This window comes from Callithrix jacchus, chromosome 5, assembly GCF_049354715.1.
Source record: "Callithrix jacchus isolate 240 chromosome 5, calJac240_pri, whole genome shotgun sequence".
Taxonomy (NCBI): Eukaryota; Metazoa; Chordata; class Mammalia; order Primates; family Cebidae; genus Callithrix; species Callithrix jacchus.
Window position 1 is genome coordinate 150198121 of NC_133506.1, and position 72089 is coordinate 150270209.

Consider the following 72089-nt stretch of genomic DNA (forward strand, 5'->3'; position numbering starts at 1 on the left):
TGCCTAGTATTTCATGGTGTATATGTGCCACATTTTCCCTGTTCAGTCTATCACTGATGGGCATTTGGGTTGGTTCCAAGTCTTTGCTATTGTAACCAGTGCTGCAATGAACAACATTCTTAACTTATGTACTTATCTTTATTATTTCTTTTTTTTTTTTTTTTGCTTGGGGTCTAGATTTTTTTTCCCCTTTCCTGGTTTCTTAATCTAAAAGCTTAGGTGACTGACTTTGAGAATTGTTGTTTTTCCTACTAATTAATGCTATAGTCCAATATATTTTCTACACTTAATGCTATAGTCCAATATATTTTCTACACTTAATGCTATAGTCCAATATATTTTCTACACTTAATGCTATAGTCCAATATATTTCCCCATATGCACTGCTTTAGCTACATTCAATGAATTTTGCTTTATTTGTATTTTTATTTTAATTCAAATTAATGTGTTTAAAATTTTTCTTTGAGATTTATTCTTTGACCTGTGGGCTACTTAGAAATTAAATTTCCAAATATTTGGGATTCTCCCAGGCATATTTCTATTATTGAAACCTAGTTTAATTCTGTCATGGTCTGAAGACATGCTTTGTATGATTTCTATTCATTTAAATTTGTTAAGGTTTGTTTGATGGCCCAGAATATATTCTACCTTGGTGAATGGTCCATGTGCACTTGAGAAAAATAGGTATATGCTTTTCAGTATTCTTTTTTTTTTTAAGATTTTATTTTTTATATATATTCTATTGCACTTTAGATTCTGGGGTACTTGTGCAGATCATGCAGGATTGTTGCATAGGTACATACGTGGCAATGCGGTTTGCTGCCTCCATGCCCCCGTCACCTACATCTGGCATTTCTCCCAATGTTATCCCTCCCCAACCTCACTACCCTCTGCTGTCCCTCCCCTAGTCCCCCCAACAGCCCAGTGTGTGATGCTCCCCTCCTTGTTTCCATGTGTTCTCATTGTTCAACACCCACCTATGAGTGAGAACATGCAGTGTTTGATTTTCTGTTCTTGTGTCAGTTTGCTGAGAATGATGGTTTCCAGATTCATCCATGTCCCTACAAAGGACATGAACTCATCGTTTTTTTAATGGCTGCGTAGTATTCCATGGTGTACATGTGCCACATTTTTTTCTTCTCAGCACCACATCACACTTAGTCTAAAACTGACCACATAATTGAAGTGAATTATTCCTCAGCATATGCAAAAGAATGGAAATCATAACAAACATTCTCTCAGACTGTTCTCTCAGTTCTAATCAAATTAGAACTCAGGATTAAGAAACTAACTGGGTATTCTATTAATGTCAATTATGTCAAGTTTGTTGATGTTGTAGCTTAAATCTTCTGTATCTTTACTGATTTCCTGTGTATTTATCAATTACTGAGAGAAGAGTGTTCAAATTTCCAACTATAATTGATTTTTTTTTTTTAGTCCTATCAATTTTGGCTAATATATTTTGAAGTTCAGTTGATCCCTTTTTCATGATGCCCTCTTTATCTCTGAGAATATTCCTTGTTCTTTTTTTTTTTTTTTAAGACAGAGTCTCACTCTGTCACAGAGGCTGGAGTGCAATGGTACAATCTCGGCTCACTGCAACCTCCACCTCCCGAGTTCAAGTGTTTCTCCTGCCTCAGGATCCTGAGTAGCTGGGATTACAGATGCCCACCACCATGCCCAGCTAATTTTTGTATTTTTGGTAGAGACAGGGTTTCACCATTTTGGTCAGGCTGGTCTCAAACTCCTGACCTCAGGGGATCCACCCGCCTCGGCCTCCCAAGGTGATGGGATTACAGGCGTGAGCCACCATACCCAGCCTTATATTCCTTGTTCTGATGTCTACTTCGTCTGATACTAATGTAGCTATTCAGCTTTCTTTCAGTTAGTTTCAGTATGATACATCTTTTTCCAACATTTTCACCCATCCATGTTTTTAAATTTAAAATGAAATTTTTTTACAAGGGTATGAGTTGGACTTGCTTTTTTAGCCAATCTGACAATCTCTGTCTTTCAATTAGTATGCTTTGGCCATTCACACTTAGTATGGTCACTGATATAGGTGAGCTAAAATCTATCACCTTGATATCGATTTTCCATTTATAACATATGATCTCTTTTCCCTCTTTATCTTCTCTTTGGTTAAGTGAGTGTTTTCTATTATTCTATCATTATCTCACTATTGACTTTTTTAAAGTTTTTAAAAAGTTTTCAGTGATTCCCCTAGCTTTTCTTACATGCATCTTGAATTCATCAGGTTCCACAACCAAATAATATTTTACCACTTCAAATGTATTTAAAGACCTTATAAGTGTATACACCTAATTCCTCCCTCCTTTTATTTGTACTATTCTATCACATATTTTATTTTGATGTATTCCACAAGAATGTAATACATCGCTATTATTTTTGGTTATCTTTTAGAAGAATAAAAAATAAATAAATTTTATATCACCTTTATTTATTGTATTTCCAGTACTCTTCATTCCTTCATGTAGATTTGAGTTTCTGTCTGGTGTCCAATTTCTTTTTTCAAAGAATTTTCTTTAACATTTCTAAAGTCTTTTCTTGCTGGTAGACCTTTAATGTGAGGAACTGGGCTGGATTTGAGGTTAGTTATTGCTGGGGCTGCCCTCAATGCTCCAAGGCTTCTAATTTCTCTCAGCTGGTATTTGTCTCAGAAGTCTATTTTCCCCTCATTTATGAAAGATATTTTTGCTAGTTTTAGAATTCTTATTTGACAGAATTTAAAAAAAAAAACCTTTTAGTCCTTAAAACGTGACATTCTGTTGCCTTGTTGCTTATACCATTTCCAACATCCAGTATGCTGTCGTTCTTTGTTCCTCTGCTGTAAAGTGTTTTTTCCCCTCTCGCTGCCTTCCAAATTTTCTCTCTGTTCTTGTTATCAGAAGTTTAAATATGAAATGATATATCTTTTGTTTGTTTGGTTTTGGGATAACTATTCTGCTTGGTGCTCTCTGAGCTTCTTAAATCTATGATTTGGTGGCTGTCATTAATTTTAGAAAATTATCAGCCATTATTTATTCAAATATTTCTTCTACTCTATTCTTTCTTCATATCCTTTTGTGATTCCAATAATCCATATGTGACATCATTTGATATTATCACACAGTTCTTGGATGCTTTGTTCTCTTTGTTTTCTCTCATCATTTTTTCTCTTCATTTCCATTTGGCTAACTTCTATTAACCTGTCATCAACCTCACAGATTCTTTTCTCATCTGTGGCAGGTCTGCTGTTTAGCCCATCAAAAGGGTTCTTCATCTCTGTTGTTATATTTTTCATTTCCAGCATTTTCATTGAATTCTTTCTTGTGGTTTTCCTCTCTGTATTGAAATCACTTATCTAATACTGCATATTATCTATATTTTTAATGGTCTTTAACATATTAATCATAGTTATTTAGAATTCTTCATCAAACAATTTCAACATCTGTGATACATCTGAGTCTGTTTCTGTCCATTGTTTTGTCTCTTGGCATTCTGGCAATATTTTACATTGCCTTTTCATGTCCCATATAATTTTTGTTGCAAGCTGGAAATGTTTTATAGGATGGTAGAGACTGGGATAAAAGCATGCCCATTCTCAGGGCATGCTTTTTCTTCTAGTAGATATTCAATGTGGGGGTTAGTGTTAGAAGGTGAGCTGAATTTGACGTTTATTGTGGCAATGTGTCTTAGTTTATTCACACTGCTATAACAAAATACCATAAACTAAGTAGCTTAGAAACAACAGAAATTTATTTCTTATGGTTCTAGAGGCTAAGTCCAAGATCAAGGTACTAGCTGATTCAATGTCTGGTAAAGACCCATTTCCTGATGCGTAGATTCCTAGAGGCTAATAAGTCCAAGATCAAGACACCAGCTGATTCAATGTCTGGTAAAGGCCCATTTCCTGGTGCATAGATGCCACTTTCTTGCTGCATCGTCACAGATGGAAGAGGTGTAAGAACTCCCTTGGGCCTATTTTATAAGGACAGTAATCCCATTCACGAAGGCAGAACCCGCTTGAGTTAGTCACCATCCAAAGACCCTACCTCCTAATACTGTTATAGACCACAGGCTCTTTGGCTTCCCTATGCAATGAAAATTAGCATGGGAGAAGGTAGATTTCCCAGACAAGGCTTTCATTTCAGGGCTTGTGCTCGAGTGCAAGGAAGACAATGGAAATGTAAGAATCATCCTGCTGACTCTCCTTAAAAAAGGCAGTAGGGATTTTTTTATTAGGCAGAGCACGGGAATTGACATCAGGGTTGGGTATGCAGGGGATTGCAGTTCAGCACACGTGACTGCTTTGGTTATCTCGAGTAATGGGCCACCTGGTGGTTTGGCTGGTGGCAACAAGGATGTAAAAAATAAATTGTTCAGCATTCTTTCTGAGGTGGGACACTCTGCAACCTTGGTGTGATATTTGAATTTCTTAAGCCCATTTCCTGGAATTCTTTAAGTAAAAGGTGTGGTTAACAACATGGCTTTAGTGAGGTAATGGTGTGGGTTTTGTGATCAGTGGCACTACATTAAAGAATGCTGTAGCAGGCATGAGCTAAAGCCAAGCCCCATTCCTACCCTACCTCAATACCAACACCTTGGGCATTCAAATTTCTTTTCTTTTCTTTCTTTTTTTTTTTTTTTGAGACAGGGTTTCGCTCTTGCTGCCCAGGCTGTAATGCAACGGCGCAATCTCGGCTCACTGCCATCTCCACCTCCCGGGTCCAAGCAATTTTCCTGCTTCAGCCTTCCAAGTAGCTTGGATTGCAGTCGCCTGCCACCATGTCTGGCTAATTTTTGTGTTTCTAGCAGAGGCGGGGTTTCACCATATTGGCCAGACTGGTCTCAAACTTCTGACCTCAGATGATATGCCCACCTCAGCCTCCAACGGGCTGGTATTACAGGCATGAGCCACCGCGCCTGGCCCAGACCTCTCTCTTACCTCCCCTGCGGAACAGCAGAACTCTGTGTTTTACCATTACTGATTCTTCAATGTTTGTTCGCCTTGCGGTGGGAGTGTCCTCTGTTGTTTTGGTTAAGCCTTTTTCATAAGCAGGCACTGTGTTCCTGGGTCTCAGGGCATGGCCTTCTCAGGGCTCCTTCCTTTCCCCAAGCACTTATTCCTGTCCCTCCCCAAAGAATAGAGGATGTTTTCTGTTCCCTTCCCCCAGCAGCAGTGAGTGTCCCCCAATCCCCTTACAGATGAAGGCTTTGTTTCATAGGGGAGATAAGCAAAAGTCTCAATAAGATTTCATGCTTCTCCCGCAGTAGCTGCTGTCCTCAAGGCTTGCACCAAGGATGTTTTCTCCCAAGGTTCATCAGTCTCTCTGGTGAGTCCTTGTTGGGGTACATGGAGAAAAGACTGCAAGAGGGTGTGAGCTCCCCTATGTCTGCAGCCCCATCAAGCACCACACTCTCTTGCCAGCCTATTCTCAGCCTTTATCAAATTATTAAGTATTCTAACTGAATTCTTCTTTCTGGTGTCCAGCCACTTCTGTCTCAGGTAAGCAAATTATAGTGGCCCATCTCTCCCTGCAGGTACCTGTGTCTCCTTAATTTTGGTTGCCCTGTGTCGTCAGCTCTCTGAGGTGCATAAGAAAAGTTATGAACTTGCAGGTTGTCCAATTTTCTATTGCTGTTATCTCATTAATGTGGGAACTAGGCCATTTCTGACTTTCTAGGCCTGAGCAGAAACAAAAACGTGGTTTTTATTTGAGGTTTTCTGTCTTTTACCAGTTTAAAAGACTTTTAAAAGTTTACATTTTCAAATTTAAAATTCAAATTTTTCAAATATGCAAGTCAAAACACAGCTTGGATGGGATCCCTGTGTGATATCTGCTCCCAGGGTCCTGCTTGTACACATTTGTGCCAGTTCGGGGTTCAGGGGATTGTCTAGACCTGTTTAGCCAAATTAAAGGTGTAAATCTTATATCACAAGTCTTTTCTTATTTGCTGTTTATATTTAGTTTATGGATATAACTGGTCAATCAGTAATCAGCTATTAACTAATCTTTTTTAGGTTTATTAGTCTAATTTTTATAGTAACTATAAACCCCCATAAAATACTTTGGCTAACAGGTAATTGGAATTATATAGGACTCATATGATGAAAACCATGAAACTCACTGAAGGACATAAAGGAAGGCTCGGGTAAATGAAGAGCCAGTGCAGTCTTATGAAAGAGGATTCAATATTGTAAAAATGCCCCTTCTTCCGAAATTGACATAAAGTTAACACCAGTGGAATTTCCAACAGTATTTTTTAATGAATGTTGTGTGTGTGTGCATGTAGCCTGACAAAAAACTCTAAAACAAATTTGGAAAAGAACAAATATCAAGAATAACCAGGAAATGTTTAAGATGAGACATTAGGAGAAAACTTCCCTTACAAATATTAACATGTATTGTAAAGTTGCCACACTGTACTACGTTACAGGTATCAGGAAAGATGAACAGATTAATCGGACAAAAATAGGATCAAGAAAAAGGCTAAAATATAGATGGGAACTTAGTATGTGATGAAGGTGCCAGTGAAAAACTGTGAGAAAAAAATGGTTCATCGAATACACGTTATTTTTTTAAAAATCCTTCAGAGAAAAAAAAGATGCATCTTCAATCTACTACTCAACAAAAATAAATTTTAGATGGAAGAAATAAGTAAATGTATCTATAAAATATACTAGAAGAATTTCTTGTTTAATTTATTTTTTTACTTTAAGTTCTGGATAAGTGTGCAGAACATGCAGGTTTGTCACATAGGTATACGTGTGCCACGGTGGTTTGCTCCACCTATCAACTAGTCATCTAGGTTCTAAGTCCTGCCCGCATTAGGTGTTTGTTCTGATGGTTTCCCTCCCCTTGCCCCCCACCCCCCAACAGGCCCCGGTGCTTGATGTTCCTCTCCTTGTGTCCGTGTATTCTCATTATTCAGCTCCCACTTACAAGTGAGAACATGAGGTGTTTGGTTTTCTGTTCCTGTGTTGGTTTGCTGAGAGCGATGGCTTCCAGCTTCATCCATGTCCCTGCAAAGGACATGAACTCATTCTTTTTTATGGCTACATAGTATTCCATGGTGTATATGTGCCACATTTTCTTTATCCAGTCTATCATTGATGGGCATTTGAGCTGTTCCCAAGTCTTTGCTACTGTAAATAGTGCTGCCATAAACGATTGTGCTCAACCATTGTGGAAGACAGTGTGGTGATTCCTCAAGGATCTAGAACCAGAAATATCATTTGATCAAACAATCTCATTACTGGGTATATACCCAAAAGATTATAAATCATTCTAACTATAAAAGATAATTTTTAAAAGTAAATCTGTGGCTAAGGAAAGCCTTTTCCAAGCATGCTGTAAGAACCAGAAACTTAAATAAAGAGACTAATACATTTGTCTACTTAAAATTAAAGTGCGGCTAAAATAAACAAAAAGACATCCCCCTCCCCACCAAAAAATTGTAACTGTAAAAATGTTTAGGAGACAAATAACTGAAAAGGTATTTGCATCATAAAAAGCAGCAATAGTAGTATTGTCTATGCAAATATTAATAGTAGTATTTGTAAATCAATAACAAAATAACAAATGCCTCAGTGGAAAAACGGACAATGGTTTGCCACACTGGCAAAGATGACCCAGTGTCAGCAAGGATGGGAAAGGGCACGCTCGTGCATACGTGGGGTGTGTATGAATCTCCCAGAGTCTCTGTATCAAAGCACCACAAACTAGGTGGCTTAACATAACATAAATGTATTATCTCATTATTCTAGGGGCTAGAAGTCAGAAAGCTTGCAAGGAAAGATCCTCCCCTGCTTCTTCCAGCTTCTGGTAGTGCTGGCCTTGATTGGTTTGTAGATTTATCACTCTAATCTCTGCCTCTGTTGATACATGACATTCTCCATCTTCCTTCTGTGTCTGTCTGTGTCTAAAGTCTCTTCTATAAGCACTCCACTCATTGGGTTATAACCCACTCTAATCCCTCATGGCTTTCTCTTAACTTGATTACATCTGCAAATAAAGTGGCATTTACAGGTTCTGGAGGTTGGAAATGCAACGTATCTTTTCGAGGAACACAGTTCAACTCATAATAAAGTGTAAATTGGGTACAATATTTCCAAGGGACAGTTTGGCGATATGTTTCAGAGTTCCGTTTTCTTAAATAAACACTAATGACATCTTTGCACAAAGGGGAAAAGTTACATACTGGTTTTTGTTGTGATTATTCATCAACGTGTCATGGTCAGTGATTGTCTGAGGCTGGAGCATGGGAGTAAAATTATTTATCAAGACAGGAATGAGTTTCGAAAGGCAGGTTGTTTTTTGTTTTTTGTTGTTTTTTTTTTTTTTTTTTTTTTGAGACTGAGTCTCAATTTAACGCCAGGCTGGAGTGCAGTGGTCCCTGCTCACTGCAACTTCCATTTTCCGGTTTCAAGCAATTCTCCTGCCTCAGCCTCCCGAGTAGCTGGGATTACAGACACACACCACCACACCCGGTTAATTTTTTGTATTTTTGATAGAGACAGAGTTTCACCATATTGGTCAGGATGGTCTTGATCTCTTGACCTCATGATCCGCCCACCTCGGCCTCCCAAAGTGCTGGGATTACAGGCGCGAACCACTGCACCCGGCCTAGAAAGGCAGGTTGATTACACAAAGTGGAGGTATGTTGCAAGGATACAATGGGCAAGACAGCAGAAGGAAGGTTGTCTGCCAAGAGGCAGGGCTTGGAGGGAGTTGTGTGGGAAGCTGGTGCTTGTGGACGGGATGCTGGGGCACAGGTGGGCCATGAGCTGAGTGCATGTTGCAGGATGCCCGAGTGCTGGTGCCCCTTTTGCACTTGACCCCATTTCTCAGAATATTTGTTCCTTTTTGTCCCAGCTAAGCCCATTCTTTAGTTTTTTTCTTTTAACTTTTTAGGGCCCTACGAAAAGCACTATATAAAACCCTGGGAAAATGTCAACAACCGTTACGCTCATGGACAGGGTACTGTTAAGGAAATTCAGAAAGAAATGTCATGGGCACATTTAGGTCTGTTTTTATTGATACAGAAAGATAGTCTAGATATCTTTTTTTTTCTTTTTTTTTTATTGCGTTTTAGGTTTTGGGGTACATGTGAAGAACATGCAAGATTGTTGCATAGGTACACACGTGGCAGTGTGTCTAGATATCTTGCTAAGTGAAAAAAACCAGGTTGCAAGATGGTATGATCTCATTTATATAAAATTGAACATCTTTACATAAAGGTAGAGCTGAGAAGATGTTCAGCAAACTCACCGATTAACAGTGGTGATAGTGTAAGTTGGGGAAGGAGTGAGACAGAGCAAAGTCGGCTCCACCTAACTGAATGGAAGGGGCTTTTGATAGCAGAGAGTTCCTGTGAGCCGAACAAGGGTAATAAAGCTACTGGGGCAGAAAAAAGAAACAAACGCAAACAAAACCACGCAGATGTCCATCCCAGGGAACTTTGGAGGAATCGACATCAAAGTTCTGTCCTGGATGATATCTCACATGTAGTGTTTAAAACTAGAGCATCACTACCCTTTTTTTTTTAGAGGCTGGGAGAGGTCATTGTTGTGAGGTTCAAAGGACCCCACCTTGAGGACCGGCCCATCTCCAGACAGAAAACGGCTGTGTTGCTTACTGATTATGAAATCTCACATGCATCACGTCTTATCTGAACTTTTTTCTTCCTGTGTAGGTAAGGATTACAACTCTACCGCAGTTATTACAAGGATTAAGTAGATGAAGTGTTTGGAGGTCACTGGCAAACTGGGAAGTGCCAGTTCATTCTTTATCTGTGTTAGGCAGAGTTCTAGGCTCTAACGATTCCTCAGGAAAAAGGATAAATGTACATTTATGGAGCTAATATGCCAGAGGGAGAAAATTGATAAATTAATAAATGTATGCTTTAACTACAAGTATGGAAGTATGAGGAAAACATGAAATGAATGTAATACAAACATGTATTTCATATAACTCTGCCATGTAAATATGTATCGCAGTGTTGAGCTCAGAAGTGTAAAGAAAACTACAGCAGGCTAAGGGGAATCAAGGGGACTGAGAAGCTGTTATTTTAGGGAGGGCGGTAGGAGAAGACCTCCCCCATAAGAAGGCACTGAGCTCATTCCTAGGGGAGTGTGGGAGGAGGGGAGAATCTTGGGACCATTTAGGGAAGCGCCTTCCAGGCAGAGGGAACAAGCACAGGAACCCTGCATGTCCTAAGAGCAGGTCAATGTGGCTGCAGAGAATTGAGGGAGACTGCTGGTAGGTGAAGTCTACAGGTAGAAGAACAGACCAGGGTGTGCCTCTGAGTTTGGACTTTACTTTGAATGAGAGAAGAAATATGGCAGGGTTTTGAGTAGGGAACTGACACTATCCAACTTTTGTTTTAAAAAGATCACTCCCTACATAGGATATATTGTTGGGAGGTGGAAATGGAAGGAGGGAGACCACTTAGGGGGCTACTGCAAAGCCCAGGTGGAGTCATGGGTGGGTGTGCTGGGAGGGACTGGGAAAGAAAGTGAGGCGTGGTGGGTTGGGATGGACATACCATGGAGGTAGAGCCGAAGAGACTTGCTGGTGGCCTCACTGCGTGTTTGGAAGAGAAAGGGGAGGGAGACTACTCCAAACTTTTGCCCTAAGCAATTGGAAGAACAGAGTTAGCATCTGAGATAAGGAAGGTTGGGGAGGGATGGGATTGGATAGTAAGTGTTGAGTCTTGAATGGCAGGTGGCACCCAAATGTAGGTTAGAATTATTATTGATTTCACTCTGGCTGGGCAAGATGATAAGAGAGCATGTTTAATACCAGAGTTATTTTCCTCTTTGTGCACTCCCTGACATTTCCTCCCCCACCCTCAACTTCACAGGAGCACCAATTACCTTCACATGTGATAGGATTCACGTACCTGGGAGGAGTGGAGGAAGGAAGAACCTACCCTAATACTCCAGTAACAAACCCTGGCAGGGACAGTGGAAGCTGAACCTCCACTGTGAGCAGATCTCATCAGCACCAGCTGCTCCTAGCATAAAACAGCACAGTTTTCTTCCCAAGACGTCTTTCTGATCATTAGCAATTGCTCCACGGGACTGAGTGGACACAATTCTAATCAGTAAAGAAGAACTTGGGAATTCTTGCTGTCCGATACCATGAACTGGAGAGGAAGAAGTTCTGCTTTGGGAATGTTAGAAACCTCTCATGTTAACAGGTAAGAAAAAGCTATTTTCAGTTCCTGTTTCTTAAAAACCTCATAGAATTCGTTAGAATTCCATTAGCTTGGATTGCAGGCAGAGTTGTTTGCTGTAAAAATGGGTAGTATAAGGTGACTGTTTATGTTGTCAAAGAAGCAGTCTTTTGCTTCTCAGGAAGAGGGTAGAGGGAGATCGGTCCCGTTCACTGGGAAGCCTGACCACTTCCTCCACAGCCCAGTGCGAACAAGGGTGTACAGCAATGCCTCAGGCTCAGTGTGTTGAATGGGCTGTTGCTATGGAATTTTTGTCCCTGTAATCAGAGCCGCTGCCTTGTTAACTTAATTGCACTTAAAAAAAAAAACTCTTGAATTTGAGTACATCCTGAGAATATCACAAGGGCTTTTGATTAATGTAAAATTAAAGCTCTTTCAGAAGCATTAATTGAATAAAGAGAACACTATTCAAAGAGCTGTAAGGGCATCCCAGACCATTGAAGATACAGACTCTAGAGTCGTTATCTTAAAATCTGGTTAATTAAGATGCTAAGTGTCATTTCAAACATTGTGACTTCTGGGTACTTTATATTTAAGCTTCTATCTAATTTCTTGTTCTCTTGACCATTAGGAATCTATTTTTTCTTCTCACATTGAATCATTTTATTTCCATGTTAGCAGGAAAATAACTCTAGAATATTTCCAATGCTGTCTTTCAATCCATCTTTCTTATTTGCCAAGTGTTGATGAAATGTCATAATAAAAAGTGATCTGTTTCTTCTTTGGTGACTAAGCTAAAACACGCTCCTTGCTTGGCAGAATAATTCGTTTTTTGACTGTTGAAAGAAACAAATGATAAGCATACTATTGAGTTAATGTTAAAATTGACAAACCATATACTTAACGGATTGGGTAATTGCTATTTCCCCATATAAGGTAAAAGAAACCATTACGTTATGGGTTAACCATCAAGATAACAGGTTGACTTGAAACCACAAGTACCATTTCAGATGCTTTTGGCTGAAAGTCATAGAAGACCCATAATGCCTACACATTTACAAAATTAATTACTTACAACATAAACTAGGTGGGAGAGAATTCTCCAAAGTTGGGTAATTCAACATGTAATTTCATGGAATATTCATTCTATCCTCATTGTATGGGCTTTAGTCCTCACATTCATCCTGGTTGCAAGATTCTGCAGCACCTCCACACAGAAGCCCCCTCTGAGGCAGGAGTGAAACTCTGCTTTCTCTTTTTTTTTTTTCACTTTTTAAGAATAAAGAACTCTATCCCCAAAAGTCTCCCAGTAGACTTTGTCTACTTGGCCAAAGTTGTGTCAAATGCTTATGACTACCCCCAAATCAGAGAGAGGAGTGGGGTTACCATGCTTGTCTCGGGCTGTTTCATTCACCCCCTGAGATGAGGGAGAAGCCCCTTCTTTCATGAAGGGCATGGCCCCAAACACCTGCTTGAAGGTAGAGTTGTGTCAGCCAGGGAAAGATGGGCAGAATGGCTGCGGGTGGAAAAGCATGTACTGTGGTTTAGATGCTTGTTCCCTCCAAACTCGAGTTGAAATGTGATCCCCAGTGTTGGTGGTAGGGGTCTGGGTCATGGGGCTGGATCCCTCAGAATGGCTTGGTAATGAGTGAGTTCTTGCTCCGCTCATCCCCGTGGGAGCTGGTTGTTTAAAAGAACCTGGCACCTCTTCCTACTCTCTCTCTTGCTCCCTCTTTCACCATCGGACATGCCTGCTCCCACTTTGCCTTCTGCTGTGATTGTAAGCTTCCTGAGGTCTCACCAGAAGCAGATGCCAGCACCACACTTCTCTTATAGGCTGCAAAACTGTGAGCCAAATAAACGTCTTTTCTCTATAAATTACCCAGTCTCAAATATTTCTTTATAGCAACACAAAGTGAACTGACACAGCACGGCAAGCACCAGTTCTGCCTGCACAGTCTGCTGGCGCTCCTCCTGTCTCTCCAGCTGCTCCCCTGTCAGCCGCTTTCCTGACTCCTTCTCTGCCTCTCCTCTAAATATCCTCCTGGGCCTCTTCTCCAGGTGTGCTCTCTGCTTAGAAAATCTCACCCAGGCTCCAGCCCTGTGGATTTAAATGGCATCCACATGCTGACAACCCTCCAAATTGATAGCCTCAGTCCTGACCTCTCCTCCGAGCTCCATATCTGGACACCTAACTGCCCATTTGACGTCTCTACTTTCATGTGCCAGAAGCATCTCAGACATGATATATTCCAAACAGAAATTTGTGTATTTCCCAAATCAGCAACTTCCCAAGTGTTTCCAGCTTAGAAAACAGCACCTCCCTCTGCCCAGTTGTTCAGGACCGATGCCCGGGAGTCAGTCTTGACTCTTACCCTCCCTAACAATACATCTCACCCACTTTTTTTTCCTGTTCAACCTGGTGTCTAGCATTGTGCTCCCAGGGCCCAGCCAACATCAGGTGCTCAATAAATATCTGTTGAAAATTGATCAAACGTTCTTATATAATATGAACCTTGACTGAAGAGTGAAAATGTGGAAGTCAGAAGGAGCATGGGTTTGGCATTCTGATAAAGGCGTTCATTTTAAGATGAATTGAAGGCCACATTTGCAATCCATTCTGGGAGGTATATTGCCATTTTTCCTCCTCGATTCAAACGTAATCCCACCTATTTTTGGATAAGACTTTTATGGGCACTGAAGCAGTGGTAGAGATAGAGTCTTACAATTTACTAGGAGCTTTTCAGCTGCATTGGCCTCCAGAATGTTCCTGATGGCAATGCTGTGTTTGATGACACAGTGCACAGCGAGGACCCAACATGAGTTGAAATTGTAATGCATGATCTCGATTCTCTCTCAGTAAGGCCTGTGATCGGTGACTGCGGAAATGGAGAGCTGAGGGATGTTGTTCTTGTCTTTTCCATGGTCAATGATACAGATTACCGTGATGTTGAAAAAAGGAAGATTCTATCATTCAGCTGCTGCTGCACCACAGGCACCTACAAAATCCTGGTGGCATACAGCAATGAACATTCATTCCACATGCATCTGCTGCTTGGCTGGAGTGGCTTGTCCAGGCTGGGGTAGGTCTTAGAACTGTCGATCTGGCTGGGTTTGACGCGGCTGACTCTTCCCCATGTGTATTCATTTGGGTCCCAGCTAAAGTGACGGCCTACCAGGCAGGCGCTTCTCATAGTAATGACGGGAGGCCAAGGGGAAACTCCTGAAACCTTTTAAAGCATAGGCTTGCAACTGGCACCCTGCCACTTCTGCCAGTTAGTCAAAGCGAGCTACAACACCAAGCCCAGAGCCAAGGGCAATGCGTGATGCCTTTTGTGGAAGGATCCACGTGGTCAGAGAGCAAAGAGCATGGATACAAGGAGCAGGAGGAATTGGGGCAATAATTCAGTCTGCCTGAATATATACCATACATGGGAGAGACAAAAGAGAAAGCCTGGGCTCAGGTTGAACTGATGGAGTCGAGTCCAGGGTGGAGCTGCCTGTCTCTCTATTCCTGGCTTCATCTCACTGTAATTCAGACTACACCGTATGCTCCCTTTGGAATAGACTACCCGATAGAGGCTGCGTCCGTCCCAAACCCGTTTGTTATTTATTCAGTAATGCCTGGACTACTTTCCAGGCTGGTGCCCTGGATGTTGATTCCTCTAGTACGGTTGTTATGGGAAACATTTCATTTCACATCTGCTGACACAATTTGCTGTCTCTGTCTCTAAAAAAAAAAAGAAGAAGAAGAAAAGGAGAAAGAGAGGTTCATCCTCCAATGACTGTAAAGGATAATGAGTAATTTATTCAGAGCTATATACAAATCAGACTATCGTCTTCCAGACAGAATCAATAATATAATTTTAAGCCCACACACATTTACAAACGCTAGCACTCCCGTGCAGCTGGGTTGCCATGGGCAACCAGGGCATGCCAGCTCCTGATCTGAAGCAGGCCGATGTCTCCCAGCCTTGTAAGCACATTCTGCAGACAGAATTCACAGGATTCAAGGGAGCTGAGGATGTTAGTGTTGGCACTGATCTGGCCGCCACACAAATGCACCCCTGTGATGGTTTGGATTAGCTCTTGTCTGAACTGCTTAGCTTTATTCAAACTTCTGTTTGCACAAGATTTCTTCAATATCCGTTCTGTATCTGTGTTTCGGCAGGCTGGGGATGGAGGGGGAGGTGTGTGAAGGACCTGCAGGCAGGGAGGAGAGCAGGTAATGAGAGCTCCACCCACAGTCACTCTGGTCACAGCAACCAAGGGTGAGGTCAGGCCCACTGCAGGCAGGCTGGGTGCTAAACCGGAAAGGTGGGCCCAGTGGGTCTTCCCAGTAAGAGAGCCTGATGAAGTGCTGAGAGCGGGTGTGTGTTAGATGTGAAAACAAGAGCCAGAAACAGAAAGGCAAGAAGACGGTGGTCTGTCAAATGCAAGCTTTGGGAGCAGGTGGGGGCAGGCAGGTAAAAGGGCCGGGGATGGGGAGAGGGTACAGGAATTACCCATGATGATTGCATTTACATATGTCAGTACAGACCTAAACCCACTGTCAAAGGAAGCCTGAATTAGAGATTTCCTGGTGAGGAAGCCACTGACCTTCACAAAAACTGTGAAAACATTTAATGAAGAATGCGGAGTTTTTTTTGTTTTTTTTTGAGACAGAGTCTCCCTCCATCACCAGGCACCAGGCTGGGGTGCAGTGGCGCAATCTTGGCTCACTGCAACCTCCAAATGTGGAGATTTTTTTTTAAATATGATAAAATTTTTTCTTAAAGTATGATAAAATCACGTGACCAGTCCCTACCCAGTTGGACCTAGTCTTGGTCAGACACAAAGAGGAACAGATGGATAGAGAACCCTGGGCTGTATCCCACACCCACCACTGAACCAGCACAGCCTTGACTTGTAATGGAAGTTTCTACCTCCACGTACACACTTGCTGCAATGGAGAGGTGCCTCGGGTGTGAGGCAGGTCTTAGGGGAGACTGGGCTGGTGAGGGGACCTGGAAGCCTGGGGTTTCTGTGAGTTATTGGTGGGGGGGGTATTCATCAGAAAAGTCTTTAAAGTGCAGCAGAAAAATGGTAGGAAGCACTTAGAGATCACCTGTTCCAACCACCTCATTTTACAGACAAGAAAGTTCAGATCACAGAAGTTAAGTAATTTGGTCAAGGTCAGAAAACCCGAGGGAGGCAGGTGGAAGGCAGTGGGGGCCGTACTGACCATGGGGCAGGGGGAAGCCCCAGGCTCCAAGCAGCGGGTGGCATGAGGAAAGGAAAGGTCAGGGAGAGTAGATCTGAGGTCCAGAATGATCAGGGAGGAGAATGGCAAAAGTCAGGGGGCCCCAGAAACGACTGCTGTTGGGGGTCACAGTAACAGCAGACAACAGGAGAGAACACTGGCTAATGACATGGGCCCTGGGCAGAATAAGGGGATGAGGGTGAGAAAGAGTAAAGCCATGGCGGGGCTTCTGAGTGTCGGTGGCAGGTCAGATGGTCCTTCTGTTTCCAGGAGAGTGAGGAGTGGGAGAATAACAGGTGACTCATATAGGGAGGCAGGGCAGCTGGTTGGACGGTGGGATCATTCCTACGGAATCAATCTTTCCTTCATGCTGCAGGGAGCAGCTCCTGGCATGCTGAAGATGGAGGAGCCAGGCAGAAAACCAGGTGAGGAATCCTGCCTTCGGGGAAGGCTGCCCTGCAATTTTAGATGAGTGGGACCCCGACCCACCATGCCTTATTCATGCTAGGGTGAGTTCCAATGTCTCTGGATGCAAGGTTTACCTCTGACTCTTTTGTCCCTTGTTCCTAAACACTCTGGCTTCATATTTTCCAGCATAGACCCCCAAGATCTGATCTTCTTGTATTCATCTGTGTGCACAATTGCCTCTGAAGTACTAGTCTCGACCATCGCCATCAGATGCCTCATTCCTTGTGCACACAGATGTCAATGACACCAACATTTCTGTGTGAGGACAGGACACTCTTTCCCACTGTCTGTCCTGAGGGACCTTTTTTCTGAGTGACATCACCCTGCTGTGACGGTGCCTCCACAGCTCTCCTCAGCTCCAGACTTTTATTGCTAATTTCCTGGTAAGCCTCTCTACCCAGATATCTCAAAAGGGGCTTTGATGACGACAATGGAACCAATTACCTCAAACTGCACTTCTTGTCTCCTTTTCTCATAGCTCCTCCCACTGTGTCAGCCAGAACCCTGGAGCCATCCTTTCCCCAAACCCTCCAGTCACTGCAGCTCGCCTCCATCCCCACTGCCCTGCCTTGGCACAGGTCCTCTGTGGTTCTGTCCTAGGCTCCTGTAGAGGGTCTCCACCCCTTCCAATCCTCCTTCTTGCTGCGGGGAAAATGGTTTTTCTATGAAACCTTGCTGAGATGGCTCTTCATTTTCTTAGGGATGATGAAATCCAGCCTCCTTAATATGACCTGTGCTTGCCTGCAGGATCCCACCCCTACACGTTTTTTGGCCTTATCTCTTTCTCTTTCCTGGCTGACACCAGAATTTCCTCCTGCTTAATCACTAGCAGTTCCACAACCACACCCAGCATCCAGCTCATTGCTGCTGCTTCACTGTTTTACTGACTCTACCTCTTCCTGGAAGCACAGCCCCACTTGTCTGACTGAAAAACTCATACTTACCCTTCCAGTGGCGTCTCCTTTGGGAAGCGCCTCCCACCCCACCTTGCCAGCCAGAGTTAAGGGCTTCCTCTCTGTATTGCTGAAGGGCTCCAAGGACACCCTCTGACATGGCACTTACTGCAGCGTAAAATTGTTGGCTCAGCTCTCTGTCCTTGGTTTTGGCTTCACTGTCTCGGCAGCTAGCACGTCGTCTGGTGTAGGGTAGGTTTTTAATAAATGCTGGCCAAAGTAAGAGGATGGAGGAAGAAATGAAGGAAGAGTTCCAGCAGTGCTCCCTCCCTGTGCCTGCTCCCATTCTGAAGGAGCTGCTTTCAGTGTCGAACAGAGACTGACTCCCAAGTAAACCACCCCCCGCAGACTAGCTGCAGCTTTGGGGGTGCAGATTCTGCTAAGCTGGATGACGGGGGATAGCAACCGTATTTAGAACCAGGAGGAAACCTAGGGGTTTCTTAGCACACCTTCTCATTTTAGGAGCAAGGCTCAGAGGGTGAGGCAGCATGGCCGAGGTCACATGACTGGATAGTTAGAAAGCCACTTCGGCCAGGCACAATGAGTCACACCTGTAATCCCAGCACTTTAGGAGGCGGAAGCCAAGTGGATCACTGGAGCTCAGGAGTTCAAGACCAGCCTGAGCAGTATAGTGAGAACTTGTCTCTACAGAAGATTTAAAAACTGGCCAGGCACGGTAGTTCATGCCTGTGGCCCCAGCTACGTCAGGGAGCTGAGCTTGAGGCCGGGAGGTCAAGGCTGCAGGGAGCTGTGATCACATCACTCCACTCCAGTCTGGGGAAGAGTGAGATCCTGTCTCAAAAAAAAAAAAGGAAGCCACTTGAACACAGATCTGACCGAAAGTTCCTTGGTCTTTCTTCTACAAACCTTTTGCTTGTTATAAATGGGTGGGCTAATTCTTTCATTTAAACCGCACTTTTTTTTTTCTGGCTGCAAAATAAGTGTTCATTATAGAAAATTATAAATTGATTATATAAGCTCACTGCAGAAAATAAAGAGAAGAGCAAAGAGAAGATAGGAACCATGGCTGGACACTCACCAGAAAGACAATTCGTTCCTTCAGTTTTGGCTACTTGGATTGCAAGGAGCAGAATCCCCGGAGTTGGCTCAAGCCAAAGGGCTTTGTGGTAGAGACACAGGTGGAATAACAGAGAATCTCACAGAAATCTCAGAGCAAGAAGCTGTCTCAGGGCTGGCCCTTATTAAGCTGGAGGGAGAGTGGCTTTGGATTCAGAGGCTATTCAGAACCAAGATTTGGATTCAGATTGCTATTCAAACAATCTTTGGATTCAGGGATCCAAGAACCAATAGCTCAAAATTTTTCCCTGGAGCCCCACTGTTTATACAACTCAGTTCACTCCACATGCCTGCTTCTTTCAATCCCACCAGGATACTTTTCAAACGTCCCAGCTTCAACACTGAGAGAGGCTCAGACTGGTCCAGCTCATCTTTTCAGTAGTCCTCGGGTTGATGGACATCCTTCATTCTGTGCCCAGTCAACTGTGAGCTAGAGCATCAAGGGCTCATGGCCAGCCTCTTGTAGGATAGTAAGAAGCTGTCCTGGCCTTAACGATAATAGTAATAATAGCCAACACGCACAGAGCACCTGCTACGCACTGCACACTCGTTATAACATTAGCTTCACTTTTCACTGTATGAGGCAGGCACTGTGATGATCACCACCTGACAGTTGGGGAAATTAAATATTGTAACCCATACAGCTGTAGGTCTATACTCGACTGCCCTAGCTAAAAAGGTGATGCACCTCTAACGCTTCCATCCCCTATCCTTCTCTTCCCGCCAGTCCCCTTCCTGCCAAGTCCCAGTGCTCTCACTTTGGTTGCCCCAAGGACCTCGTTTAAGTGCTCTGTGCTCCAGAATCATCTCTACTCCTCCTCCCTCTACCATCTGCCCAAATCCTGCTTCCCTGAGTTCACCCGGTCTCTCCACCTTCCCTTCACCTGACCCCAGAGAAGCCTGGTGTGGCCTGTTGGAGTGTAGAGCCTGCCATTAGTAGAGGGTTCTTTCCTCTAGGGTAGACTCTTGTGTTCTTTGGACGGAATGAAATAAAATATCAAGGTACCAAGGGTGAGAGAGTCCTTAAAGGGTCTCACAGGCTCTGTAGCACGGATTCCTACATGCAGGATCCAAGCCACATCCAGGTTTTACCAGAATGCTCCCAGCATTCTGCCAAAAGCGGGTACTGTGAATTACCCACAAATCCTGAGCCTTGAAGATGGCAGTCCTCTGCTGGTGGGAACAGAAGACCCGCAGTAGCTCCATGGGAACCGAGGAGCCTCTGCACTGCGCAGGTCTGGCTGGGAGCCCAACCACCGGAAAGGCAGGGGTGCAGCCATCTCTCGGTGAGCCAGGGCAGTCTGCCAGGCGGGGTCTTGGGACTGGGCTGGGATCCCCTAGGCACAGCCAGGAGGTCAACTTTCTGCCAATGACCCCTTTTAAAGCCCAGGTCCAGAACAGATGCCTGGTGGCCTGCTGTGGAAGGTGGCATCCCACCTTTGCTGCCTGTAACCCTCTCCCCAAACCCACATACCTCCCAGCTACCCCTGCACCCATGTGGCCAGCTTCTGAGAGTTTCTTCTTCTCATGCCCACAAATGCCTCCCTTTCTATGCCCACTTCCTTTCCAGTCCAATCCCATTCTTTGCTTTCCAGGGTGACAATCACCTCTTCGGATGAATCAGATTCATGCTAACAATGTTAGTGTAGAAATAATTTCCAGTAATCCACTGCACTTGATTTCAACTTAGCAAACATTTATGGAGTAGACTGAGCCCTAGAGAAAAACCAAACGTAGACAAAATCCAGCCCCTCAAGGCTTTACACAGCTAGCACAAGTCTTCCTCAAAAGAGATGTTTTTAGGTGGTACCAGAATGAGATTTGGAAACTTATAATAGTGTTATATACATGTTAACATGCTGTAAGATGTAAAAAGCACATTAAATACATGATTTCATGATGACTTTTGTTTAGAATGAGGCTAGAGAAGGTAGCATGTGAAATTAGTGAGTCTACTTAAAAAAAAAATTCAGGAAATAACATTGAAATGGCAGCATCTGCGCAGATGATAGATTCATGGCTAATTTTTAGGAAGCAGGAACTCAGTGGGAGAGGAAGACTGTATCCGAAAGACATATTCTCCTAACAGGGAAACTGAGACAGGGAAATTACTTCTGGCTTTGGGAACAAGGAAGGCTTCTTGGAGGAGGTAGCATTTGAGGTAGGCCTTGATAGACAGCAGAAATAAAAGCAGTGTTGAACAGTGAGGTGGGAATGGATCAAAAGGAGTTAACAACTGGGTTTTGTTCCTTTTGCCTTGGTGACCTATGCAAATAATACAACAAAAAAGGATTTCCCGAAGGCCGGGGTCAACATACTGTGAGCGACATCAGTGGGTGAGAAAATTGATTTACTGGAATATGATTGTCATCTAAAATAGTGACAAACACTTACCGTCAGAATGCAGCGTCCGGCATAAGCAAAAACGGTGTGGAACTTCTGGTTCCAAGTGAAGATGGAGTCATCTGAGTCCTGTGAAATGGTCACAGTCGAGAAAGTCTGAAGCCTGTTGTCCTGTATGATGCACCTTAAAGCCTGGTGGAGCCTCATGAGGAATCTATTGCTGGTCCCCTCTCAAATCCAGGCACACAGAAGTCATCTGTGTCGGCTCCACTTGCACCTTCCCTTACCCAAAAGGTCTTTTTTCAGCCTGCTGGGATAAAATAGGAAGTTTTGGTAGCTGTCAGAGGATGGCAGAGCTTTGTGGGGCATACTTCATGGTTGAGAGTGAGTTTTTAACTGCGACCAACCTGGGTAATTTTTTCATTGAGCTTTATCAACTAGATATACAATATTGAGCTTTTTATTGATCTTTATTTATCAACTGGCTTTATTTATCACCTAGATTTAATTTTTTTTTTTTTTTTGAGACGGAGTCTGGCTCTGTCACCCAGCTGGAGTGCAGTGGCGCGATCTCTGCTCACTGCAACCTCTGCCGCATGGGTTCAAGCAATTCTCCTGCCCCAGCCTCCAGAATAGCTGGGATTACAGGTGCCCTCCACCACACCCGGCTAATTTTTTATGTTTTAGTAGAGACGGGGTTTCACCATCTTGACCAGGATGGTCGCGATCTCCTGACCTCGTGATCCACCTGCCTCGGCTTCTTAAAGTGCTGGGATTACAGGTGTGAGTCACTGCGCCTGGTCTCAACTAGCTTTATTTACCAACTAGCTTTACTTATCAATTAGATATATAATAAACTGTACATATTGAATGTATACAATTTTATGAATTTGGACATATGCATACACCCATGAAACCATCCTCACAATCAAGGTGATAGACATATCCATTACCTCCAAAAGTTTCCCTATGCTGTGTGCGTGTGTGTGTGTGTGTGTGTGTGTGTGTAAGAGCACTTACTATGAGATCCACCCTGTTAACAAAATTGTAAACACATACAGTATTGTTGACTATGGTAGTATCATTGGCTACAGGTGCAATGCTATACAGCAGATCTCTAGAACTAATTCATCTTGCATAACTGAAACTTTATGGAGGTTCCTCAAACAATTAAAAATAGAACTGCCATATGATCCAGCAATCTGACTTCTGAATGTATATCCGAAAAGACTGAAATCAGGATCTCAAAGAGATGTCTGCACACCCATGTTCGCAGCAGCCCTGCTCACAATAGCCAAGATATGGAAATAACTCCACCTGCTTTCCATCCTTAGCTAATTGGCTTAGCCAGTTCGGGGACTGCAGTTACCCAAGCCATATTGCTTGTGACTGGACTATGCATGGTGGAGTGCCTCTGAAGCCCGAGGCTCCTCATTGCCAGCTCGGAATAGTGACAAGATCTGAAGCTCCCAGCGTGAGGTGTGTGTGGGTTGGTGCAGGATCCAGGCGGTGTGGGAGGACGTGGGATGATGTCGCTTCAAAGTGAAAAGGGATGGCCTCAGTGGCACACATTTAAATTCGCTGCAGGAAAATAAGCACACAGCAGCTATTTTTAATTTGCTTTAGAGCATACAAGAGCCAGCGTCGCTCATAGAGCGGAATATTGGCTTCGGATAGAGGAGATGAAGAGGTTCTGAGTTCCACCGCTCACTTCTTTGCCGAGAGACATTGGGAAAGAGCCCAGGGAAGACAGTAAGCCTCTGGACCAGGCCATTCGTGAACCAGTCGATTCATCTTCAGTGCCGCCACACTTCTTCCATCTCTGAGGTCCCTAGCTTGTTCCCCTACCACCCCAGGTCAACTCCTCATATAGTACTCCTCCCTCTCTCAAGGTCTGCTCCCAGGCAAAGTTCTGCCAGTGGCTTTCCCAGTCTGGTGTAAAAGACTGATAAAAGCTTTCGCATACCTTTGCAGACTTTTTTTGTATTTCGGCAAGGCTGAACACCTTCATGTCAAGCTGCCCCGCTCCAGGTGGCCTGCCCCCGGCATATCGGTGGGGAGCGTGTCTGTAACGCGAGGGGCCTTTCCTGACGCAGCTGGAGCACAGCATGTAGTAGCCGTTTATTCCACCTCTGCAGACAGTCAGATTTAGTTGACGCCACTTAGAATTAGATTTTTAAAGCTCAAAAGAACCTGGTAGAATTTCCTTCCATTAAAGGCAAAGGAACAGACCTGGAGGCCTAATGTCACTTCAGTTCAATTCAACAGGTATTTTCTGCGCACCTACTGTGTGCCAGACCCCAAACTGACATAAGAGAAGCAATGAGGGCTATGTTGTGGCACCTGCCCTCTGTCTTCCCACCCTCACACGATCAGGCTGGGCAGACGCAGGACCGCATTCTCCCTTCTGCGGGCAGGTCCACTGAGAGCGGCCAGACAGACCAGCAGTAGGGCCAGCATAGGAAATGATTCTTCAATTTGTTAACCCTATGAAGAATGACTCATAAAGCACTCCCAGAAGGGTACGGTCATTGTCATGTCTCTGAAATCTTGGGAAATTAAGTTAGATCTCGAATGCAGGGATTAGGGATACAAACCCAGAAGTTCATAACTGTAAGCTTCTCTCAATTCAGTTGAATTCAACAAACATTTGCTGAGTGCTTATTTGTGCCCATTACTGAGAAGGGTACCGAGAGCACAGAAAATACCTGTTTAATTGCTCACAAAAGACAGTCTTGCAGCAAAGCGTGATCTGATTTTCAAACTCCAGTTCTCTGCCCACTAGGGAGTCACAGCATCGGTTTAGTGTCTAGTAGTCGTAGACACAACTTAGGGGTGGAGAAAAGGAAACAGAATGGAATAGAAAAAAAATAAGAGCCCATTACACATATTAAAGGTCCGTAGTGCTTCACAAAACGTGGTGTATGTGCATGTGTGTGTATATACAGTTGATAGCGTGTATGCATATATATGTTTAACAGATTCTTACAGAGGGTTGTGATATAAAAAAGATTTGAAAGTCGCAATTTACAACACACACCATAGGAAGGGGTGATGCTTCACACTATGCTCCTGTGGTAGAACCAACTAGACTGTAAGTTAATATGTCAGTTATGGATTGCCAGAGAATTGCTGCATAACACATAACCACAAAACCTCAGTGGCGCACTGAGTACTCACTGGTTTTCCCAGGTGCCTGCTCATCAGCTAGAGAATTCTGTTCGCCGTCGTTGGCTGGCTCACACATCTGAAAGCCGTTGGGCCATTGGCTGACCTAAGATGAAGCTGGCTGGGAACTGGGGCACCTGGGCTTGCTCCCTGTGTCTCTCCTCTTCCAGCAAACAAGTGGGCACATTCTCATGGAAAGCACATGAGCGAGAGGACATACCCATTGTGCACACATTTTCAAGTCTCCTCTGCATCATGGTTTCTAATTTTCCACTGACCGAAGTCATAAGCCAGGCCCCAGAATATACGGCAACGAGTGTGGGCCATTTTTACAGTTTACCAAAACGATGAGCAGTAAGGTTGGTTCGCTCCGATTCATCCTGTCCCCAGACTATTGGCCTTCCCTTTTCTGATCTTGATTAGAACACCTAGTGCCTAGAATTCCAGAGGGTATGACTAGAGCCTTTGTTTCCTTTGCAACCTAACAGGTGGAAAAGTTACAGGTGGACAGCAAGGAGGTGCCCTTGAGAGACACACTAGAAAAAGATACAATACAGGACCTGGCAGGGCAGGACTGGGTGGAGGCCAGTTGGGAGAGAGGGTGCGAAGGAACCTACAGGAGGGAATTTGACAACTTGAAACATGTATGTTCTTACCGATTTTGTATTCAATTCAAGGAGGAAATTTCAATCAGCTTGTTCCATCCTCGTTCAGAGGATGAGTTAATCCCATTTCTAATATAGAAAAAACAAACCTTCTATTCCTGCCAGTAATCTGTGATGTGACCGTAGACAAGATACTTCTCTGGGTCTCAGTTTCCCCACTGTAAAGGAAGGGGGATGACTCTATGGGTTGGATGGGGCCTCCCAGCTTCATCTTTTCTGCCTTTCTCCAATGCCTTGCTTATGTTACAGATGCATTGCTTAAGGCCCACTCCACCTCAGTGCTCAGGACACAGAGCTAATCCATCCTAATCTTCCCTCCTAGGGTGGACGTTGCTCCACAGCTTCCTCAGCATCCCTCTCCACTGCTACAGCTGACCAGTCTACACAGGCAAGACGAGCACTGCCATGCTTGTTTGGTAAGGCTGGAGGAAGCACCCCTCTTTATTTTTAAGCCACGAAGAAGCCATGGAATACGCCCAAGCAGCTGGAAAAGCAGCAATGTATTCATTTTAGATTAATTTAGAGGAGCGAGCTGGAAAATGCTTGGGCCATGCCCTGCAACAAATTTGGATCCTCATAAAGCTTACATAAGCTGTGATACCCTGACGGTGGGAAGTCTTTAATACTCACTGGGAGATGGGGAAGGATCTGACTCTTTAAAGGTCACCGTTACTTTGAACTATTTTAAAAGAATAACAAAGGACGAGCACCTCAAGTAAAGGCATTTAAGGTTCATTTCTAAGGGACCGGCAACTTGGGTTAGAACAATTTATACTGATTTTTAGACTGGAGGAGAAGAGAGATGAGTGACAGTGGACACTGGAGGCTGGCAAGTCCATACCACCCGCCTCTGCTCATCCATCTGCATCCTCCTTGGAGGTAGCTGGGGACCTCAAGCAGAGGCTGAAGAGCTGGGCTTGAGTGATCTGTGAGCCTTGTGGCTCTCCTGTGCTGGAATCCTGGTTTCAGCACTTACTGGCTGTGGGAAGCCAGGCAAGTTCATCAACCTTTCTGTGCCTCAGTGTCCTGATCTATAAAATGGGGACAATAACTGTATGTCTCTTACAGAGTTGTTGAGAGGATTAATAGAAATGTGCATGTAAAAGACTCAGTGCTTGGCACATAATAAGCTCAACAGAGACTAGATATTAGTGGCAGTGCTGTCGAAGCATGTATTATTTTAAAATTAAAGTACTTTTCTGACTTTTGGTTCCTAACATGGCTAAAGACAGCCCTCTTTCAAGTGTCAGCTTGCGGTGGGTTTGAGAGTTCCCAGCGCCATCGCCCCTGCCATTTCCGCTCTCCTTCCCTTGCTTAAGCAATGTCCATTTTTGCACATGTGCTTTAACAATCTAGATTCACCGATGAGCTCCCTTTTGCCTCCCCCACCTTACTCTTCATCTGGACGAGCTGCTAGGGAATCCTCTGAATTTCAACCCCGGGGGAAGCCCCAAATCTTCTGGAGTCACTTTCTCTTAGAATCTTAAGACCATTGATGGTATCTGTCTACTTGCTGAAGCTGTAGAGACAGCCACTCAGGAAACAGATTTTCAAAAGGATACTACATTCGATGAATTAGTCAATTCCCTTGTGGTAGACGTGAAATTATCCCTAACCCACCCCAACAGAGGAGACTCTTACAGTGAGAGGCAAAGAGATGCTGGGTTGTAACAATAGGAGAGCTCATTTGCAATGCAAATGAGCAACCAGCAGGCAAATGAACCCTTATGGGAAAACCACTCTAATCATAAAACTCACTTGCTTTGGGGAAACTGCAGTGTAAGGACAAGCAGAATCATAGCTCCGTGAATTCCCTCTAATATAGGATATTAGGGAATTATCCAGGTAGTTTTCTATGAAATTGCATTTGAATGAAACAAAACGCATTGCTGGGCAGTAGATAACGCCTTTAAAAATCGAATCCACAATTGCAGACTAAATTATTTATGGTTGTCACTATAGCTGTGATAGTTTGGATTTGAAATAGTCAGGCTTTTCCCTGTTTTTATTTGTAGGAAAACAAGTCATTCAAGCTTTTTAGTGATACAATGTGACTTGCTGTCGATGGCAGTTACGAATTTCCCAGCCCTGCCAAGCACAGGAGTACCCAGAAGGGACATATGTTTTCTCTGCTTTGTGTTCCAAATTTGCTTTAAAAGCATGCAATTATGTGAAGGCCTGATTTATATTTTCAAGGAAAAGCACAATAATGGCCCTGTTTTCTAGCTGTGTTTCTCCCGAACGTATTTCTATTGCTGCCTTTAAAAAAGAAGTTGGCTAATGATCACTAGATTTTTGCTTTCCTTCATGACATATGAAAATTTGATGGAGTCTGTGAGATTTAAGAACTGTTTTCTTAATGCAAAGGAAATTTAGTTAACATAGCAATTTAGACAACTCTTCCGTAGTTACCTTTCATTCGTTTCCTTATTCTTTTGGAGGGTGGGAGAAGGGAAGTAGGAAGTGAGGAGAGTAGATGTGGCCAGGAGGCAGTGATGGAGCATGACCCCAGAGGACAGACAGCAAACCTCGCTGGCTCCGAAGGCATGACATGCGTGGGTGTGCCATGCCTGTTTGGTGGAGGGGCGTGGGGTGGGATATTTGTTAGGGATGGAGAGATATTTGTTGGGAATGGCTCTGAGGAGAAGTTGTAAAGGGAAAAAGTGAGGCTTTTTGGTCGCATTTTATGCTTAAATGAAAATTACTGCAAAGCCCTTTGTAGATTATATAATCGTACTCCCTTTAGATTTCATGCCCTTCGTTGCTATTACTCATGATGGCTTTCACTCCACTCTCTCAGCAGCATTTCCAGGAAACATATTGAGAGAAGAGGAGTCAGTCTCTTTCTGGATTGGGGAGCCCCCTCCTGGGAGGTCGGGCAATTTTTGTTCTTGTTTGTTCTTTTTCAGTAACGGAGGTAGAGAAAGGCAAAAGGCCAATTTTACATAAAATGGTCACTAGTGGACAGGCAATCCATCACTGCAAAAATTTTCAGGAAGTATGGAAGCTAAGAGGAAAAAATATTCAGGTACTGTGGAAAGAATGAAAGTTTGTGGTCGGGATAACATATAGGCAATGTATTTTCACTCCTTTGTGCAAATCAACAAGACAAATGTGTTTTATGCAATTTATGGACTAATGAAGTATTTATATCTGATATTTAGAATTGTAAAGGCTCAGAAAAATACAACGTGAAAACTGTGATAGTCGTGTGGCTTTTCTGTAATTTTCTGATAGTAAGAGAATTTTCAAATCCTTAAAAAGTTGTCTCACCCTCTGGAATTCACATCTAGAACTCAGGAGGAGAAGTCATGTAGGTGTTCCTAGAGACAGGGTCTTTTTGTTAAAGCTCAGACCCAAGTACGTTTTTCTCGTATGTGTTGTGTGTGAGCCTGCTAAACTCTCATCTGGTTTTTTTGGATCCTAGAGAAGGCTTTGGTCAAAGGACACTCTGAATTAACTCAGTGGTAACGTCTTTTGTCTGACAAGGGAAATGGCCCTCCATCTGATGAAATATCTTTTGTGTGTATTTAAATACTGGGGAGAGCTTTCTGCCAGTTAACTTTTGAAATTACCTCCTGGGTCCAGGTCTTGCCAGAAGAGCCCTACAGGGAATTTTCAAGAAGAAACTTTGGTCTACATGTGTCTCCACTCTAGAGCTGGGTCCTTGGTTTTGTTCCTCGATGAAAGAAATTAAAAAGTAATTGTGAGGTCATTCAAGTCACAATTTGAAAGGTGCTTTAATTTTACAAAGTGGCAGATCTCCCAATAGCTTTGGTGTCAGTCTGAGTTTTACGGAAGGAGCCATCACCTCGGAGATTGGTACACGGAGATTTCAGGAGATGATCCTATTGGGAGAAAAGCCAGTTTCCTCCTTTGCTATTTGTCTCGGGCCTCATGAGACAGTGTAAGAACATCAGAGCTTGACTTGGCTGTACTCATTGGTGACAGTTTATTCATTCTAAGCCAGATGCTCGGGGATTTTCATTTATAAAAGGCAAATTGGTTAGACAGTAGCTAAGAGACTGAAGGTGAGGAGGAGATAGTCTCTGGGGATTTGTTTATTGACTAAAAGAGATCCAGTTTCACAAACACAGAGTACCTCCATCCAATGGCCACAGCTTCAGAAAATGTACCCCAGAAAAAGAGATGGCAGGTCGGTTCTCCCAAGGCCTTCGCCTGGTTCAGCATGGGTGAGAGATGGGCTGGGGGGGAGCAGAGGATATGGCAGACACAACTCTAACACACAGGACTCCTGACAGAGGACAGAGAGTCTTTTGGAATTTGACACAGTAAAATATTTGTAGACTCCCTTTTCTCATTAAATCTAGTTCCTGATCCTTTTTGTGTGGGGGTGCAAAGGCTTCTTCTTTTCTCTCCCAAGTCAAAACCTATCCTATCCTCCCTCTCCTCCCACTACCTCCCCATTTCCTCCTTCCTTCCACCCAGTAAAGCCAACCTGGCACTAGAATTTGGGATTGCGGAATCAATTGAATTGGTGTAGAGACTCACAACAGTGAGGGGTGGAATATCCAAAGTCACATGGAGGCTCAGTTTATCTCACTGGCTCCATAAAGAGAGAAATTATGGGTTTCCAGAAATTGTATTTTATAGATATTGCTATTACCATTATACATTTTTAATTTATTTTCCTTTTGTTTTGATAAGATAATAGCAAATGACCCTTGAAGAGTTACAAAACTTAAATGTACTCTTTCAGGTAGGAATTGGCCAGGTGAATTTTCAAAATATTCATCTGGGTAATTTGATTTTCTTTTTGAAGATTAATTTTTTCAGTGAAAATCCTTTTAATTCTATAAAATATCAATGAAGATTAAATTCTTTTTAAATTATCACTTCTTAATGGATTTAGAAACAAATTGTGAATGTATTAGAGAAATGAACAAAATAAATACACGTTATAAATTTACAGAGTTTAGGTAAGTCTAATTAGACCTTCCATTCTTTGGACTTTGGCTCTTAGACTAAAGAAAATGCAGCTATGTTCATAGTTAATTATTCTTTTTTGCTTTCAGGAGTCTGAAAAGAGAGGAAGACAGCTGCTGGATCTGGAAACTTTCAAATGCATAGTGAAGCAGAGTATGAGGTCACAGAATAAAGGAAATGGATTTTATAAACGTTGGATCATTGAAACCACAGTTAAAACTGTAACCATATGAACCAATTAGGTGCAGTGATCTATCTGTAAGATCACTCTCAGTTCTGAACTGCGATTTCTACTTAAAACCCATCTGATTTACTGAACAGCGTATGTGGGAAAATATATTTAAATTACTTAGTACACTAGACAAACAAGATATTTAAAAACTTTTCTTAAAAAGAAGACTTTTATTACATCACTGGTTGTATATGTGTTTTTGTCCAGAGTTTGGGCATTTCCCTGACCTCAATCTGCTGGAATCAGGTATTTTAAACTTTTTCTCTGCCATCTTGGTTAGCCTAGAATATGAAATCTTAATGAATAAGGTTGTACTCATATTGTCAAATAAAACACATATTATAAAGGGATAAGCTGTTTAAGCTCCATTTGTTAAGGTTTCATGATTGATTAGATCTTAAATTATAGGAAAAAGGTATTCAAGGTAAAGCTCTACCATCTTGTTCCTGGGGTTTGAACAAAAACACACTCTTGTCAGCCTGTAGGCTGCTGAAGTCCTCAGATGCCCTTTTCAAGGGCAGAGCCCCAGATCCCACGGTTACAGTGGGAGTTGAGGTGTGCTTAGCATTTCACCCACTGTGGGAAGGGAATGTTAAATAACACCTATTTTTAAAAGTGTCCCTTCCTGTCTTAGTCTATTCAACCTGCCATAACAAAACACCTTACAAACAATAGAAATGTGTTTATTACATTTCTGGAGGCTGGGAAGTCCAAGATGAAGGCAGATTCACTGTCTGGTGAGGGCCTGCTTCCTCTCTCCTGGACAGCACCTCCTAGCAGTGTGCTCATGTGGTGGAAGGAGTGAGGGGTCCCTCTGGGGGGGCCTCTTTTTATGAGGGCATTAATCTCATTCAGAGGGATCTGCCCTCATGACCCAATCCCTCCCAAAGCCCCACCGCCCAGTACCAGCATACTGGGAGGTACGGTTCCAACACAGAATTTTGGGAGAACATAAACATTCAGACCACAGTAGCTTCATTTGTGTGAAATGAAAATGAAGTTTTCATTTTCCCTCCCTCCTTCCTTCCTTCCTTCCTTCCTTTCCTCCCTCCCTCCCTCCCTCCCTCCTTCCTTCCTTCCCTCCCTCCCTCCCTCCTTCCTTCCTTCCTTCCCTCCCTCCCTCCCTCCCTCCCTCCTTCCTTCCTCTTAGGAAGAGAGAGGAGTGTCTTATTTAAATGGATAAATTATTTAGTGTTTTAGCAATATCCCAGATATTTTTAAACCAAAGTGGTGTCATTACCTATACTCTTAAAATGCCTGCCTGCCTGCTTAGTCATCTACCCCTTCCTTCCTTCCTTCCTTCCATCCTTCCTTCCTTCCTTCCTTCCTTCCTTCCTTCCTTCCTTCCTTCCCTCCCTCCCTACCTCCTTCCTTCCTTCCCTCCCTCCCTCCTTCCCTCCTTCCTTCCTTCCTTCCTTCCTTCCTTCCTTCCTTCCTTCCTTCCTTCCTTCCTTCCTTCTTTCCCTCCCTCCCTCCCTCTCTCCTTCCTTCCTTCCTCCTTCCTTCATTTTTTCCTTGCTTCCTTCGTCCTTCCCTCCTTCTTTCAATATATATTTGCTGCAGGAGGCTTTCTCTTAGCCCCCATGATGCATCGGGTCAAGTCATGATCTGCGTCCTGGGGAAGATCAGAGTTGCGGTAGAATTAGGCCTGGGTGTAGAGGGAGCCCCCAACCCAGACCAGGAGTCAGGGAGCCTCCTGCAAGGTGAACCTTGGGCTGAGTTTTGAGGGATGAAGGGAATCACTCCATAAAGGAGGGAGAAAGAGGCAAGGCCTCCTGGGCAGAGGGAACAGCATTTGCAAAAGCACAGAGGCGAGAGGCAGCATGCTACCTGTTCCCCACATCCAGCAGAGCGTGTGCAAGGAGAGGTGGTGGGGGACCAGGACAGACATCACATTACCTGGGGCCATTTTTGCTCAGCAAAATGTTACCCAGTACATCACTGAGGAGCCATGAGGCCACTTCTTTCTTTACCTATGTATCAAGCAGTCATTATTTCCAACTAGGTGTCCACATTGCTTCAGCATCTTTATGTATTTTATTTCATCAGTCTCTAGAATATCAAAAAGGTCCCTTCAAAAGGATCCTTATCCCTATTTCACAGATGAGAAGACTGAGCCTTAAAGAATCTGAGTAACTTGCTTGAAACCTGTCAGCTACTAAGGAATAGATCTGGGGTTGAAACTCTAGCCTGCCTTTAAAGCTCATTATATCAGTTAGGATTGTCTTTAACCACCGGTGACAGAATATGCTTAACCTCAAAGGCCTGAGTGAGGCAGAAGCCTTTTCCTCTCTCATGTAGGAAGTCGAGGGTCAAGTGGCTTCATACAATTTTCAGAGACCAGACCCCTTCTACTCTGCAGCTTTGCCCTCCTCAGCCTGTGCGTTGCACTCCTCCTCATGGCCCAAGGTGGCTACTCAGACTCCAGCCAACATGCTCTTATTCTAGCCAGTAGGAAGGGAGGCGTGGTAAGGAAAGACTTACCCCTTCCCTTTAAAGAAAACTCCCAGAAGCTGCCCATGACACTTGCAGTTGCAACTTTTTAGTCAGAAATTAATCATGTGTCGTATCTAGCTGCAAAGGAAGCAGCTAAACGGGGTCTTTGTTCATGCCTTTTCCACTGTTCTAGGGGTTTGTATTCTGGCACCTGCTAAGAACAAGAAAGTCTCTCCTTTGCTCTTTCTATGAAATGCTGACTTACTTCATCAAAATTCAATGCCAAGAAGGGGAAGGAGTGCTAAAGCATGCATTCAGGAAGGCATGAAGTGTAGGATCTTTCAGACATAGGTGGCAACTAGAGGAACAGTGGTCTCACCCAGAAGTATATTGAGCCCTGTGGCTTCCTTGGGAAGCCAAGAGGGTGTCCTAACTCTTCTAGAAATACTTGTCCCTGTTTAATAAATGGTGTTGGGAAAACTGGCTAGCCATGTGCAGAAAGCAGAAACTGGACCCCTTCCTGACACCTTACACTAAAATTAACTCCAGATGGATTAAAGACTTAAACATAAGACCTGGCACCATAAAAACCCTAGAAGAAAATCTAGGCAAAACCATTCAGGACATAGGAGTAGGCAAGGACTTCATGACCAAAACACCAAAAGCATTGGCAACAAAAGCCAAAATAGACAAATGGGACCTGATGAAACTCCACAGCTTCTGCATGGCAAAAGAAACAGTCACTAGAGTAAATCGGCAACCAACAGAATGGGAAAAAATGTTTGCAGTTTACCCATATGACAAAGGGCTGATATCCAGAATTTACAAAGAACTCAAACAGATTTACAGAAAAAAAACAAACAAGCCCATTCAAAAATGGGCAAAGGATATGAACAGACACTTTACAAAAGAAGACATACATGAGGCCAACAAACATATGAAAAAATGCTCATCGTCACTGGTCATCAGAGAGATGCAAATCAAAACCACATTGAGATACCATCTCACGCCAGTTAGAATGGCCGTCATTAAAAAATCTGGAGACAACAGATGCTGGAGAGGATGTGGAGAAATAGGAACACTTTTACACTGTTGGTGGGAGTGTAAATTAGTTCAACCATTGTGGAAGACAGTGTGGCGATTCCTCAAGGACCTAGAAATAGAAATTCCATTTGACCCAGCAATCCCATTACTGGGTATATATCCAAAGGACTATAAATCGTTCTATTATAAGGACACATGCACACGAATGTTCATTGCAGCACTGTTTACAATAGCAAAGACCTGGAATCAACCCAAATGCCCATCGATGATAGACTGGACTGGGAAAATGTGGCACATATACACCATGGAATATTACGCAGCAATCAAAAATGATGAGTTCATGTCCTTTGTAGGGACATGGATGAATCTGGAGAACATCATTCTCAGCAAACTGACACAAGAACAGAAAATGAAATACCGCATGTTCTCACTCATAGGCAGGTGATGAAAAATGAGAAAACATGGACACAGGGAGGTGAGTACTACACACTGGGGTCTATTGGGGGGAAAAGGGGAGGGACAGCAGCAGGGGGGAGCTGGGGAGGAATAGCCTGGGGAGAAATGCCAGATGTGGGTGAAGGGGAGGAAGGCAGAAGAACACACTGCCACGTGTGTACCTATGCAACTATCTTGCGTGTTCTGCACATGTACCCCAAAACCTAAAATGCAATTAAAAAAAAAAAGAAAGAAATACCATACTTAGATGCTCCTCCTTTTAAACTGATAGTGGTCTGCAGTTACCCATATAGAACTTACCATTTTGCATTACATGGTTGGTTTGCTTGTTCCGTGGCCTTACTAGACAGTGAATGCTACAAAAGCACATCTTTCAACTCTGAAACCTCAGCATCTGGCACAGGGTTTGGCCCACCACTGGTGCTCAATCTGAGTGTTTCCAGTGGCTGAATCACTGTGTGGAGGCAGAGTTCAGTGTCCCTGAGTATCCCACTGAGAATCATGCAGAAACACATGCTTCTCCTTAGCTCTGGGCTGGAAGGAGGAGGCTGGGTCTCTCTGGGCACAGCCCACAGTGCTGCAGGGCTAACGAGAGCCCATCTGATGGCCCACAGCCTCACCATGCAGCTCACAACACCGCACGGCCCTTGCCTGCTGCCACCCTGTCTGGAACCTCAGAGTGCCCAGGGGGTACACACAGCTTCCCGAGGCTTGGCTCCACGGTCACAGAGGTGGTCTTGGGGACAGCCTGAGCCCAATGTGTAAGTGCTCTCTTCCTGGGCTTTTCTGTTTTCAGTTCCATCTCTGACCTTAGGCTCTTCGGGGCATTTTGGTTTGTTTGTACATTCATTCCAAAAATATGTGTTAAATAATTGTGTGCATGGTATTGTCTAGTGGCCATGGTGAAGTTTGGCACTGTCAGCCACACCTGGGAACGTGACACGTCTCTGCTGGAACATGACTTAGAAGGAACTGATGCTGAGCATGGTTGCACAGCCAGGGTCTTTCTTCATGGCACCTACACTGGCCCTGGGTGTTGACTCACCACCGGGCAATGTCCTGGTGTGTTGGATACCACGCGTCACCTCATTTTCTTCATTTCACTGTCATTACTGCTCAAAGGCAGACACCCCTGGGATATATGAGAAAAACCAACCCCTTACTTCCCAACACAGACAAACACAACCACCTCTGTTGAAGCTGCCTTCTACATACATTCACGAAATTATAGATCTTGGGGCTTGAAAGGACCTTAGCGTTTTCTTAATGTTAACCCCTTCGGCTCTCAAATTCTCTTCTCTGCCATGAGCCAGCATGTGCTTGAAAGCCTTCAGGTGAAAAGAACTCAATACCTTATGGGGGAACCCATTTCAACGTTGGAAAGCTCTGACCTTAGACATTTTTTCTCCTCTGTGAGCCGAAATTAGTCTTTATTGACATTCTACCCTCTAGCCCAATTTCTGTACTTTTCAGCCACTATATTAGTTATTCATGGCTCCATAATAATTGAGACAGAGTTTCTTGTTGCCCAGGCTGGAGTCCAATGGCACAATCTTGACTCACTGTAACTTCCGCCTCCCAGGTTCAAGCGATTCTCCTACCTCAGCCTTCCAAGTAGCTGGGATTACAGGCATGTGCCACCACACCCAGCTAATTTTTTGTATTTAGTAGAAATGGGTTTTCACCATGTTTGTCAGGCTGGTCTCGACCTCCTGGCCTCAGGTGATCCACCTGCCTCATGTCTCATTGTGTTTATAAGTTAGGAATCCAGGCATAGCCTAGCTGGGGCCACAGAGTGTCCCACCAGGCTGAAGGCCTCATTTGAAAGCTTGCCTGGGGAAGGATCTGCTTCCAAGCTCACGTGGTTGTTGCCAGGATTCAGTTCCTTGCAGGCTGTTGGACTAACAGTCTCAATTCCTCGCTGGCTGTTAGCCAGAGGCTGCCCTTAGTTCCTTGTGGCATGGGCTTCATTACAGGGCAACTAACAATATGGCATCCAGCTTCATCGGAGCCAGCAAGGGAGCAAGTCTGCTGGCAAGAACGACCATGAGCTCATGTAATGTCATCACAGAAGTGACATTCCCTCAGCAGTGAGGTATTCTGCTGTCTCAAAGACAGTTACTCAGAGCATGAGAGTAACACAGATGAGCCGTGAACATCAGGAGGTAGGGATCACTGGGTTGATCTAACAGTCAACCTGTATAGCCACCCAGAAAAAAATCTCTCTCTCCTACAGAATGATCCTGCTAACCCTTGAAAATAATTTTCATGACTTACACATCTTTTTGTCTCAGTTTACACCCAAGTGAGTATCCTCACCATCCTTGTCCTTTGAACTTGGTTTGCTGTTTAACTCAAAATGCGGCCCCTAAACAGAGACAAGTGTTTCATTAGGAACTGACCAGGGAAGAGGGGACTTCCTGGGAGCATGAGCACTGAGGAACACACAGCTTCTTCTAATTAGAGCTTGATTTAAAAAACAAAAGGTCTAGGGCCCCAGGTCTTTCACTGGAGAAGGGTTTTGGTGTCTGCGTTGAATTTCAATTAACCATCCTATTAAGGTTGCGGAGTTCCAGAAATTGTTGAGTATTACACATTTTTGAATGTGAAATTTGTATGAAGATTCCCCTCCTTCTGTATCCCTTTCCCCAGCAATCTAGTCAAGTCTATAAACAGATTTGTTTATTTTTTTCTCTCTAGAGTATTGAACAAATAGAACAACTTTTCATGAAAACAGACTCTGAAACAGTGGGCAGAATTCGGTGGGTAAGTCGGGATTTTTGTGAATCAGAGTTGGAGTTCTAGGGAGTTTGCACAATGTATGTATTTCCAGCCCATTCCTTTCTGGAGGGCCCTTTGCCCCTCGTACCTTTGGCCAACCTGAAGATGAACCAAGGGACATGCTTGTTTGCAGTCTTCAAATGCTTGTCATGTCTGGCTATGCTTGGAGTACTTCAACTGGGAATTTCAGCAACTCAGGCAAGTTTCTACAATGACATCCTCGAACTAAGGACTGAAGGGTGTGTCCACAACTTCACCCCAAAGCAAGAGCATGCCAGTGAGCAAGAAATGCCATGGGTAGCCACACCCAGTGATAATCAGATCAGTGTTTGGAACAGGGCCATCATAGAATAAATTCCCAGTGAATATTATCATCATCATTATTAATATTTCCAAATTTGGGTTGTACAATAATGAGAGGCTAAGAAGGCTGCTTTTAACATTCTTCATCATCGTGTCCGGCAGTGTACTTCCACTGCTCTGGAATGAATTAAGTTTTAAAATGACAAGTTGAGCTGTAAGACGCCCCTCTATTCAGGCTGGGCATCCTGGCTCACACCTATAATCCCAGCACTTTGGGAGGCCGAGGTGGGCAGACCACTTGGGGTCAGGGGTTCCAGACCAACCTGGCCAATGTGGTCAAACCCCATCTCTACTAAAAATACAAAAATTAGCCGGGCATTTTGGCATGTGCCTGCAGTCCACTCGGGAGGCTGAGGCAGGAGAATTGAATCCGGGAGGCAGAGGTTGCAGTGAGCAGAGATCGTGCCACTGCATTCCAGCCTGCGTGACAGAGCGAGACTTTGTCTTAAAAAAAAAAAAAAAAAAGACACTTCTCTATTCAGACTTTTGGCCAATTCCTCCACCAAATTAAATGCAAGTGGCCTCACTGTCATCTGATTTGAAAAGAAACATTCAGGATTCCAGGAAAAGAAGCAAAGCTTCTAATGAAATAGGGCTTTTGGAGAAAGTAGAGAGAAAATGTAGATTTCCCAAGTCCCAGATACCCCAACCCCTTCACTCTGACCACACAGGTTTTTTTCTGCAGGTCTACTGCTAAGATTCTAAATGAGGCACACATCCTGGTGGGTAGGACTCCAGAGATGTCACACTAATGGGGACTCATGTCTCTGGCCAGTCACTTACTAGTTATGACTGTAGGCAAGTTATTTAACCTCTCTAAGCTTATGTTTTCCAATTTGTAAAATGGGGTGAACAGGAGAACCAGTCTCCCACAGTTACCTTGAGAATTGAGAGGAAGGTCTGTGTTGCATGGAACATAGTACACTCTCTGTAACAGCCATCATCATCATCATCCTCTTTGGAGAAAGAGACTAGCAGCAGAAGCAAGCCCAGCAGCTGGGTAACAGAATTCTGGGCCCAACCCAACAGGCACACCCCAGCTATTACCCCCCAAGTTTTTTGGCAGCCGAGTTTATGTGCTAATAATGATGTCATGTCCAAGAAAGGAATTATCCATGCCCACATGGTCAGGAGAATTTTTGAAAGCCAGAAAGACATTGGACGTTTCATGAATTGTCCTTTATCCTCCCGGGTGGCTTCTGCATGTATCTGCAGCTAGAGTATTTGGAGCGAGCTAATGCTTTGGCCCGACAGGAAGAGGTTTCCTTCCTGCTGCCTGCTGTGCTGCGGAGGCTGTCATATGGGGGTCCCGTGCTGCGCATTCTCTCTATGCCTGGTGACACCTTAATCATGATCAGAGAAGATGGAGCTATTTATTTCTGGTCCCTGCAGCTGAAGTTGAAAAGAAGAAAGCGGGTCTTTGTATGTGATTTTCATTTGATAAGGATGCTGAGTGCTACAGTTTGATTTTATTTGCTATTTTAAACTGCTTCTTAAGTGGTGTGATTACATAAATTGTGTCCTTGAATATAATATATTCATGCTGGATTTTGCTAGTCTGTGGAATGCAAATAAAATATGATCTCCCTATGTAGTGCAAGATAAAGCTTCATTTTGCTTCTAAAATCAGATGGAATGATGGATTACATGTGATTCCATCATGTAATTTATTGTATGTCTTAATGAATGACAAATAGAAAAGAATCTTCCCTTCTTTACCCCATTAACGGTTACCTCAGTTTAGGTAGCTCTGTTAGGGCTTCTCTTCAGAGAACTCACGGAATGACAGAATCAGAAATTCAGAAGGCAGAAAGCACTGTGAAAGTCTGCCTAGGAATGACAATGCCTGACCCATTCCAGGATATATTCTGTTTTTAAAGCCTTTCTTTTATTATCTCAACAAAAATTTATGTTTTTCTCATCGTCCAGGCATCGTGCTGGGTGCTGGGAATACAGAAACCTCGTTTCTGCACTCGGGAAATGTATAATCTGTCCCAGAGATTATAGCCGTCCCAAACCCCTCGAGATGCAGAATAAGCCCTCCCCAGGGAGAGAGAATAAAGTTGACTCTCCAAATCTATGAAACTAATTTTTTCCACTTGAAGGAGAAGATAAAGAAAATTCTATGATGTTAAACACGCATACTATGGGCAAGCATGTCTTGAGACAACTGAAATTGTGTGATTATTAAAAAGGCGTATGCTTGTTCATTTCCCTCCTACAGCCCTTTAGGACAAGTCCACCAGCCATAACCCCAGGTGGATGACAGATGGCATCAGCGTGCCACACTGCACCTATCTGATGATTGGGACCAGGTAAATGGTGCTGCTCTTCAGCCCATAAATGAACAATCAGTCAAGAGCAGGGGCTCACACCTACAATCCCAGCACTCTGGGAAGCCGAGGTGGGCAAATCACTTGAGCTCAGCCCGGGCAACATGGTGAAACTCCATCACCACCTGAAATACAAAATCATTACCCAGTGTGATGGTGCATGCCTGTGGTCCCAGCTACTTGTGGGTGGGAGGCTGAGGCAGGAGAATCACATGAACCCAGGAGGCAGAGGTTGCAGTGAGGTGAGACCGCACCACTGCCTTCAGCCTGGGCGACAGAGCCAGACTCCTTCTGAAATAAAAAGTAAAATTTAAAAAAAGAGAAGGTAACAGTCACTGTGTTATGGAATCTATTTTCATGTGTGAATTCACACAAACAGATACATGTTTGTGGTACGAAGATAAAGTCATGAGACCCTTTTCAAAAAACACTACAAGTCATGTATCAGTTGAAACTATCAGTGTGAGGTTATTACCTGGGCCTGTTGCATGATGACGCCATTGATCTCAACACAGACCGAGGTTCTCTCTGGGGGAATACTTCTGGGGCCAGATTAGAAAAACGTTAGCCTCGGCACTTTTTAGTACACCTTATTTTCGATTCAAAATAGTTTTCCTATTTTATTATCCTACAAAATTTTACCTGTAATGCTCTGAACCGATTCAAAAACAAAATCCTGAGTAGAAAGATGATCACACTCAGTGCTGAAGTGCTTCAGAAGAGCAAGTCTCAGGTGGGAAGGGAGGCCCTGAAGGTTTTGATCAATGGCAACATCATGGAAACAAACATGCAGGGTCCTGGGCACGTTTGACTCGTTTCAGTAACGGGCCAGGTCAAAGGGGGTGTGGCTTGGTGGGAAGAAAATTTGGAAAAGTTCAAATCAAGGTTGCAGCAAAAGCAATTTCTAGGCCATTGACCACTACCTATAAAAAATAGTAATAATAATTTCATATTTCTTTTAAAAAAAAAGCAATTTCGACACTGTAGGAGGATGAATTGTGATGGAGGGGGTCTAGGCTGAAACACTAGGCTGTTTAGTGCTGGAATCTGGGGAGCATGGCTACGAGAGGGGAGAGTGATTGAGATTCTCTCAGCACTAACCACCAGGACACCCCTTGGACTCCTTGGAAGCTCAGCCTCTTGCAAGGGTTTTCTCCCCACCTTGTCTCTTCCAGAAGTCACCGGTCCTCCAGGCTAACTTAAGTGAACAGTTACTACAACCTCAGACCTAGGCTACTAAATATAATTCATTTTAATGTTACATATCATAACAAATATATTTATAAATATATTTAAGTCATTAACATGTATTTATCAAAATATAAATATAATTAACATAATAAACATTAACTATTCAAAAAGCAACACATTTTGATTTACAAATTCTGTCCTGTTCAATTTTTTGAAGTACACTGAATGACTTTCTCACGTGTTTTAAACACGCAGAAGTTGAGAGATTGGAGCAGGATCTTATAGTGGCTCTCTGAGCTGACAAACCAGAAGTCGAGGCAGGGCAGAGGCCATTGGGAGGCAGGGAACCACTTTTGAATTGCAGGACAGGTAGAACGGAAGTAAAAAAAAAAAGCCATTTAGCAGAGACAGGCAGGGCCTGTGGACTTGAGAGTGACCTGTGTGAACGAGTCAAAGCAGTGAGTTGTTCTTCCCTTTTTCTCACATCCCCCAAATTCTTCTTCTTTTCATCAGCTCCAAGGCAGACAAGCTCACATAGGAGGGAAGGGGTCCACCCTGCAGCTTAGGAACCAGGGAAGCAGGCAGGTACCCAGGTAACCGTTCAGTTCAACCCTCTGCTTTGCAAAGCTAACCCTTTTCATATTATCAGCATTCAACACCAGCTCACACTGAGCACTTCGTAAGTCCCAGACACTGGACTGACCCCTTTCTCCCACGTCATCTCATGTAATCCTCACCACTCTCCTATCAGGCAGGGTCTGTTATGATCCCATTTCACAGATGAGGGCACTGAGTGCTTAGCTGGGATCTCAATACCCCTCTGCTGGAATCCAGAGCTCAGATGGTTGAAAACTGTGCTAGCTTCCTGATGGAGAAGGACCCGCCCTGTGGGCAGGTTTAGAACCAAGCCAAAGAGAAGTTCCCAAATGTGGAGAGCTGGGAGGGAGGCCTCAAGCTCCACCGTGCCAGGTCATTGTCGGGTGCATCCATTTTGTGAGATTTGTGGAATATGAAATATTTCTACAGAGGTGAAGTGGGAAGCTTTAAAGTCTACTCCAAGTGTGCTTGAGTTTTAAACAGGAACCGTGAAACCCAGCTGTAGGAGCTCTCTATCGTGGAGCCCCACTATCATCTCGGTGACCCGGAAGCTGTGCCTGTGGAGCTGGACAGCTGGCAAGCGAGGGCGTCTGCAGGGCCAGGAGACCTGGTTGCGGGCGGCTGCCCCGGGACATTAGAACCTGGCCTCCTCTCTCCAGAGGCAGCTGTGTTCCATCAGTAAATGTCAGGGTTCCAGGCAGCCTGTCACAACCAGACACAGCTCCCGCTTTGTGCCCAGCAAAGAGGGAGCTTCCTGCATCTACAAAGGACAGGGAAGCCAGGGAGGTGAAATTATTTTTAGAGTCATGCAGTTATAAACTAATTTATGTTTTAAATGAGACTGGATTCATTTTCCTGAAATTCAACTCTGATCACATTACTCTGCTTCTTTTTCTTTTTTTTTTTTTTTTTTGACACGGAGTCTCTCCCTATAGCCCAGGCTGGAGTGCAGTGGCACAATCTTGGCTCACTGCAACTTCCACCTCCTGGGTTCAAGTGATTCTCCTACCTCAGCCTCCTGAGTCACTGGGATTACAGGCACCCGCCACCATGCCGAGCTGATTTTTGTATTTTTGGTAGATACAGGGTTTCACCATGTTGGCCAGGCTGGTCTTGAACTCCTGACCTTGTGATCCGCCTGCCTCGGCCTCCCAAAGTGCTGGGATTACAGGCATGAGCCACCGCACGGGCCTTACTCTGCTTGATGGTTGCCAGTTCCTTCTCCAACACGGCAATGTTCAAACCTTTCTGAGGCATCCACGTCCCCTCTGCCTTTCCAGATTTTGCCTCTCTGTTTCTTGAGGCTGAGGAAGCACCAACCTAACTGAACAGGGAGCCCTCAGTGTGCCAGGCACTGTCACCTCCATACTGTCCCTTGTGCTGCCCCTTACCCCAGCCATCTGTCCAGTGGTGTCTGTTGAGCACTTACTATGAGCTGATGTTGTTGGACACAAAGATGCACATGTGAATAAGACCTGATTCCCAACGAGGTGCAAATCTCATAGAGCAGGTGGTCCTGCTACAATCCTACCATTCTTTCCAGCTCACACATCATCATGAAGACTGCCTAGAATGTCCATCATACACAGAAGTGAGTGTCCCCAGGAGATTCCACAGCCTTGAGCTGTGGCCACCAGGTCCTGACTTAATTTGTGAGTGACCCCAGTGCCTTAAGATTTGCTGTCTACCCTCTGGCACCTACATATCAACTGGCGCATGGTAGGTGCTCAGGAAGCGTTTTTGGATTGACCAAGTCAGAAATTCTTATTTAAGTGGACAAAGAGAAGGTCCAGGCTCATTTTGCCTTTCAATTCCCCCTCCTCCTCCTTCTTCTCTAGATGAGGTAGAAATCTCTTTTAGGTGCTCAACAATTGCAGTGAAATAGGTCTCTCATTCATCTCTCTCCTATCAATCATTTTGTATATTGAGAAATACAGAAAAATGTTAATGGATTTAGGAAGAAACGATTGAAAAGCAAAACTGTCACTGAGTGGGTTCTTGAAGAGAAAAGGCCTGAGAGACACAAGCCAGGCTCAGCTGCCCTGCCCTGCCCTGCCCTGCCCTGCCCTAGAGCACCTTTCACATAAGAAAAGGAGGCCCCTTCTCCTCTGGTGTGCAGCTCCTGCCCTGTGGGACCCTGGGTTCCTCTCCAGCCCATCCAAAACCCCAATTCCCATCCAGAGGGCAGTGCCCACTTGCACCCATGACAAAGGTTGGAGGTGGTGCTGCGGCTTCCCCATGTCCTGGTGGGGCCCCGACTCCCAGCCCCTCTGCACTTTGCATCTACCCCATAACCACCCTTGGAAGACTCTAGCATCCAGCATCGGGGGATCTGGGCTCCTCCTAGTGCAGCCTCGGCTCTGGGGAGGGCAGGACAGAGTGGTGGACTCAGGCAGACTTCAAAGCCCAAGAAGTCTGGCTCCTTTTTCAGCCCTCTTACTCATCTCTGGGGACCTGAGCCAGTCATGTCTTCATTCCCAACTTTGGGTGTCTCATCTGCAAAGCAGAGCTTATATGACTGACCCTGGTTGAGAAGAAATACATGCTGTAGGTAAGGCCCCTAACACAGCACCCAACAGCAGGCGCTCCACACGCGGAACACCCTTTCCTTTTCTAATCCCAGCGGGCTGCAAATGGCAGGAACGATGCTTGACAGCCCTCGGGGCTTCTGTCCCCACACCTGGCCCTCAAAGCCACTCAGACCTCTCACCTTCCAATCCTCTCCTGACTTGGGAGCCTCAGCTACTCCGCCCTCACTCAGATCCGGTCTCACTCAGCTCCTTCCTGTCTCAGCGCCTTGGCACTTGCTGCACCTGTGCCTGAGATACTATGCCAGCCTTTCCTTTCAGATCTCTGTTGAAACCTCCCCTCCTCTGACCATCCTCTCCTAAATGCCTCATCTAACTACATCCCCATGACCCTGTTCCTATCCTTATTGCATGTGGCATAGGCCATGAGCATTGATGGTGAATTGTCTATTGGCGGTCCCGTCCACTACACAGTGGGGGTAGGACCCACATTCGCTTTTTTCTCCACCGTAAGCCTAGACAGTACACGGCACATCGTAGCGGTTCAGTATTTTTCTTAAATAACTGAACAAGCAAGCAAAGGCTCAGACTATGAAGTCAAAGCTCACTTGGAGTCCCAGGAAGTTGTCCAAGTGCTTGGTGCCCCAGCTTCCTTGTCTGTGAAATTGATAGAATAAAAACAGTACCCACCTTCTGCATTGTTGGGAGGTGTTCTTGTGACAGTATCTCCGTGGCACACAGAAGGGGCTTTCTACCTGCTGGTTTTCATTATCCTCGTGATTACATGAACTCTGGACCAGGCAGGGCTGGATGATCAGTGCGGCAAATTCATAAGAGTCTAGGGACACTGTGGACCCAGGCAGTCTCTGGGACCCTGTTCTGCCCCCTGGACTCCTGGGGCTTGGAGCTGCATGTTTGTGTCCTTTGTTGTGGATGAGGGTTCAGGGATTGCACACACAGGATGCCTAGCCTTGAGGTGGGCACAGTTTGGTGAATATGTTCATCTGCTGGCACTGCAGGACACCACAGACTGGGCAGCTTAAACAACAGAAACATGTTTTCCTGCAGTTCTGGAGTCTGGTCAAGGTGCCCACCCATTCTGTTTCTGGCAAGGGCATTCCTCCCAGCTTGCAGATGCTACCTTCTGTGTGCCCATGTGGCCCTTCCTCAGTGAGTGAGCACAGAAAAGAGGAGGGCAAGTGAAAGAGAGAAAGAAAGCTCCTTGGTGTCTCCTGTAAGAACACAAGTCCTATCCTGAGGGCCACTCCCTCATGACCTCGTCAACTCCAAGGCAGTGTCTCCAAAGACCATCACATGGGGACTTAGGCCTTCAACACAAAGATTTGTTGGGGGACGCCAAAGCATTCAGGCCCCAACACTGCATGTTTACTGACTTAGGTGGTGCACTCCAACCAAGCCACCCTCCCTTCCCAAGGACCACGTCTTGGATGGAGTCAACAGTACCGTCTACACACTAGCTGCCTCAGCCAATGGCACTGTCTGCTGATGACGTCATTCTCTGACAGCCCCTTATCTGCAGTCCAGCATCCATCAGACAGCTGTGCCAGGAACCAGGAGTGAGGCTCAGGATGCTTCTCTGCTCCTGTGGAGACTAGATTTCTCTCTCTCTCTTTCCTTCCTTCTTTTCTCTTTCTTTCTTTTCTTTTTCTTTCATTCTTGCTAAGCTTGTAGACACACCCAGTAGAAAGCCAGTTGTAAACAGCACTTATAACCCATTATAACTCCCACAGACTGCGCACATATATGTGCAGGAAGTGGCAGGGGGTTTTGTCCCTATGTCACTCTAAAACCTCACTGAAGGGTGGCTGGCTCGTTCCTTGCCGATTTCTGGCTAAGCAACCGAAGCATAAGCTTTGTATTTTATCTCCATTTCATCTTGCCACCCCTTCTCACACCCAGGTCTAAACACTAATAGCAATATTAGAACCAACGTGGTATTCATCATAACACCCTGGGGGAGTTGAGTTCTGGTGAGAACCATGATCGCTAGTTTCAGGGACAGAAGGCTCCAGGGAGCACTAATCATGGTGTCTGAGAGCATTTGTGGGAGCACATTGTAAACTAATTACCGCGCGTGGCTCACTCTATCATTACCTTTAATATATGATTTCAAATACAATACAACTCCTATTTTGTTGCTTTCACAGCACTGCTGACTCTGAGGCATGCCTCAGCCTTAAAAATTTTAGATTAAAGGCTCAGTGCCGTGGCTCACACTTGTAATCCCAGCACTTTGGGAGGCCGAGGCGGGCGGATCACAAGGTCAAGAGATTGAGACCATCCTGGCCAACATGGTGAAACCTCGTCTATACTAAAAAATACAAAAATTAGCTGGGGGTGGTGGCACGCACCTGTAGTCCCAGCTGCTCGGGCGGGCTGAGGCAAGAGAATCACTTGAACCCGGGAGGCGGAGGCTGCAGTGAGCCAAGATCGCGCCACTGCACTCCAGCCTGGCACCCAGTGACCGAGTGAGACTCTGTCTCAAAAAAAAAAAATTTTAGATTAAAAACAAAAGGCAAAATAACTGTTTTTAATAAATGATGGAAGTACCTGCGTAATAGAGCCTTTGCAACTTGAGAAGACACTCAACAACTATGTTTTGACTAGACAAATAAATATATTTAAAGAAGTAATATGTTTTTATCTCAGCCGGACCTACTGTTAATTTGTCGCTAACCAGGGCAAGACATTGCCTTCTTTGAGTATAAAATAAAATAACAACAACAGAAAAAGCAAATTTACTTTCCCAGGGGACATGACATCAACCTAACCCAGAAGATTTGTTGCAATGAAAACTTAAATTTTTAGAGCATTTTGTTAAAACAACATATCAGTAAGAGACCAAACAGACATTGGCTTCACTTCTAAATTGGAGACATTCCTCTTCTGTTGTGTGTCAAAAGGATGCCTGTATCTCAACTCCTATTTGGCTGTGAAATGAGCGCTGAAATGATTTTTAAAACACTGCTTTCTCAGGATGTCCACCTCGGGGAGGCCAGCAAGCCAACCCCCCTTGCCATATGGGGACTGGGATCTGGGAAAGATGTGCAGTGGGTATGAGGAGACCCAGAGAGGACGCATGCCCATTCAGACAGGGGCTGTCAGCAAAGCCCTCCCAGGTAGTCACTGTGGGGCTGGAGGACAACAGGGAGGCAGGCTGAGGGACAGAAAGGACATTTCAGTCCATAGGAGCCAAATGAGCATGGTGGGTAGCAGTGGGCATAGGGCTGGAAGGGGGCTGGGAGGTGTTGAATTCGTTGGAGAAGCTGACTTATTTTAGAGTGAAGGGGCCTTTTGAGGAAAGAAACAGGAAGGGATCAGGAAAGACAGTCGGGGTTTGCTGATGAAAGGTCATCTAGGCCTTTGCCAAAGACTTTGTTCTGCAAACTAAACACTGTGCAGATTCTAAACAGATGTCTAAGGACACTCACACTGATGGGGAATCGGGGGATGGATTAGGTGGGAGACAGGGAGACCCATGGGGAGAGTGTTGCAGATATTCAGGGGCCTGAGGTTCCTCATCTGCAAAATGAGGACTTTCTTTTGAGGGCTCAATAAACGAACAAACATAAAGCCCAGTAGCTAGTGACTGGCATATAGTAAGTGCTCAGTAAGTTGTAACAGTTGTTATGATGGTCCAGATAAGCAATGCTGAAGGAGCCAAGAAAGGCTCGAACAGAAGCCGGGGTAGAGAAGGAAATGATCCCAGAGCTTCTCAGGAGGGCCAGTCAGCTGGGTTTGTTACTGGCGAGAGGTGCAAGGCTGAGGGGCCAGGGAGCAGAGGTCACTCCAGGTCTGGGTGGCCCAGGGGCCATTCAGTTTTGTTCAGTTTAGGTGAGATGAGCTTCTGTTCATCCTCTCTCCCATCCCATCCCCACCACAGTAGCAGAGAAGGGCCAGGAGAGAGGACAGGATCCCAGCAGCCACCCTACTCCCCACACCTTCCCCTTGGCCTGTCTGGGGATGGCCTCAGCTGTCTGCCTTTGCCTTTCTGTTGGCCTTTCCTGAAGTGCTGCCGACCTCAGTTTCACTTAGCAAACAGTCATTAAACACGCTGTGCGCACCAGACCTCGGGGAAGTCAAAGGCTGAGTGAGGAGTGGAGGTGAGAGAAGTGAAGAGCGGGCATGAGTACAGCTGGAGAACACATGCAAGCCCGAGACGGGGCTGCTTTAAACCCCAGTGGGCTCTGGAGACCCCCAGGCAGTCACTTGCCAGTCTTGAGTGTGTGTGTGTCAATCTATAATTCTGCTCTTCCTCCTCTCTTCCCAAATCCGAACAATCTGCTCTCATCCTCCTCTCAGCTGTTGGCCTCGTTTCCCACCTCACTGGGAACATGGAAACCAGCCAGTAGGAACTTCCACCGGCTTCCACCCCTCTGCTGTGCGCACCAGCACCCAGACCATGGACTCCGGTTGGTGACACCAACTGGCCTTTCCATGTGGTGCTCACAGCAAATCTCTCCATTCAAGTCTCAGATCGCAGCATCTCCTGCCCACTCAAGGATTCCCTTCACTTTCCATCACCTTTCCACTCTCCACTGCCTCCTTCCCATTAACTAATTAAAATGCTGTTGCTTCTCCCTTATTGAACAAACAAAATCCTTCTCTATCACCCTTTTATCAGCCAGCCTACGTCCCGTGTCCTTGTAGCACAACTTCTTAAAAGGATCAGAATCATCCACATGCTGTCTCCCTGTCTACACCCACCAGGCTCCCCCGCCCCCTCACCACGCAGTTCTTTCCAAGGCCGCCAACAGCACCACATTGAGCGTCCGCGGTCAGTCTCTGAGCTCCTCGGATGACAGCCATCGTTTGATCTAGCTGATCCTTGCTGGTTCCTCTCCTTCTCCCTGACCTCTTACCCTTTGAGCGTTTTGGCTTCCATCCGGGTCCTCTTCTCCATCTGCCCTCGTTCCCTCTGGTGATCTCCAGATACCACGGGTATGCAGGTGGTTCCCAAGGTTGTATCTCTAGCGCAGACCTTTCTCCCAGGTTTCAGGCACATATCCAACTCTCTTCTCACTGTCTCCGCTTTGAAGTCTGCCAGGCATGTCCAAGCCCGCAGCAGTGACTGTGGATGGAGCTCCCTTGCAGCCTGCACTCTGTCCCCACCTATGCTCCTCAAGGAGCTCCTGTTCCAGCCTGCTGGGCTGTTCACCTCTCCCCGCAGGGGCAAGCAGCTCCCCAGCCAGGAGCCCAGTCACAGCCCATGCGACATCCGCTTCTGACCACAAAAATCCTGCCAGCCCCCAAGATCTGACTCAGACGTCTCTGTTGTCACGAAACCTTGGCCAGTCCTCTGATCCGGAAGTAACTTCTTCCTCTTCCGGGGCTCTGGAGTGCTTTCTTTGTATCTGTATTCTAGACATTAGCACCCTGGGTCTTCCATCACACTCAGCAATGTTCGTTCACTCAACAGACACTGCATGGGGCCACTGTGAGGCAGATGCTCTTCCAGAGGCAGGGGAACCTTCAATGTACAAAAGAAATAAGACGTTCTGCTCTTCAGGAGGGGTCGTTTGAGTAGAGGAAGAGCGACAATAAATATTATACATATAAATATACTATTATATAATGCCATTTATTATTATAAAGATTTAAATTATATAATATGTTATAAATATTTTGAAAATTATATTAGGTTGGTGCAAAACTAATTGTGGTTTTACTTTTGCACCAACCTGATAGATATAAATTATGTAGTATGTTATAAAAATACTATCAAGATGTAAATTAAATCACGATAGATTACATAGTATGTTAAATTACTATACATTACATAGTATGTTAGAAAGTGATAAAAGCAAAAGAAAAGGAAAAGTAAGTCCGAGGATGCCCTTGTGTGAGCATTGGTGGGAAGGGTGGGGCTGCCAGCTGCAGTATTAAGGGAGGTTAGTGTGGGCCTGGATGAGAAGGTGACATTCAAACTGATATCGTGAGGAATCAAGAGGGTGGGCCAGGGGACAGAGGGGATACCTGGGGAGAGGAGCTCAAAGAGGAGAACAGTGGGAGCTACCCTGGCCTGGCACTCAGGGCTTCCTGGCATCATGCCCCAGTCCTTACCCATGTGCCACCACACCACCCCTGCCCTGCCTGCTGCCCACTGCCTCTCACAGTGACTCCTAAGAGGCACGTCCTTCCCTCTCTTTTGAGTCTTCTTTATATCAAAGGCGATAGATGCCACTTGTCTTGCCTTTTGGAACTGGGCCTTGCACTGGTTCTGCTCAAACTGCCCCTCCTCTGCCTCAGGTGCCATCCTTGGCCTTCCCGTGAACCACATTCTCTCAGTATTAAGTATTGCCTTTCATTTTCACAGCTTCGGCCATGTCTTAAACCCACTTCTTGATGCTACTGGAGTCTACCTCTTTTAGAGAAGTTCACAGTTCCACACTGAGGCAGGCTGGGGGACTCCTTCCAGCGTGAGCAGCTGCAAGAGCAGAGATCTCCACTGAAGGCCCCTGCCTGCTTTCTGCCCTCTGAACACCAGGAGCATGTCCACGAGGATGTCCTACAGGCCTTTCTAACATGGAATGCCAAAACACCACTGTGCTCCCCCCACATCCTGCAGCCTTTCCAGTGTCTCCTAGTTCCATAAGCTGGATCAGCCTCCACTTCATCATTCAAGTTGGGAACCCTGGAATTCTCTGTGGGTGCCTCCTCTCCCATACTTCCACTTCCGATCACTGACCTGCTTTTGTGGCTTTTGTCCCTTCATTTCTGCAATCCTGGACCCAATGTGCATCCCCGTCATTTCCCACACACCCCTGGTTGATTAGTTCATTGCCCCCTGTCTCTCCTCTTCTCAACTGAACCCACAAACTCTGTCTGGGCAGATCTGATTTTGCTTTGCTCAACAACCCTCAACAGATGACGATGGAATCTGGCCCCATCCCACAGTGTTAAGGCCTTTCTGGAACGGATGACCTGCACTTCCTCCCAGCTTCCTTGAGTTGCAAAAGGGATGGTGCCACCATTGTTTTCTGGTTTTCATCCAAGTTGACATGAAGACATGGGCTGGCTCTCTCAAGATGTGGCAATCACCATGATGCCCCTAGTGAGCTTTCTAACAAAAGTGAGGAATCTCAGCTGCCCTTCACTGCCTTAGCACAATCAATCAAGTTCAAGTCAAGCACACACTAAGTAAAAATGGCCTCGTTCTTTCCTTAGCTGGGTTATGCATTGAGAGCATTGAGGGGCTGTTTATTTTGGAAGGCTGATGTCTGGAGGAGAAGAATTTCACATCAATAACTAGAGGCCCTTCAGGGTGATCAATAATCTGGTCCTTCCCTTTTTCACACCCAAAGAAATACCAATTTACCCCTCGCAGGCAGTGTTCATTGATCTCTATGTCTGTCATCTTTCATAACTGGGAGTCGATCTCTCCATGTTGAAGGGAAAACCAAGAAATGTGTTCTATGCTTTATCCTCCTACTGCATTCCAGAGAGAGAGAAGAATGGGTCTTTTAAAAATCAAAAGCAGTTCCAATAGGGAGATGGTAAGATCGTTAGAATTTGGAATACCAAGATGTCAGAAATGGACTCACTTATCATAAATGGCTTTGAAATTGAGGAAGGTTCAAAGAAACAAAATCTGGAGCCAATCCAAACATTGCTGGGTCTCTCCAATTCCCTGGCTCCCTGCTTCTTTCCAGTGCCCAGATGCGAACATGCCCTGCATCTGGAGCTCTGTCCCAAGCTCTCTGTGGAAACGTCGGGGTATTCGAGGTGACAGAACGCTCTCGTGGATCACCCAGCTGCAGCTAGTTGGGTAAAACTCCCCCGTGCTTCCCCTGACTCCCGAATGAGATGGTGTCCTTTGCTCCCTTCATTCACATCCTGATACACAGATTAGCTAGAGATAAGAAATTCCTGAAGAAAGAAGGAAATGTAAGTTTTAAGCTGGGCCTCTTCACAAAGCTCCGTCTTTTCAGACTGTGACCCCCCGGGCGTGTTACCGCTGCTGCAGCACAGCGGAACGTTTCAGATGCCTCTGATTCCCAGGATCTGGTCTCTTGCCAGAGCTGCAGAGCGACATGAATAATTTCTGGGCTCCCTTCCTCAGGATGGATGTGTTTCTGGGATTGTTTTGGCAGACGTGCCATTGGAGTCTATCTCTCTTAGAGAAGTCAGCGGTTTCGCACTTTGAAGCAGCATTGGAGACTCCTCTCAGGGTGAGCAGCAGCGGGGAAGAGATCTCCACGGAAGGCAACTCCTTCCATTTTTCAGCAGTCTTGTTGTGAGAAAAATACGCCGGTATCCAGGGGCAAAGACTCCTAAAAGATACACCGCTGTACGTTGAGCCTGATTTTAATATAACGTAGCAAATGTGAATCTCGGTCCCTAACTTCAAATATGCAAAAAATAGAACTTGCTTTACTTCCTGAACTCGAGTTCATTTTTATTTGAGCTCTCACCATCCACCATAATAGCAGTCATTTCGGGGGTTCCCTCACCCATGTCGTGCCATGCTTGTGGGATCCCATGGTGGAAGCCAGTGATCTCCATCGCCAGCCACACAGGGACTCTGGGCCCTGTGACTGCTTCCGAGCCAACACTCTGCACAAGGCCACCCCTGGCACTGTCTGCCTCCAGCCCACGCAGCCACTTCTCCTTGGGGACTCACTGCCCCCACCAGCCCTTTTGGGAAGCTGGGACTGGTTACCCACTGCCCTCTCTTCCTCCCCCTACCTTGTGGCTCCTCTCCTAGTGGAGCCTCTGTTTTAGTTCTGGGGAAAAATCTTCCTCCCTTGTGCTTTCTCCACACGACCCTGTCCCTGCCGTGTGGCTCACTGGAATGTCACTGTCTCAAAGGGGCCTTCTCTCCCCACCTCCACGCAGACACGCTCTCTGCACTACCCTGCCCGGACCCACAGCTCCTTATAGCCTGTACCCAGCTTTGTTTCTCTCCACCACACTCTCCATCACCTGACACACAATATATTTATTGGGTAATTTATTTATGATGTGCCTCTCCTCATCAGAATGTAAGTGACATGATAGTAAGAGCTTTATCTCTTATGTCCCCAAGGGCCTACAGCAATGCCGGGCGCATAGTGTCGGTTCAGTAAATATCTGCAGAATGAAAGAAGAAATGGATTTGGGGGTGTGTCTAGTGGTAGCAGACACCAACACTCATCCAACTTGGAGCAAAGCTATGAGTGAGTGAGGCTGTGGCCCTGAGCTTGGCTGGGTGGTGAACCCCCGAAATGACTGCTATTATGGTGGATGGTGAGAGTTCAAATAAAAATGAACTTGAGTTCAGGAAGTAAAGCAAGTTCTATTTTTTGCATATCTGAAGTTAGGGACCGAGATTCACATTTGCTACATTATATTAAAATCAGGCTCAACGTACAGCGGTGTATCTTTTAGGAGTCTTTGCCCTAAAAGGATACTGGCGTTTTTTTCTCACAACAAGACTACTGAAAAATGGAAGGAGTTGCCTTCCGTGGAGATCTCTGCCCCGCTGCTGCTCACCCTGAGAGGAGAACACAGTAGTGTATGTGTGTAGTTGGTGTATCAGTCTGCTCTCATGCTGCTGATAAAGAGATACAGGATACTGGGTAATTTTTTTTTTTAGAAAAAGGGATTTAATGGACTCACAGTTCCACATGGCTGAGAAGACCTCACAATCATGGTGGAAAGCCAAAGGCACATCTTACATGGCAGCAGAAGAGAGAGAATGAAAACCAAGCAAAAGGGGAAAGCACTTATGAAAGCATCAGATCTGGTGAGGCTTATTCGCTACCACCAGAACAGTATGGGGAAAACTGCCCTGTGATTAAATTATCTCCCACCAGCCCCTCCCACAACACATGCCAATTATGGGAGCTACAAGTCAAGATGAGATTTGGATAGGGACACAGCCAAACCCTATCAGTTGGGGAGGGAGCAGCGGGAGTCCTGGGTCCAAGAGAGGGAGCCCTATGGCCTCCAGGACCAGCTGTGATAGTGGGCGAGGCAGATCATGGCGTGTGGCTTGGAGGCTGAGCAGCCAAAGTTGAATGACTATTACCCTGAGGAATCGGGGTGCAGCATCCGGGCCAGACACAGCGCATTCAGACAGTCGGGACTCTTGTGTAGTACAGACTCATGACTATGAGGCACCATCCTGGGAGCTGATCAGCACACAGCTGTAAACACACAGAACGTTACAAAGCATGCTTTCTCAGCAAGTCTCTTCCACAAACAGATACAGGCCCTGTTTTTAGTGCTGAGAAAGAAATAGAGAAACCCTGTGCTCTCAGAGAGCATGCAGTATAGAGGGCAGAGACAGGCAATATGCAAAATTAACAGGAGTGTGTTAAAGAGTGAGGGCTAAGGAGAAAAAATATGGCCTGGGAGGAACTAGTCAGCAGGTGGATGGGGGCCAGGCAGAGCTCTCTGGGCAGCACAGGGGTAGGACTGGAGGGAGAGCAGTGGTGCATCACAGAGCTTCCAGGCACATCAAGAGGCTGCGTGGTGGGGCACGGCTGGTGTGTGCAAGGAGCTTGCATGGAAGTGAGCAAATGCATCATCAAAAGAGATCCACATAGCCTATGATGGGCCAGCACTGTTCTGGGCACTTAGGATAGGTTCACAAAGGAAGTAGGCAAGAACGCCTTCCCCAGTCTAGCCTGCCCTAGACAACAAGCCATTTTCATAATAAAGGGTCACACAGGATGGTAGGACACGGTAAGCGCTATGAGGAAAGAAAGGCCGGGGAAGGACATCAGACACCCAGGATGGTCAGTGCATGTGAGCTAGGCACAGTAGGAGCCCTTCGCATAGAGGGAGGAAGTTAAAGCCACGTGCTGATGAATGTGTTCACCGGTGGCTTACAGGAACATGGCGAGGGCTGACCGCAGGCCCTGGAGTCTGGGGAGGCCATGGTCAAGTGCAGCTATTAGGAAGATGAGGCTCAGCATTTTCACGGGCTACAGCAGCATGGAGGGTATTGCTGACCAGCAAGACAGCTGTTGCTGAGCCGGAGCCAAATCTTACCAAGAATACTGTCAAAAAAGCAGAGGGAAGGGAGAAAGGAGACAGTGGCATGAACCCCTTTCTCAAGTAACTTTGCCTTAAAAAAAGAAAGACAGAGATAAGTGGCCTGACAGTTGGAGGGGAAGGTGGTCAAGGTTGAGACAAATTCTTTTTTTCTTTTCTCTCTTTTTCTTTCTCTTTCTCTCTCTTTCTGTCTTTCTCTCCTTTTTGAGACAGGGTCTCACTGTCATCAAGGCTGGAGTGCACTGATATGATCACTATTCACTGCAGCTTCTACCGGGCTTAAGTGATCCTCCTACCTCAGCCTCCTGAGTAGCTGGAACTACAGGCATGTGCCACAACGCCCAGCCACTTTTCTTATTTTTTTTTTTTTTTGTACAGATGTGGTCCAGCTATGTCACCCAGGCTGGTCTCAAACTCCTGGACTCACGCGATTGTTCCACCTCTGTTTCCTGAAATCGGGGCATTATAGGCATGAGCCACCACCCCAGACTTTTTCTTTTCCCCAGTGGCAGAAATACAGCATGTTTATGTGCTGATGGCAATGACTTGGTAAAAAACTGAACATCAAGGATATGGGAGAGTAAGGGGAGAAATGCCAAACACGTGTTTCTTGGGTAGGAGGAGGGCTGGGCTGCCTTGCACAGTGGAGGGCTGGCCTCAGGAAGGAGCAGGGCTGCTCACCTGAGGGACCACGGGGCAGGCTGAGCAGTGGTCCAGGTGCAGGTGTGTGCGCCTCTGTGTTGGGGTCTGGTGCAGCATCTCTTTTGAGAGCCTTGGGTTTCATGGTGACTTAGGAAGCAAGGTCTTGTCTGAGAATGGGAACTGGGGAAGAGGGGTTGGGGACTTGCAGAGAAAGGAGAAAATGAAATGGTCTTGGAGAGTGGGAGAGGGCGGATGGCTGCCAGAAAATACTGAGAACCTGTGTGTGGTTTGTGGTCACGAATTTGAAGCCAGATGACTCAGCACAGTTCTGCGGTCTGTCTCCAGCCACATTTTCACATGAATTCAGACATGAGGTAGGTGGATAGTCAGAGTTCAGCAGGGGTGATGTTTTGCCAAACGAGAGCAGAAAAGGAGAGAAAGCAAGGGAGGTGAGGTTGGACACGAGGAAGTGGTTGTAATTGACCATGGCGTCTAAGCCAAGTAAGAAGGAAAATGGGGCAGGAGAGGGACACAGACAGAGAGCATGTGTCAGGACCAGGGGCTGAGAGTTTCTGTGCTGGAGCTGGAGCATGGAGGATATTGGAGCCAGAATTATTGGAGGTAGAAAGTTTGAAATGGAGATTCTGGAGGGGTTCCCGTCACTCTAGTGTCAAAAACTGCACGTGTGACCCTGGCAGTGAATGGCTGCAGTTGGGCGGGAGATGAGACCACCGGAGACAGGAAGTGAAAGAAATGAGAAACCAGCAGACCAGAAGGATTCTCCACAGTGGCGTTTAAAATCCCCAAGAATTATGAACAGAGTGGCGCTGGGGGAAGGATGGCGCGCAAGGAGAGGAGCTAAATTCTCTGTTTAAAATCTACAAAGTGTGCCATATAGAGAAAAAAATTGAGTCCTAACAGGTCTTTTTGATCGGTCGTCAGAGAGCCTCAGGTCTTTGGCTTCTGGAAGAACACATATTTGTTCATTTTTGTAACCTACTCAACTGTCCAGACCTCCTTATCTAATAATTTCAATATCCTGCGTGGACTGAACTGGTCTTTGCTGAGAGAAAGGTTGTCAGATCTTTGCAGATGAATGTGGTTTCATGATGAAACTTCCTGGCCCTAGGGAGCTTGACTTTTTACCATCTTTCCCACTTTCTCTCTGAAGAAGAAATTGACTGGCAGATTATTAAATATACTCATAAATAACCTTAATAACAACCTTTCTAAAGACATAAAGCACAAATATATGGGAAGGATCTATGTTCCTGGTTAAGTAAATTGGATGCCGGGAAGGTACCCCAAAATTAAATGTTAAATTCAATGAAATTTTCATCAAAATCCCTATGAGATTGCTTTGGCTCTTAACAAGTCGATTCTAAAGTTCATCTGGAAAGGTAAATATGCAACAATGGCCAAGAAACTGTTGAAAAAGAATGAGAGAGGTGGGGTGCAGTGGCTCACACCTATAATCCCAGCCCTTTGGGAAGCTGAGATGGGAGAATCCTTTGAGCCGAAGGGTTCAAAACCAGCGTGGGCAACATAGAGAGACCCCACCTCCACTAAAAATAAAAGACAATAGTTGTGTGTGATGGCGCGTGTCTGTGGCCCCAGCTACTCTGGAGTCTGAGATGGGAGGATGGCTTGAGACCAGGAGTATGGGGTGCAGTGAGCCGTGATGGCAGAACTGCACCCCAGCCTGGGCAAAGAGGAGACAAGCAGTTCAGCGAGAGACCTATTTACATGGAAAAAAAAAATTGACAAAACTGACATTTCAAATTAGGGAGGGAACAGTCTAACAAATAACTGTTGGTTATTTATTTAGGGAACAGTTAAGTCCCCACACCACGATATGTATAAAAATAAATTTCATACCATGGTATGCTAAAGATCTCAGTATTTTACAACTGCAGAGACGGAGAAAGTGTAGGAGAATATCTTCATAAAATGCGGGTGATGGAAGTCCTTTGCAAAAGTAGAACTCTAAAGCCAGAAGTCGGGGCAGATTTCACTACAACAAAACTTGAGGAATATTTCTACACGGCAAAATATTAAAGTGTTGGAATTTGCAGGACAGGTAAAATGTATTTATTTATGTTTTTGCTTATTAATAACAACATCATCTAAAAAAGGATTTGGGAATACTTCCAGCAATTAATATATCAGAGAATAAAAGAGTAGATGCACACACACATTTACGAATGGAGGGGAAGCCTATATATATAGATATATATGAAGATAAAGTCAATGGAGAAAATGTACCTCATGATACCCCGGACACTTCTTAGAAATGAACAACACGTTTCCCTGTGAGATCCCACGACCCAGAAAAAAGAAGGAAACAACCTCCAGTGTAGGCTTCAGAGTGTTTGTAAGAGAAGAGTAACTCACGTGTTTCAAAGACATACAGATTCCACATACTGACACAAGAAAGAAATATTTCTAGAAGATTCCTCTGTCATCGGAAATAAAAATGCAACAAATAAGTCTCATACGAACTGACTGATTATGCATTAAATGTAATGTAGCCACACAACGTCACATAATGTCGAAGCCTTATCGTGGCAATGTTAATTTCCAGAAGTTGGCGTGGCCTCCACCTTTTATGTCCACTCAGCCCCTTCACTGGTGTTTGACAAGAGATCCAACAGCACCATCACAAATCATTTTGTGATTTTCACAGTCGCCGGGAAAGGTTACACCGCCTGTGTCTTGCCACTTCGTTCTCCACTCCTCCCGCTCCTTCTCCTCTTTCCTGGCCTCCTTGTCCCCTCCGTTTGCCGTCTCTACCCTCCTGCCAGCTCCACCCATACTTCAGTCTTTCTCCATTGAGGGGAGCTGCTTCCCCATGCTGGTCCTGGCACCAGCCACTGGCACACCAACCCAAAGTGCTTGCCCAAAGCAGAGGGTCACAGCAATTCCTCATGCAAACCCGGCCTCTCTCTGAGAAATGTCCTCACTACTGTCTGCCTCATACGCTGGGTTTAGGGAGCCAATCGCCCTGTCCTCCCCTCTGATGGGAGAGATCCGTGGCCATGTCCGGAAGGTCCCTGCAGCCCCTTCCAGGCCGGCCAGTGTAACTTAGAGCCTACTGCACAGAGGCCTCCACATTAGAAGCATCTCCTTGCAGCCATCTCTCGGCTCCCACTCTGGTTTTATAAATAAGTTTCCTATTTTAATTATAAATCTGCACGGTGGAAGTAGACGATTAAATGAAGAGAATCTGAAATCACTCCTGATCCAGGCGATGTAAACAAGTGTCTATTTCCAAGACTGTTCTACAAATAGAACACGGGCCTGACACAGAGGACGTGTGTCGGATTCTCCACCACACACACACACACACCCCACACACACAACGAGTCTGTCATTCTGGATGTCTGAAGATGGGGTTTTGCTTTTGCATTCTTTGCTTTTTAGTTCCATGGATCCTGACAAGTACCTGATTCTCTACAGCAATGACCAGGTAGGCGTGGAGGGTGGAAGGAGAGTGGAAGGCGCTGAGTCAGGGGCCAGAAGACCATCTGCCATCCTTTCAGGGAGAAGTGAGGGGGAGGTACGAGGACAGGAGCATCTGTGTCTCAAGCGGAGGCAAAACGAAGAAAGAAGCGGAAAAGGAAGGAAATGCGGCGTTGGTGAGCAAGCCGGGCTGAGGGAGCAGGTGCGAGTGCTGGCTTCTCTGCCTTGTGCCCTTTTAAGTACTTTTCATTCAGTTCTCGAGACTTCGCCACGAGGTGGTTATGACCATGCCATTTGTGACAATGGGGAAACAGAGGCTCATAGCAGCTATGCAATTTGCCCAAGTTTCTATGTCCCTAGGAGGTGGCAGAGCTGGGATTTGAACCCAAGCGGATCTACGTAGCCTGTGTACCCCTCCGTGAAGCTTCACTGACTCTCAAGGAAACAAAAGAGATGTTCTGGGTGACTGTGTGAAGAAATGGGTCTGGGAACACAGGAGTCACTATAATCAACGAATTCAGAGTGCAGGGGGGAGTGGCGCATCTGACTTTTTTCCCACTTTCAGGGAAGATTCTTGTTGATCAGGGACAGCAGGGAGAAACCTTTTCTCTGTATTTTGCTTCAGAATTAGAAATAAGTCTTGCCAATCAAGGTGGCTTATGCCTCTAATCACAGAGTTTTGGGAGGCTGAGGCAGGAGGATTGCTTGAGACCAGGAGTTCAAGACCAGCCTGGGCAACCTAGCAAGACTCCGCCTCTACAAAAAATAAAAAAATAGAAAATTAGCCAGACATGGTGGCATGCACCTGTAATACTAGCTACTCAGAGGACTGAGGTGGGAGGATCGCCTAAGCCCAGGAATGTGAGGCTGCAGTAAGCTATGATTGCTCCACTGCACTCCAGCCTGGGTGACAGAAGACCTTGTCTCAAAAAATAAATAAATAGGCTTAAATGCAAATTTCCTTGGGAGGTGGAGATGCGACCACAGGGGAGGGTGAACCACTGTTTATCCTAGAGGAACAGGTTTGGACTGGACAAAGACAGGAGGGCACCAGATTCTTCAATCAAGGAGGGGATGGAAGAAGAATGAGAGGGTAACACACAGACATTGAAATCCAGCTGGCCCCAATTCCTAATTTTGCTCCAGTGTTGCCTTTCTCTCTATTTAAAGTCCTTTAGTACAGAATTTTTTTTTTCTTTTTTTTTGAGACGGAGTTTCACTCTTGTTACCCAGGCTGGAGTGCAATGGTGCGATCTCGGCTCACCGCAACCTCCGCCTCCTGGGTTCAGGCAATTCTCCTGCCTCAGCCTCCTGAGTAGCTGGGATTACAGGCATGCACCACCATGCCCAGCTAATTTTTTGTATTTTTAGTAGAGACGGGGTTTCACCATGTTGACCAGGATGGTCTCGATCTGTTGACCTTGTGATCCACCCACCTCGGCCTCCCAAAGTGCTGGGATTACAGGCGTGAGCCACCGTGCCCAGCCCAGATTTTTTTTTAAATGAGGTTCCTAGGGGAGCTCATGGAGAGGGCACCCCAGGGCCTCCACGTGGTGGGAACAGGAATGACCTGGGAACTGCCGCGCTCCGGGGGGCATCCACAAAGTCTACAACTCAGATGGTGCCCCTGGATGTGTGCTGCATGGCTTCCGGCCTGGGACTCACCAAATGGACCCCGGCACAGGGACAGGATGGCAGGGGGAAGCCCCCCTTGATCAGGCGTGCCCGGTGGTTGCCAGCCCCAGCGACTGTGTAAACGGGGCTCCCTGGCTCTGCCCCTCTCCCTGGCTGCCCTTCTGGGTGCAGCTCAGCCTGGTCACTCCTCTCCATTAGGAGCCAGGGAGAAGGACCCGGGCAGGTGCAGCGGCACCGCCTGTTCCTTATGCAAATTCAATGGTACAAATGAACTTTTTCCGTTTTCCAAATGAGCATTTCACTTCATCCTTCTGGCACACTGTGCTGGTAGCAATAACTGGCTACTCCCTACACCTGCCTTGGCGCCAGTGCTGCTCCCTTGTGTAAAAGGCCTGCACACCTCAGGTGGATGTAGAACGAGCCCTCCCGCTGGAGGCGCGATCATTGACTGCCCCCTAGTGGATCCGATGTGCATGAGCCAGGATCCGTGCTTCCGCTTTGATGTGGGATCCGAGCATATCAGGGCTGCATTTTATCTCAGGAAGTTTCGACCTCTGCTGCTTTAATCTTTGTTGCTAGTGTCTACGGTTCTTAATTAACAGCCCTGAAATGGAATAAAATGTCAATCAAGGGTGATTCTGTGTACAGCTATATTTAAATGTTAAAAAGTCATGACATTTTCAAACAGCGTTTCAGGCCTCATTTGATGCTCATTTTAAAAATCAAATTTTCATTAGGTTATAAAAAGGCTGAACGTGAACGTAGCTTTAAAGAGCTCATGTTGCCATCTAGCATAGCCACAGGTTTTGTGTGAGCGAAAAAAAACAAGTTTATTTATAAAGCGAAAGCACTGTCTCTGCCTGCCTTGTCACCTAATCTGTCACCTAACCACCTTTCAACTTTCAAGGTTTTCACAGTTTGCGTGCTTCTTAATTGGGACGTATCCTGGCAATCAGGGGCGGGGTCATACTCAGCATGAGGAAAGCCACCTCTGCAATACGCTGACAACAGCCAGCAGAACTTGGTTTGCCACCGCATGCCACAGAGCCTGTTTTGGTGTGTGACTGTCCTTGGGGCAGCTTTAGATTTGTCACACCTGGCCGTAGATCATGCATCTGAAGAGCTTTCGATAATACTCATCTGCATCGCATGCAGCACCCTAAGACAACTGTTTCGGTAGAAGGTTGAAACACTGACTTCTGGCCAGGCGCGGTGGCTCACACCTGTAATCCCAGCAATTTGGGAGCTCAAGGAGGGTAAATCACAAGGTCAAGAGATCGAGACCATTCTGGCCAACTTGGTGAAACCCTGTCTCTACTAAAAATACAAAAAGTAGTCGGGCGTGGTGGCAGGTGCCTATAATCCCAGCTACTAGGGAGGCTGAGGCAGAAGAATCGCTTGAACCCGTGAGGCAGAGGTTGCAGTGAGTCGAGATCTCTGCACTGCACTCCAGCCTGGACAACACAGTGAGATTCTGTCTCTGTCTCAAAATTTAAAAAAAAACACTGACTCTTAAACCCTTTCTGAACTGTTTTCTCATTGCCAGGACTTGAATGGATTTGCAACTGTTCCAGAGCTCAGTGCCTTCATTGTTCTCCCCTGTGGCATAACTTATGTAGCAGGGCAACTGTTTTACCCTCTCCTGGACTCTTGCTATCAAAGCCCTCCATCGATAAACTGTAGTCTAGGCTGAGCACACCCTAAAGCATTTCTCATGGGTATGGATTTCTTTTTTTAACTACACCTGAAGAAGGGCACTAGTGAGGTACTTCCTTCAGGAGAATTGAGAACATTATCCCTTAGGTAACTCTGTGCTTTGTGGTTCCAATGAGTAAACAAACTCAAAGGAGCGGCATCTGGATGAGATCAGTGAGGGGAATGCGCTGCGTCCTCCCTGGGACAGCCTTGTTCATTGAATTCATTTGTTTCAGGCTGGCTGCGGAGTAGACCCAGCCCTGATGAGAGAAACTTCCAAGAGCTACTGGTGAGAAGCCTTCGGTGCGTCCACACAGAGCAGAACTGAAATTTTTCCACCACGTGCAGGTCAAACACTGCAGCCAATGAAGTACTCCAGAGTCCTTCCTAAGCAAACTGTAGTTTTCCCCAGAATGTCACAGGAAGTGCTGCTGGTGATTCATCAGGTTAAAATGCTCCTCCTGAGTCAGAAGTAAATGGAAGCTGCTGCTCAGTGTGGAGCTCGAAGGACCCGTGGCTGGCCCCAAGGGTTCCAGGGGTGGGGTGGGCAGAGCTATTTACTGATGGATTATAACATTCCAGTCACAACACCTGAGTGGCTGCTGAAGAACACAGTGAAACCCTCGCCCGTGGAAATTTTTAATACAAGAATAAAAATAAAACAGACTTGGCGGTACAACTTGCCAGAGGGAAACCAATCAGCTGAGCTGCCTTTCCCATAAGCCCCCACTGCAGCCCAGTGAAGCCCTCTGGCTGCCTGTTTTATTAGAGTCGGGCCAAAGGCCCATCAGATGCCGGTTTACCTGACTTCGTTTAAATCAGCTAGTGGAACTGGGCTGAGTGGTCATCTGGTCTACCCCCAGCCTCTACAGCCACTTAACTTGAGGATATCATCTCTAGCAAAGTCCTCAAGCCAAGACTGAACTGATTGCTAGGAGTAGGGAGAAGGGAAGGCAAAGTTGGGTCATGGCTGAAAGCTACGCGTACGTTTTTATCCACTTGGGGAGTTTTTTAATCAACTAGAAAAATAAGATAAAACACATGTGAAATGATTTTAAAGTGCACATTTTTTAAAAAGGGACACAGAACCCAACCAGTATTGCTGCTTTCTACCCTGACACTGCGGCCTGATCCCCTAAGATCACCCACCCATCTCTTTGGGTAAATGTGTGAAGTGGCACAGTAGGCAGACAGGCACAGAGGGAGCCTCTGTTCCGAGCTAGCTGTCATTCAACTGAGAAGACGGCTTTCCTGGAGGTTCCACGCACCCTGTGCCACCACACCCTCTCCGGCTGATCTGTGGCCAAGCTGCCTCATGGGCAATACCGAGCATGTTTTATATGAGGGTTTCAAAGCTGCTGCTGCTACTGCAGTAGCTATAACCTGGCCTTTCATGTCTCTGTCTAGACAGATGCATGATTGAATAAAGGATTCATCCAAGCCCTGTGTCACATTGGCCATCTGGAAAGTCGCCAACGATTCATTTAGCAAATTGCTCAGTTTAAATGCAGCTGCTGTGTCTCAATGTTTATGCTACCAAGACAGATCGCGTGATTCCTCTTCCTTCATTTATCCACACCACTCCTCTTAATCTGCCTAGGAACTTAAAAGGCTGTTAATGCATGACAAGGCACTTGACCTGCGTGATTTCCAAGCCAAGGGGGAGCATCCGTCTTGCACTGGGTCATCCTTTCCTCAAAAGCAAGGGCACCTTGCCTGCACTCCCGTCTTAATGAAGGCTGCCTTTATTAAGAATCCCATTAAGCTCCACAGTGCTCAGCCATCTGACACTGTAAATATGACCCTTTAGAAATGCATCCAGGGGCCCAGCGCAGGCAGCTGGCCTGGTAGGGAGCACTTGCCCCAGCAATCGGGAGGGAACCTCAGACCTCAGCTCTCTGTAGAGGGAAGGGTGTTGTTTGATGGGCTGATGCTTCTCTCCTTTTGGAAAGATGAATTCCAATCTTTGGCAGATAATGTCAACAAAACCCCTGAGATGACTTAAATAAGAGTTGGAAGCAAAATGATTTCAGAATATCAATGAGCTCTTAGGTGTTTTACCTTGGTTTTCTTATTTTTAAGGAGGACGCAGAAGACAGCCGAGGTTAAGCAGTTTATCATCGGGATATCACTGGTCACTTTGGCCTGGTGCTGATGATTATCTCTTACTTATCAGGGCAAATAATGTTGGTGACCACTGCTTACATAAATTGCTTGACTTTTTAGGGGGTCACAATATTATTAGGTCTGGAAGTCAGAAGCCTAAATCAATGAGCATTTATCAAACAAATATTATGTTCTCAGTCCTTAGGTAGGCCAATTGGAAGAGCAAAAAATTGTGCCATACATGATCTGTGCCATTAAATCCTACTGGGGACAAAAAGGAGCAAACCCAGGAGTATTTAGCCCAGTGAGGAGTGAGGATGTGGTCTTTGGAACCGAATCCCAGGTGCAATTTTGGGCCAGTTCACCCTTGAGCCTGTTTCCTCACTGGCAAGAAGAGGTGGACTTCTCTTTCTGAGTTATTTTCAGGAGTGATTGAATCAGTCTTTACAACAGTAAGAGCCCAACGCACTCTATTGGGTGCAGGATCTTGACCGTAAATGCTGGAATAATTCAGAGGAAATAAAGAATATTTTGGACTGCGTAAGTAAGACTATCTTTATGGGTCAGCTTGATCCTGAAGTAACAAACTCTAGGGAGGGAAAGTGTATCCGATAAATGGAACAATGTGACTAAGACCCAGAGACGGCAGGTGGATAAGGAGGTGGGGTCCCTGGGTGCAGTAAAGGAAAGAGCTCCCACTTCCAGGTATGGGGGTGGAAATGTTGAATGGATGGAAGGCATTGCAAGTTGAGCTGAAGGGCCCTGATGGAATCTCACTGATAACAGGACTCCACTGTGATTTCATTAGCAGGAAAGCTGCTGAATGACAGCCATGGGTTGGAAAGATGTACCTGGTGTCAGTGAACAGAGTGGTTCCCTGGAGAAATGAGGGCTGGGAGATGGGCTCAAAGGCCGGATACTGTTCCAGGCTGATGGATGAGGGGTCAGTGGAGGTGGCTGTGGGGTGGATGGAATGGAATAAAGCCGGCATTTCCTTCCATGCTCAACAGACCGGGTGACTCCATAAATACTGGTCAGGAGAGAGAAGGAAAAGGAAAGAGGAAGTGGCTTCACAGAGCACCTTTTCCATGCTAGACACTAGGCTAAAGACATTCCAATCATTCTTATCGAGCTCCAAGCGCAGGATCCCAGTCCTAGCATACCAACAGCACAGAAGGCGCTGCAAGCAAATGGAGCTGCTCAGCTTCCTGGCTGGCTGCGCTAAGGCCAGAGGTTTGATGCCGTGTGTGCTGAGTGAGGTGGCTTTAGAACAGTCAAGGTCCTCCAAGCGCAAGGGTCTTGTTGGAAGCCGCAAGTTCCGGTTAGGGATTCCAGGGAGAGATAGAGTCATGAATATCACTGGCTTCGGGAAGACTGCTCAGCAGTAAGACTTGAAGAGCGCTGGAGGGAGGGAGTGTTGGGATAACAGAGAGGAAAGGAGCCCGCAGAAGCCGAGGAAGAAGGGATGTCTGGAGGGAAGAGGTGACTGACAGTCGAACATCCAGGGAGCTTGTGGAAGAAGAGAGACGGAGAAAACCCCATGTGATTTATTAGAAATGGAACCAGTGGTGAGAAAAGAATGTCAGTGGAGGATCAGGCAGAGAAGCCAGATTGCAGGGGCTCTAATGAGGGAGTCTGGAGTGAGAAAATGACACGTTAACTAAGGAGGAGAGACGTGGAGGGCAGGGAACAGTCTACGGTGACTTTCGGAAATTAAATGAGTTTCTAAATGGTGCTATAATGGCATGAAAAAGTGACAGAACCCAATGACGCTGATGCAATTCACATTAATAGATTATGCACTGGAAAAATCTTACATAAGACATGCTTGACACAGAAGTTTTGGTGTATGTCATACTGAGGTTAAAAAAAAGAAGAAACCCAGCAAGCTGAGATTTTATGTGTCCCCAGACTGAGATAGTTTGGCAGGAAAATGACATGACCTACTATGAACCAGCTAACACCATAGCTTGCTCCAGTGCTGATGGGCCTGAGCTCAAAGACCCCGTGATGTTTAGCAAGCCCAGCTCTGGGCACATCATTTAACCTCTTTCTGCCTCAGTCTCCTCACCTGTAAAATGGAATTAATAAAATTGCCTACTCCACAGGATTATTGTGAGGATTTAATGAACTAACACACGCAAAGCATTTAGCTAGCTCCGTGCCAGTGCCTGGCACTTATCCAGGGAGGTATTTTTCGGTCACATTGATACCAAAAAATACTATGATACCTCCTACCAACAAATTAGCAGAATTTATTTCCCACAGGAGACAGCAAGTTTTGCAATTACACACACCTTGATATTATACTAGTGTTTCCCTCCATACTAAATGCTGTTCCAAGTGCAGATCGCTTCAAGAAATGTGCAGGAGTGATCAAGTTCCTCCAAGAGCACAGTCACATGCACCAGGGACCTCCCCGGGGCCCTGGGTCCTGGCTTTTGGACAGCGCAATCTGGCCAAGCTCACATCCACTCAAGGTTATGGCAGCTCCAGCATCTCTCGAATGTGAAAGCCCATCTGTTTGGGGAGAAACAGAGAAGCCTGGAAAACTATTCACTCCCTTTTACGAAAAAAAAAAAAAATGCTGCTTGTTGTTTCTACAGAGAGAGGACAAGCTTCTAGTGTGTGCAGAATAAATGGAATATGCTGTGTTTTTACTTCTGCAGGAAATTTCTATTTTTTTCTTTCTTAAATTGCGTTGCAGGGACGTGTGACCGTTCTGCTTCTGGCATCTGTAAGTGAACTGTTAAGGTAGGTATTGAAGTTTAGATGTAATTTTGAAAGAAGAAATTTTTTAAATTTCTTTTTTAAAGCAAGGACATAATCTCTTTATGTAACTGTTGCCATGGGGTAAAGGAATAAACTAGCAAATGTTCTCAAGAAGGATTAGGACTGGGATTTGCTTTTTCTTCTCCTTTCTCATTGTCTCAGATCGCAACGTCACGTTCACTCCCGTGGCGTGTCCATTTCCCGGCTTTGCTTCTGTCACGGTGCAGTACCGCTGTGGACCGCCAGAGTTGGTGCATCGAGTGCAACAGAGCATTCTGCCTGGTTCAGGGGATAGAGGAATGAAACCAAAACTAGTCACAGCAAATGTCAGGATGAACATTTCAGCTCAACATAAACGTTAAGAGAATTGGATATAACGTTAGTATTAATCGGTCTGTATCAATCAGGGCAGACAAGCTGCTATAATGAATAACTCCCAAGTTCAGTGGCTTCTCACAATAGAAATTTACTTTCTGTTCATGTAACAGTTCTTTGCATGCATTTGGTGGGTGATTTGGGGACCCAGCCGCCCCCTTAGGGCTTTGGGTTCTCTGCAGCGGGCAGCATTCTGGGAGGAGATGGAGTGAGGGGTCACGCAGGGCGATTTTACGTGCTATGCCTGCAAGTGCTGTGCGTCACTTTTGCTCATATGCCAGAATTCGGTCACGTGACCACTCTAATTGCCACAGAAGCTGGGGAAGTGGAACAAGCACAGAAAGGGAAATGGGTTTGGTGAATAATTTGCCAGTCTTTGCCGCATAGCCTAAAAAATAAGGTATCAAGGAAACAACACACTATATGTCCCCTGGGAATTTTCACTGATGCTGTGAAAGCTCTTTGTCATCAGAGAATTCTCTTTTCCTGCTGCCTCTCCCTTTTGTTTTATTTCTCTTTCCTTTTTTTTTTTTTTTTTTCTTCCAGACAGGGTCTAGCTCTGTCACCCAGACTGGAATGTGGAGTGCAGTGGCACCATCATAGCTCTCTGTAGCCTCGAACTCCTGGGCTCAGCTTCCCAAGCAGCTGGGACTACACGTGCATGACACTGTGCCTGGCTAATTACTCTTTTTTTTTTTCTTTTGGCAGAGACAGGCTCTCACTATGCTACACAGGCTGGTCTCAAACTCCTGGCCTCAAACAATCCTCCTGCCTTGGCCTTCTTTCCACTCCTCTCTGCCACAGTCTGGCCTGCTGGAGCCTCCTCCTCGTGGGCCTGGAGTGGGCTCTCTTCAGAGCCTGTCTGTGCTTACTTCCTTAGCATCTTGTCTTACAAACTTGCAACGGTAAAGTGTCCTTCCCTCCATCCCAGCGTTTCAAATCCCTCTCCCATCTTTGGTGCTCAGATCTAATCCCCTCGCTTCCCAAAAACACACTGATCACAGGACACAGCCTCCCTCTGTAACCCTCCTTCTTGGCAGCCTCCCAAGGCCTTTCCCCGTCACCCCCTCACAGTCAGGTTTTGTAGGTATGTCTCATTCCAACAGATCTTATGCTGCTAGAGAGAAGAGCACCTCGTATCTTGGAGACACGCAGCACTTCATTGCTGGGTGCAGTGGGAGAGAGAGAGAGGCCTTGCCTAGGAGCCGAAGCTCCGCCCCCTATCCAAAGGCTCCCTGCAGCTTGGTTTTAGCCACGTCCTTACCTCTGCCTCCACGTCCTTCCTCATAATCTGAAGACACTAATTCCTGTGCCACCTTTCCTCCCAGAGAGCCTTGAGATGCAAATGAGGTCATTCAGGTGTATCGAGAAGGAGGAGAAGTCCCATAACTCACTCACCAGGAGGTAATGCATGTGGTATCTTAAGGACAGGGCTCTGGGCAAACCAACACCTGCAGGGTGGGGTTCAGGGAGCACAACTCTTCAGGAGCAAGCAGTAAAGAGGTGGCTCCTGTTGTGCTTCTTGGAAACTACAGACGTTTTCCTGAAATTAATAGGAAACGATAAGGAATAAACATCCCTGGCTTTTGGCTTTGAAGTTAGAAAAATAATACCTTTTTCAAACAAAAAGGCCAGACTAGCTAAATCACTCTGTGATGGCAATTCAAGGGCTGCTTAAAATAGCATCTCCCTGCCCTCAAGGTGTGTGCAGCTGTGCTCAGGATTGCAAGAAGCTCACTTGCGGGCCTCCTTGCCAGCGCCTGCTTTTGCTTGGGACTCTGTGTGCACCCCTAGAGTGAGCTAGCTGAGATCAAACCCCGAGGGCCTTGGAGAGCCCTGAATGGAAGGGCCGGGGAGCACCCATGCGGATAAGGCCACTCCATGTGGAGGCTGGACAGGAGTGTGGCCTCCTTCAGCTTCGGCTTCCCTGGGAGCAACGCAAGCCGCCTCCTGGAGACACTGAAAGGGTCTAGTTGTTTATATTGAGCGCCAATGCTGCACATCAAATATAAATATAAATACCCATTCACCCACAATGGCCTGTGGATGAGGAGACCCCAGATTCTTCTAAATGGAATGATAGTTGTTTTATTTTAACTTTCAGGGTAAAATTTAAGGTTGTGATCTCTGAAACATCTCATTTTCCTTAAAGGGAATGAATGAGTCCATTTGGAGAACAGGAGATTGAAATTCAAGTGCCTCTTGCTCTTTCACATCATCTCGAAGATAGCAGGAAGGGGCATGGTCCACTACGTTTTCAGCCCCAAGACATTAGTTCTGGAGGTAACAGGTGCATGGTTTTATGGGCTGGGACACCCATGGGGATGTTTGCAGGTGCCCTGGGAATCAGCATGAGAACCACACAGCAAGTGACTACACACACTGGGATCAGGAGTGACTCACCTCTGATTTCCTCTTGGGTGGGAGCTGACACTCTCACCAAGCTGTTGGCCAGTAGCCACTCATTTCAGCAAAGGCATCAGCAGGTCATCTGGGGTGGCTGCTGGCCTTGGCTAGGAATGGGAGGGCCAGACACATGCAGAACAGTAAAGCGCCAAGGCCAGGTTTGCCCCTGGTGGAATTCTCATGGGCTTTTTGCTTTTGTGGAGCTAAATTCACAGACCCAGCTACTCACAGGCAAAGCACACAGAAAAGCCAAAGAAGCCACTCCCAGGGACACAGACCACATTCACAGCCACTTGTCCACAGGGACAAACCCACAGACAGCCAGAAACACCCCATAATAATCCCCAAACCGAAATGCATAGACCTTCACAGATGCCCCACAAGCACCCCATGAATATCAGCACACCATTTTGTAGAAACTCTATACTCACTCCGGAGACACTGTACAGAAACTCCACAATCACCCTCACCAACACAACACACAAACTACACACACCACCAAATAGAGACCCACAAGATCCCCATGGACACACACAGACACTTTCACAGGTGCCCCCAAACATACCCCAAAACATCTCAAAGTACACCCAACACCCTGGCAGACACCCTAAAACGTCCTCCACAGCTGCCCTGTGTCACTCCCCCCAGTGCATCTCCTCACGTCACCCCACAAAGCCCCCCACAGAACAGATACCACCTCCAAAGCGACCCACCCAACTCCACCTCACCGCACCTACCCTCATAGGGCCAGGTACACAAACATACACCTGCACACAAACTCAGACCCCATGTGCACACAAGGAATCACCTATACAGATACCCTATGCACACACACACAGTCCCCTAAACAGATCCCCTATGCACACACACACACAGTCACCTAAACAGATCCCCTGTGCACACACACAGTCACCTATACAGTTTCCCTATGCACATACACAGTCACCTATACAGATCCCCTGTGCACACACACAGTCACCTATACAGATCCCCTGTGCACACACACAGTCATCTAAACAGATCCCCTATGCACACACACACAGTCACCTAAACAGATCCCCTGTGCACACACACACAATCACCTAAAGAGATCCCCTGTGCACACACACAGTCACCTAAACAGATTCCCTGTGCACACACACAGTCACCTATACAGTTCCCTTATGCACACACACAGTCACCTATACAGATCCCCTGTGCACACACACACAATCACCTAAACAGATCCCCTGTGCACACACACAGTCACCTAAACCGATTCCCTGTGCACACACACAGTCACCTATACAGTTCCCTTATGCACACACACAGTCACCTATACAGATTCCCTGTGCACATACACAGTCACCTATACAGATCCCCTGTGCACACACACAGTCACCTATACAGATCCCCTGTGCACACACACAGTCACCTATACAGATCCCCTGTGCACACACACACCTATACAGATCCCCTGTGCACATACTCAGTCACCTATACAGATCCCCTGTGTACACACACAGTCACCTATACAGATTCCCTGTGCACACACAGTCATTTATACAGATCCCCCATGCACACAGTCACCTCAACAGATCCCCTGTGCACACACAGTCACCTTACAGATCCCCTATGCACACACACAGTCACCTATACAGATCCCCTGTGCACACACACACAGTCACCTATACAGATCCCCTGTGCACACACACACAGTCACCTATACAGATCCCCTATGCACACACACAGTCACCTATACAGATTCTCTGTGCACACACAGTCACCTATACAGATCCCCTGTGCACACACTCAGTCACCTATACAGATCCCCTGTGTACACACACAGTCACCTATACAGATTTCCTGTGCACACACACACACACAGTCACCTATACAGATCCCCTGTGCACACACACAGTCACCTATACAGATGCCCTGTGCACACACACAGTCACCTAAACAGATCCCCTGTGCACACACGCCATCACCTATACAGATACCC

At 45.7% G+C, this 72089-nt stretch overlaps 2 long non-coding RNA genes across 5 annotated transcripts; one reads left to right on the forward strand and one right to left on the reverse strand.

Annotated features, from left to right (window-relative positions):
* Nucleotides 1-6892: 6892 nt before the first annotated feature.
* Nucleotides 6893-49341, reverse strand: LOC144582893 (uncharacterized). 4 transcript variants are annotated; one of them, XR_013536439.1, is made up of 4 exons: nucleotides 48892-49341; nucleotides 21319-21577; nucleotides 17839-18057; nucleotides 6893-14914 (listed from the first exon to the last, which is right to left on the reverse strand). It is a non-coding gene; the product is annotated as an uncharacterized LOC144582893 (long non-coding RNA). The 4 variants fall into 4 exon arrangements; XR_013536438.1 differs by lacking the exon at nucleotides 17839-18057; XR_013536436.1 differs by lacking the exons at nucleotides 6893-14914; nucleotides 17839-18057 and adding an exon at nucleotides 14923-15387.
* Nucleotides 25342-30627, forward strand: LOC144582894 (uncharacterized). The gene is made up of 2 exons (XR_013536440.1): nucleotides 25342-25516; nucleotides 30137-30627. It is a non-coding gene; the product is annotated as an uncharacterized LOC144582894 (long non-coding RNA).
* Nucleotides 49342-72089: the final 22748 nt, after the last annotated feature.